The sequence below is a fragment of the Arachis hypogaea genome, chromosome 1 (assembly GCF_003086295.3).
Source record: "Arachis hypogaea cultivar Tifrunner chromosome 1, arahy.Tifrunner.gnm2.J5K5, whole genome shotgun sequence".
NCBI lineage: Eukaryota > Viridiplantae > Streptophyta > Magnoliopsida > Fabales > Fabaceae > Arachis > Arachis hypogaea.
The window spans coordinates 9,465,317-9,537,405 of record NC_092036.1 but is presented as its reverse complement, the minus strand read 5'-3'; the positions used below and the strand labels follow the sequence as shown (position 1 = coordinate 9,537,405).

The 72,089-nt window shown below is 33.3% G+C and overlaps 7 protein-coding genes across 8 annotated transcripts in view; 4 read left to right on the top strand and 3 right to left on the bottom strand.

Moving 5' to 3' along the window:
• LOC140179039 (uncharacterized) overlaps positions 1-4,097 on the top strand; it is a 5,755-nt gene extending 1,658 nt beyond the window's left edge. The window contains exons 5-7 of the mRNA XM_072217360.1: positions 1-693; positions 813-1,892; positions 2,422-4,097. The exon at positions 1-693 is cut by the window's left edge and continues 230 nt beyond it. Coding sequence (XP_072073461.1) covers positions 1-693; positions 813-1,892; positions 2,422-4,097 — 3,449 coding nt within the window. The remainder of the gene's footprint in view (positions 694-812; positions 1,893-2,421) is intronic.
• Positions 4,098-8,960: 4,863 nt separating this feature from the next.
• LOC112795452 (large ribosomal subunit protein bL19cz) lies at positions 8,961-12,008 on the top strand. 2 transcript variants are annotated; one of them, XM_025837384.3, is made up of 5 exons: positions 8,961-9,226; positions 9,339-9,707; positions 10,552-10,638; positions 10,752-10,885; positions 11,598-12,008. In XM_025837384.3, the coding sequence occupies exons 1-5, from the start codon at positions 9,203-9,205 to the stop codon at positions 11,704-11,706; spliced, it is 723 nt and encodes a 240-aa protein (XP_025693169.1). In that variant the 5' UTR covers positions 8,961-9,202; the 3' UTR covers positions 11,707-12,008. The 2 variants fall into 2 exon arrangements, with proteins under 2 accessions (XP_025693169.1, XP_025693177.1); XM_025837392.3 differs by having other exon boundaries at positions 9,104-9,226; positions 9,342-9,707.
• A 15,978-nt stretch (positions 12,009-27,986) lies between these two features.
• LOC112795432 (actin-related protein 2/3 complex subunit 1A) lies at positions 27,987-34,341 on the top strand. The gene is made up of 16 exons (XM_025837370.2): positions 27,987-28,119; positions 28,219-28,328; positions 29,438-29,523; positions 29,675-29,751; positions 29,840-29,934; positions 30,453-30,522; positions 30,867-30,936; positions 31,474-31,547; positions 31,644-31,674; positions 32,213-32,294; positions 32,641-32,729; positions 32,839-32,924; positions 33,159-33,222; positions 33,484-33,590; positions 33,804-33,859; positions 33,980-34,341. The coding sequence occupies exons 2-16, from the start codon at positions 28,259-28,261 to the stop codon at positions 34,045-34,047; spliced, it is 1,125 nt and encodes a 374-aa protein (XP_025693155.1). The 5' UTR covers positions 27,987-28,119; positions 28,219-28,258; the 3' UTR covers positions 34,048-34,341.
• Positions 34,342-35,203: 862 nt separating this feature from the next.
• LOC112712061 (zinc finger protein ZAT3-like) lies at positions 35,204-36,101 on the bottom strand. The gene has a single exon (XM_025765205.3). It carries the CDS (start codon positions 36,053-36,055, stop codon positions 35,204-35,206), a length of 852 nt encoding a protein of 283 aa, XP_025620990.2. The 5' UTR covers positions 36,056-36,101.
• Positions 36,102-39,973: 3,872 nt separating this feature from the next.
• Positions 39,974-43,896, top strand: LOC112795415 (citrate synthase, glyoxysomal). Its single transcript, XM_025837347.3, has 14 exons — positions 39,974-40,237; positions 40,382-40,562; positions 40,793-40,878; positions 40,960-41,064; positions 41,171-41,233; positions 41,458-41,567; positions 41,773-41,892; positions 42,041-42,116; positions 42,221-42,294; positions 42,388-42,508; positions 42,752-42,849; positions 42,955-43,078; positions 43,331-43,462; positions 43,575-43,896. The coding sequence occupies exons 1-13, from the start codon at positions 39,974-39,976 to the stop codon at positions 43,460-43,462; spliced, it is 1,554 nt and encodes a 517-aa protein (XP_025693132.1). The 3' UTR covers positions 43,575-43,896.
• Positions 43,897-44,887: 991 nt separating this feature from the next.
• LOC112795424 (uncharacterized) lies at positions 44,888-47,571 on the bottom strand. The gene is made up of 8 exons (XM_029297418.2): positions 47,243-47,571; positions 46,504-46,699; positions 46,278-46,415; positions 46,066-46,144; positions 45,783-45,851; positions 45,614-45,686; positions 45,386-45,442; positions 44,888-45,171 (listed from the first exon to the last, which is right to left on the bottom strand). The coding sequence occupies exons 2-8, from the start codon at positions 46,690-46,692 to the stop codon at positions 45,087-45,089; spliced, it is 690 nt and encodes a 229-aa protein (XP_029153251.1). The 5' UTR covers positions 46,693-46,699; positions 47,243-47,571; the 3' UTR covers positions 44,888-45,086.
• Positions 47,572-48,382: 811 nt separating this feature from the next.
• On the bottom strand, positions 48,383-52,538 carry LOC112795406 (glutamyl-tRNA(Gln) amidotransferase subunit A, chloroplastic/mitochondrial). Its single transcript, XM_025837339.3, has 10 exons — positions 51,822-52,538; positions 51,083-51,394; positions 50,726-50,905; positions 50,524-50,618; positions 50,314-50,389; positions 50,095-50,172; positions 49,772-49,865; positions 49,632-49,681; positions 49,294-49,407; positions 48,383-48,853 (listed from the first exon to the last, which is right to left on the bottom strand). The coding sequence occupies exons 1-10, from the start codon at positions 52,353-52,355 to the stop codon at positions 48,761-48,763; spliced, it is 1,626 nt and encodes a 541-aa protein (XP_025693124.1). The 5' UTR covers positions 52,356-52,538; the 3' UTR covers positions 48,383-48,760.
• Positions 52,539-72,089: the final 19,551 nt, after the last annotated feature.

The window sequence follows — 72,089 nt, the reverse complement described above, 5'->3', positions numbered from 1 at the left end:
TTGACAAGACAGACAGAGACATTGTTGTGGAGACACAGAGCGGAAGATTACAAAGGATTAATCAACTCAATCCAGCATATCTGGGATTACAATATCCCCTGCTATTTCCTTATGGCGAGGATGGATACAAGGAAGATATACCGCTAAACAAAAGACACCATAACCGTGGTAAAGGACGACAGGAGGTGTCGATGAGAGAATTTTTTGCTTTTCGTATACAAGAAAGACTAGCCGACGGATCTCCACTGTTATACTCAAGAAGACTCTTTCAACAGTTTTTGGTTGATGGGTACTCCATGATTGAGTCATCAAGGCTAAACTACATACGCAGTGACCAAGAGAAATTAAGGTGTGAGATGTACAAGGGAGTAAAGGAAGCAGTACTGAATGGAGAAACAACGCCGTCATCATGTGGCAAGCGTATAATATTGCCTTCGTCATTCACAGGTGGACCAAGATACATGATACAAAACTATCAGGATGCAATGGCAATATGTAAGGTTGTTGGTTATCCAGACCTCTTCATAACCTTCACGTGCAATCCGAAGTGGCCTGAGGTTGAAGACTTTTTGAACAATAGAGAGCTGAATCCACAAGATCGACCCGACATTATTTGTAGGGTTTTCAAGGCAAAATTAGATACACTAATTAAAGATGTACGAGCAAACAAAGTTTTTGGTAGAGTTGCTGCAGGTATGTCCAATCAAAACCAATTATGTCATGGTTCAAGTTTCCAATAGCAATAGCTGTAATGTTTTATGTATGATAGTCTATTTGTCATGGATTTGAATTTTTCATTATGAATCTTGCAGTGGTATACACAATCGAATTCCAGAAACGTGGGTTACCACATGCACACATTCTACTATTCTTACACAAGGATGACAAATTTCCCACTGCCGAAGATATTGATAAGATTATATCAGCTGAGATACCCGATAAAAAGATAGACCCGGAATACTTTGATGCAGTCGAAAAGCACATGATGCACGGTCCATGTGGAGTGGCAAGGAAAGATTCACCATGTATGGAAAATTCTAAATGCATTCGACACTTCCCTAAGAAGTTTGTTGAGAATACTACTATCGACGATGATGGGTACCCGGTATACCGACGAAGAGAAGATGGAAAGACTATCAACAAATCAGGAGTCGATCTTGACAATCGTTATGTTGTACCACACAATAGGTTTCTACTCATGAGATATGGTGCCCATATTAATGTTGAGTGGTGTAACCAGTCAAGATCTATTAAGTATTTGTTCAAATATGTGAACAAAGGTCATGACCGTGTAACGGCTTCATTTTATAAAAGTGCTGCAGACAAAGAGAACATGGATGACTATGATGAAGTCAGTATGTACTATGATTGCAGGTATATTTCTCCGTGTGAAGCTGCTTGGAGGATCTTTGGTTACAACATACACTACAGGGATCCCTCGGTTGTTCGTCTAGGATTTCACTTACCCGATGAACAAAACTTGATCTTTAAAGATAATGAAAAGCTCGATGATGTGATCCGAGAAGCATCTGTTAAGGAGTCTATGTTTCTCGGTTGGTTTCAAGCCAACAAGATCTACTCAGAAGCAAGGTCGCTCACTTTTGCAGAATTTCCTACACATTTTGTGTGGAAGGCAAAGGAAAGGGTGTGGTTGCCTCGGAAGAGCCATGCTGTAATTGGAAGAATCTTCTTTGTGCCTCCTGGATCTGGTGAGAGATATTACCTAAGGCTACTACTCAATTGCGTTAGGGGACCAACTTGCTATGAAGACATTCGAACTATAGACGGTGTTGTATACTCATCATTCAAAGATGCATGTTATGCACGTGGTCTTTTAGATGATGATAAGGAATATGTTGAAGCAATAGTGGAAGCAAGTTATTGGGGCTCAGGTACATACTTGAGGAATCTTTTTGCTACATTGTTATTTTCCAATTCAATGGACAGACCCGAACATGTATGGGAAGAAACATGGACTTTATTATGTGATGACATACTTCATAGACAGAGGAGACTACTCGATAATCAAGGTATATATAAACTTTGTGGCATTATAAGAATAGTGTGATTAATTATGACATAAGAATTAACAGCTACATATTTATTGGTAGAAATTTTAAAATACAAGTGTATATCAATTTATGTACAACTAGCTATGGCTTGCTTAAACATATAACTTCATAATTAATAATAAATAGTATGAATAAAGAGGATATGAAAATAAGATTTAATAGACATGGTATTAGATTTATTAGTGATTTGGACTCATTTTATTAGATTCACTTTATTAAAGAAAATAAAATTTCAAAAAATTTGACCAATTGTTTGAAGCAAGGTTTTGCAAGTGTTTACGATTTGAGTTAACAATTTTTTCTTAATCATATACATGATTTGACATATATGTTGCTATTATGTACACAGAGTTAATCCTCACAGAGGCCGAGATCAAAGATTTGACCCTAATGGAGATTGAGAATATACTTAACAAATACAACAAAAGTCTGAAAGATTTTCCACCAATGCCAATGCCAGATACAAACCAATGTAACAATTTATTGTATCCCAATGGCATGAATAGGTTAATTTGCGATGAACTCAGATATGATCGGCAAAAACTAGCTGCAGAGCATGTAACCTACTTAGGACTATTAACTGATGAACAAAAAGAAGTATATAACAAAGTCATCACTGCAGTTCAAACCGGCAAAGGTGGAGTATTTTTCCTTTATGGGTACGGTGGGACAGGAAAAACATTTGTTTGGAAGACACTAGCTTCTGCATTGAGGTCTAGATCACATATTGTTCTAACAGTTGCATCTAGCGGGATAGCATCACTTTTGTTGCCTGGAGGCAGGACAGCTCACTCACGTTTCGCAATACCGCTTAACATAGATGAATTCTCAACATGCAATATTAAGCAAGGGAGTGCACTAGCTGAGCTTTTGATTAAGACAAAGTTGATAATTTGGGATGAGGCACCTATGGTAAATAGATTCTGTATTGAAGCTCTTGATAGGACCATGCGTGACATATTAAGGTTCAATAACAAAGATAGCTTGGAGCAGCCATTTGGAGGCAAGACAATTGTTTTTGGGGGAGATTTTCGCCAAATACTTCCAGTCATCCCGAAAGGGTCTAGGCAAGAAATAGTCAATGCCACTATCAACTCATCATACTTGTGGGATGACTGCAAGCTTTTGACACTTTCAAAGAACATGCGCTTAAAATCAAGTGATTTAAATTCAAGGTCATCTGAGTTGAAAGAATTTGCTGATTGGATACTCAGTATTGGTGATGGCAGCCAAGGGTCACGATCGAATACAGGTGAAAAGGTTGTCATTCCCGATGACATATTGGTTTCCGATTGGGTAGACCCAATTGAAGCAATATGTAGAGTAACTTATCCTGAAAGCTTTTCAGGAAGAAATATTGACCAACAGATTGAAGATCGAGCTATCCTTGCACCAACACTACAGTTAGTTGATGAGATCAACAACTACATGATGAGTTTAAATCCGGCTGAAGCGCAAACATATTTGAGCTCTGATAAGGCATGTCCCACAGAGCCTAATAACGATTTATTGGCTTCAATACACACTCCTGAACTCCTAAACACAATCAAGTGCTCAGGTGTCCCTAACCATGAGTTAACACTAAAAGTTGGAACACCAATTATGCTGTTAAGAAACATTGACCACTCCGCAGGATTGTGCAATGGAACACGATTGGTTGTTACTAAACTTGGAAAACACATAATTGAAGCACGAACGTGTGCGGGCAAGAATAAGGGGCAGAAAGTGTTTATACCAAGGATGACACTAAGTCCTTCTGACCATCGAATACCATTCAAATTCCAACGGAGACAATTTCCTATTATGGTTTCATACGCGATGACTATAAACAAGAGCCAAGGTCAGTCATTATCAAAGGTTGGGTTAATATTGAAGAAACCCGTATTCACACATGGCCAGCTCTATGTTGCTATCTCCAGGGTGACAAATAAGGAAGGACTCAAGATTTTGTTGTGTCATGATGATGATCAAAAGAAAGAAACAGAGAATGTCGTTTTCAAAGAAGTATTCAGAAACATATGTTGAACATTACAAGTATTCCAGGAAAAGATCCAGCAGTCATTGGTTACACAAACGAGGTACTTGCTCCTACCAACTAAGTTGTTGTTTCATGTTACAATTTTCTTAAAAAGCCATTTTAGGTGTAGAGAACTAAATCAGTATACAATCAGTGCCTTTGGCAGGATTTAACCAAAGTAAAACTATTCTGAAAAATATGTTTTGCATTATAGGAACTATATTACCTTTATTGTCCAGCTAGAAGGTTTATTGGGGTGATATGCAATCTGATGTCCTCATTATAGCCCCACCCTAAAGTCAAACAAATGAGTAGTGTTACAAATAATGCCCATCGAGACCCTGTATAACTCTCAGTTAGCTACCGACACAATTTCAGTATAACAAACTAATGACAGTTGGATCTGTGCAATCTAATTTATATACCTCTATAGAACAAATTTAATTTCATTGTACCATCCCTTTGATTAGGAAAATAATTAGACTTGATGTCCAAATACATACCACGGAAATCCTTGAATATTTAGGAAATAGCTTCCAATTAAATAGCTTGATCCACCTTCCCATAGTTATCATTTGTAGTGTATTATAAGATTTGTGGCAGTGTACCCAATTGGATCAAAATATCATAATTAGGGAGCACCCAAAATACATGTTATATTCAGTAAAATAGAAGACATGATTATTCAACAAATACTAAGCTAAAGTTATAAATCAGTCGTGCTTAAATTTAAAAAAAAAAAAACTTATGGAACCCACACAAACATTCAATTCAAATGCCAACATAGTTGAAAGATTTTGTTCAAAGTGATAGTTTTCATACTAGATAATATCAAATAAGACTAGATAAGAGCAAAATATTATTCTACTACATTAATCAGCAGCCATGGGTTGCAACACTACTAAATGCAAAGGAATTCCATAATAGATAAGCTGCACATACTGTGAAAATTCATGAACAATTAGGAAATAGCTTCCAACCAAGCACAGAATCCATGCTAATGCTAAAATATACAAATCATACAAAGAGTATATGAATCTGTATAACAGTAAAAACTTACAGTAACCTATTTTACTTCATCAACCGAAAAAATTGTTCTATAGCACAAGTTTTCTGTCATAAAAGTAGGTGGGATCTGTGAATGGGTGAGTATCTTGAATAAAATTAGTACCCACTTTTATGTACTCATTTAAGAATCCGTCTATCATCTACTCTAGAGAGGTCAATCCCTTCAATTCATGAATCAATATATGATTCAGATTCACAGATTCAGTGAGTGTTATCCTGTATTCATTTTTTACCAACTATAAAGATGATATTTATTGAAGTCAAACATTTATACTAAGATGATATATATAAGTCAAACATTTATACTAAGGTTCACAACAACCCAAGATTAGATAATTGTAAGAAATATTTTAAATATAACAGTGTAGCAAATAAGTTATTTTTTTAAGTGTTTTTACTCTTCCCTTATATAAATTAATTCTATCCTCCCTTAACAGAAACCCGGGAATATTTAACCGACACCTTCGAAAAAGAGAAAAAAAAATTGGCAGGACTGAAGTAATTAATCTCCAACACTTTGAAGCATCCATTGAAAGTTGAAACTTTTACTAAGTTTTTTAGATTCATAAAGTCATAGCATTAACCTGAAGGATGGTATCAGTTCCATATTCTTTTCTCCACCTTAACATGTCTTCCCACATTTGAATAGTCTTCTCAATGTCAAAGTCCTTTGCTTTCAGAAACCTACCACAGCCATAGTTAGCAATTTTTACATTCAGCTTGATCCACTGTTCCATAGTTAGCAGTTGTAGTTTATTACAAGATTTGATTGAGTATACCCAATTGGATAAAAACATGATAATCAAGGAGCACCTAAATACATGTCAATATATGAATAATAACAGACAAATGATGAACTAAGTTAAAGTTATAAACCAATTAAGCTTGAATTCAAGTATATATATTCTTATGGAACCCGCAGAAACAACCAATTCAAATGCCATCATGGTTGGGAGATTGTATTCGAAGTTATAGTTATCATACTAGCTAATATCAAAGAAGACTAGATAAGAAAAAAATGTAATCCTTAACACAGACATAGTTACTTTCGATGTGTCTGTATGCTTAAATGGTCTTATTCATTAATTAGGAATTATATCTAATAGCAAACTACCATGAAGTTTCCAGCTAGAAATATATGATTTAACTACTAGCAAAATTACATGTACTATATGTATCAGATGGCCGTGGTATACTTACATACATCTCGAACCAAATCTTTTTGAATCGGATTCTACCCATTTCGGCGACCTTTGCCCCAAAGAGCGGATGGAGCGAGCTTCTCTTGGAAATTAAAGTCCCTACCCATTCGGCTACCTTCCACCAACCTTCTCAAAGCGCGGTCATCCCACATGGAAACGCTAACGCAGGAGATTGCAATTCTTGATGCATAAAAAAGTAACAAAGCTTCTGATTTTCTTAAACACTGTCACCGCACCAAGAAATGTCAGCTATCAACGCCAAATACAATCCCATTATGTATTTCATATAAGAAATTATTTAAATGTATTCAGTTGTAGTAGATTTAAAATCAGCAGTTAAACAATCGAAAATTATATTTCTAATATTTAATATGTTTATACTTGAAGACATAGTACCTGATCCCGATCTAGACGTTTCACGAAGACTGGAGCAGTAATGGATTCGACGGAAGGATTCAATCATATTCCAACAGCCATAGAAATCGTCATCTATAGATTAACTAGATCCTAAAAAATTTGTGCCCCCAATATTAACTGTGTGAAGCAACAGTGAGTTAAGCTACAACACCAGACAAATTGAACCTGGCAGCCAGAAGCAAGTGGTGCCAGTACCCTTTTTCCCTTGCTTTTGGTTTTCTGATGCCCATGGTTTTTTTTTTTTAAGATTATTAGATTGATATGTTTTGTGAAATATTTGGAGAAGAAGACTGTTGTAGTTGGTGGGGGCGGGCGGGTTGCAATAAATTCAAATTTAATGAATAGATAAGAATTCAAATGTCTCACTCTATGTGAAGTGGGCAACTATTTAATGAGATCACATAATTATAATTATAGGATAGATAACGGGTATATTATTTTTAATATAAATCATCTTTAACGCCTTTCCATTTCTTTCTAAATGGTAATGTAATATATAATACTTATATTATATAAATCCACCGAGCATAATCAAGTTTAAAAAATTTTTACATTTTAGTCATACAGATCAAAATTAATGTAGTGGAACTTTTTTATATAAATAGACACTATTGTATATGTACTTTTTTATGTAGACATTTGTTTTAACAAGGTACAAATTGTAAAAGTATTTCTAATGCGCTTATTAAATAGTACAAATTTAACCTGTTTTAAAATAAAACACAATCTGTTAAAGTACATGATAGTATCAATTTTTTGAAAAATAAATATATGCTTAAAAATATTTATTTATGACTCAAAATGATAACATCTGTTATTCAAATTATACTTAAAAATTATAAAACATTATTCGTATACGCGTTTAGTTAATTATTAATTTAATTTGTTAAAGTATACTCTAAAAATTACCATTTAAGAAAATTTATCATTCAAACATATAAGTTGCATTTTTTATTTTTTCTATTGTTTATTTATCCATAACTATTTGTAATTGAACCTAATATATTTTTTAAGATTAATATAACATATTCATGTTTACACAATGAAAAAACCCTATATATCTAACAATAATTTTATTTATAAAACATAAATTTATATTCTATAAATGAGATGCGACATAGAGAATTATAAATAATTATTTCACGTTATAATTACAATTTTTTAATTGAATATTGCTAAATATTTGATAAGTATTTAGATAACTACGTTTCATAAAAATCTGTCTCACAATTTAATTTAACATAAAAAATATATATAATTTTGGGAATATATTTTACTCATGTACGATTATACTTTATTTATTTTACATATTTAACTAGACATGATAACCTTTATTCTTTTATATATATCTCATTAAAATTATTATGGTGTCTAATTCTCTTCAAAAATTAAAAAAACGTTAATGAAAACATTAGACAGCAGGAACATATTATTGTGAATGGTTTTTTAATCTAAGCAATTTTTAATAAAATGCCTTTTATGTATATATTTTTTTTTAAACAAGGCACGAATCGTAAAAGTGATTCTAACGTCGTATTAAAGAATGCTAATAAAAATTGTTTTAAAGGTTACCTTTTAAATATTTTTATTAACCGAATTATATATCAATATATCAAAAAAGTTTAATCACTTAATTTTTTTTTGATATTATGATCGTGCAATTTGTTTCCATTAAAATATATGAATCTCTTTTTTAGATAAACTTTAGATAAATACCATTAAAAATATTAAACACACCAACCGCGAGTAATTCAGACTATACAATAGGATCTATTAATATAAAAAAAAGTTTCACTACATTAATTTTGTCTGTTTGACTAAAATGTAAAAAAAAAATTCAGTTTTTAATTATTTACTCTGTACAAACAAAAATAAAACAATCTTATATATTGTATAAATAATTCTGATATACTATAAATAAATACCTTTTAATTTCAGTTTTTACATAAACTTTAGATAAATACCTATAAAGCTATTTATTATAGTCTATATAAGCGATAATAAAACAGTCTTATAAATTGTACAAATAATTATTATATTAAAAACTTTAAATCTTACGAAAGTATAATTCTTAGTATCAACATATAAGTAAAACTAAATTTTTGTAATAGATTAATATTTAGTCCGGGCGTAGCCCGGGTATTCCACTAGTTATTTATTCAAGAGATGATGAGTTCTTTCTGTGTGTATATTGTACTTTTATCTTCTTGGTACCGAACTTTTTGGTCATATTTTTGGTCCTGGATACTTTTTCCTTTGTTTTAGGTCGATACTGTTGTATAGTTGGGCCGAAAGCCTTCTAAACAAATTTTGAGCAAGCCCAATATAAAGCCCAGATTAAGATTAAAAAAGTTTCACGTACGAAAAAAAAAATGGATAGAAGCAGATAAGAGTGCTACCGTTCCATCTCTTCCTCATCGAACACCATGGCTTCCCAAGTTGTTCTTCAGGTTCCTTCCATCTCCTTTTTTCTTTTTCTTTTCCTGCGAATTATTTATCATATAATTAACCAATTCATGAATTAATTTTTAATGTGAATTTAAAAAAAAAATCCATATGCAGCAGGCCATGATGCTTGGTTCTTCTTCAATACTGCAAACCAACCTTAATCAATGTTTTCCATCCAAGCCGTTAGGTTTCTCTGCTATGGTGCCTTCTTTTCGTCGCAACGCACCATTGATTTCGAGCTCGGTTTCATGGCGTTGCGCTCCTCTCATTGCAAAGCCTGCTACTTTTGTAGCCAGAGCTGATTCCAATGCTGAAGGTGCTGACGCTGCTGCTTCGGATGATAATGTCGAAGGTGGAGGAGAAGAAGCAGCTTCGGCTTCTTCCGAAGTGGAAGCCGAAGCTGAAGCAGGAGTGGAAGAACAGGTGGAGGAGGAACCCAAGCCTCCAAGAAAACCTCGAGTCAAGCTTGGTGACATTATGGGGGTAATTTCGTCATTTAATTACCTCATTGTGTAATGTGTTTGTGTTTCCTACTGTTAGTATACAATGATTCAAGTAACTGTCTAGTTTTAATTGTGCACATTGTTTAAAAATTCATCAATGTTGCAGCATGTTAGGTACTACCTCCAGATAGAGATAACTATCCGCTGTACAGTTTAATTATGAATAGAGATTAAGAAAATCATCAAAGAAAAAGGCATAGTATTAAGGAGTCATGATTATGATAGTTTGGATCCTGTTCTTCATCCCTTTATTGCAATAGGTTGTCTAGGATTGGGAAAATGTGTTTGTATGAGTAAATATAGTGTTTATGTTTTTGGAGCCGAGGAAAAGTAATTTTGTGGAGATGTTGGCACGAGTTTATTTTCATGACTTCTTTTTTGTCGTCTTTTAATAAAATGGTAGGACAGAAACTGATCAAGTGATTAATGGAACATAGAAATACTTTTTCTCGTAATTTGGGAGCACATAAGACTTTTGCTTTTCTGCAGTTTTAAGAGCATTCACTTGTTTGCGTGATTGTTTGGTTTCAAACTGTCTGTACACCTTGACACATTGACATTGTATGTAACATTTCAGACACAATGAGTACTCATAAATAAGTGTTACTTTAGTTCAATGTGAAAAATGATCCCGTTTTGCCATTTTGGTGATGAAGGGTTGATCTTTGAAGTTGGAAGTTGGAATGAATACATTTTTATAGTTTCTATTTTGAAGTTTCAAAAGCATAGGTGTATTGTCACTAGCTAGGTCTGTGTAACTTGTAATATCACCTTCAACATGGAAACGAGTATGTATCTGAGAGTGCATGCTGTCGTTCATGCAGATATTGAATCAAAGAGCAATTGAGGCTTCAGACAAGGAGAGACCAACTCCAGACCTTAGGACTGGAGACATTGTGCAAATCAAATTGGTATACTGTTGGTTTCTTTTTTTTTTTTTTCTTAAGATTATTTTAAAGTAAACTTTAGCAAGCCACTTCTGCTGAGTTGAATCTGACGATGATCTATTTTCGACCAACTACAGGAGGTTCCTGAGAATAAGCGTAGGTTGTCCACCTATAAAGGTATTGTAATATCAAAACAGAATGCCGGTATTCACACTACCATTCGAATCCGAAGAATCATTGCTGGTGTGGGAGTTGAGATAGTCTTCCCAGTGTAAGTTTCCCGCTTGCTCCGAGATCATTTATGCTATATGCAATAGTTAATTTTCTCTTGGATGCATTCCAAGTTCACCACATATCACTAGGAAATAGTTATGCTATCATTTCCCTGCATCCCTGAAAAAAAAAAAAAGAATAGAGGGTAAAAATGAAGCAGTTACTCCCATGTAATTGATGCTTAACATTGTGACATTGGTGGTGTGTTAGTACTGTCAGACAGTTTGAAATTGTTACCATGCACCTTTTGAAAGTAAACTGTTAGGAAATAAGAAGAGGATCATAGATCATCGTAATTGAAGATATCGTCATTCTAGGGTCCATACAAGCATGTTAGGCTTCATTTTTTGCTACAATTGGAGTCACTTACATAAGCACGTCTTCATGTTTTAGTTATTGTCTTCCTGTGTATAAGAAACTAAGAATGTGATCCTAATATTTGGAATGGGGAATGTATGTTCAAAATGTGGGGTTGTCATATTAACTTTCCTCTAAAAGAAAGGAGCATGTGATACTCATGTGTACTGATAAATATATGCAATGCTTTGCTGCATAAATTCTGATTTTGACTATTGAAGCTTTAGTGAAATGGTTCATTTCCTCAAATTATCAATATATGCTTAAGGCCAATGTAATTTTCCTATCTTTATCTTATGAAGAAGCCCTACCGTGTTTTTCTTGTCCTATGATTCACATGTTTACTGTCGCAGTTACTCACCAAACATCAAAGAAATCAAAGTAATAAACCACCGTAAAGTTAGGAGAGCAAGATTGTACTATCTCAGGGACAAGCTTCCCAGACTCTCAACTTTCAAATGAAGGACGCATGCTACCCGCATTTCATCACTTCATCTACAAAGTTGTCTGCTGAACCAGTAATGATCACAGGGCCATACTTCAGTTATTTTGATTCGTTGCGTTGTTGCAGAAAATTGTGATTTTTCTTAACATTTAAATTTTCTGGCAAGGGAATTGAAACAAGTGTAGCCACCCTTTATTTGTAATATTTCATGTTTATAGTGTTTTTGTATGCTTGTTATGTGTTAGAAAGCCAAGCTAAGAAGAAGGCATCACTATTCACTAGTAAGTTCCAAGGAATATCATGCATAATCTTTCCACTCTATTACTGTTATAACCTGCTGTTGTTCTTAGGTACACTGGGGTATGGCTTTATCAGCTATGACTCATAACTGATGAGTAACAGTAATTATATCAACCATCTGATCCATTTTTCTGATTGTCCTTGTAAAGAGATATTTATATTTTAGATAATTTCATAATAAAGCTGGGTCTAACTTGCTGAGTTGGAGATACATTTACCTATTCATGAGTTCTTCCAACTTTTATTAAATGTGTCCAAATATAGGTAAACTTGTGACTAGATAAGATGTTTTTGGTCCCCAGTCAATTGCCTCAGCCAGATCATACTACACAAACAAAAAGATGTTCATATTCAGAGAGGGTGGATACTGGATTCAACATGGGTGGGAGTAATGAATCCTAAGCTCAAGCCATGTTTGTTAAACCCCTTAAAATTCAAGTTGGCATTCACGAGATGCTATGTTGCCATTTATTAGAAATAAATTCTGAAGAACTAAAAAATGTAGAAATAGAATAATGAATATCTAATTATATTTACTATATCATTTACTATTTTAAAAATTTTACATTGATAATTGAACGTTAGTGTACAATTCTTTTTAGGGTTTGGTAAAAGAAATAACAGGAAATTTTTAATTAAAATCCTAAACATTTTTATATGTTTAATTAACTTTCAATGAATTAAATATACTAAAAATATTTTAACCAAAAAGATACACTAAAAATATTAAGAAGTTTTTTTTGAAAAAGATTAGAAATTTCAAACGATCTTTTTAATTCTAAATAAAGTTTCAATTTTTTTAATTTTGTCAATATTTTCAATATATATATATATATATATATATATATATATATATATATATAATTCTTATCTATTTAACAACTCTAAGATGATAAATCAAGATTTCTAATCATTATTTAAACTAGTTTAATTTAAAAATGTGATACCCAAGACAAGAAATATAAGAAGAACTCCCATAATTAATTAGTCTCAAGATCGTTCACTGGTATAAATAACACTATTATAATTTTTTATCTCTCAAATTTCCAACACATTCACAAAAACAAAAGAGAATTTCTTAAAACTTAATACATATGGAAAGATAATTAAAGCACACGAATTTCAAACTTTTATATAAACAAAATAAAAACATATACTTAATTGGTAAGAAAGGTTATTATTGACTATGAACAATGATAAAATTATGAAAGAATAGGGAAAGCAAAGAAAGAATTTTTATTGATTATTGATTGATTGAATTGAACATGTGTTGTAAACTATGAGGGTAAAACTAAATATATATAGAGTATTGTCCTATGAAAGATAAAAGTAAAGATAAGATAAGAAGAGAAGATAATATAAAGATAAGATAAGATAAAATAATAAAGACTGAAATTAGAACTGAATTTATGTATTCTGTTGGGCTGAATTTGTGGGCCACAAGACTTCTTTATTGTTGTCATGGGCTAATATAGAAGAGTAGTTTAATACGCCCCCGTAGTGGATGGAAGATGTCAATAATCCACAGCTTGGATAAGTTCCAATAAAATTGTTGAAGAAGACGCGTTTGACATAGTGACGCGGAGGAAGATGCGTGTGGCGGAGCTTGAGCTGCCGGCGGCAAAAATATAAAAGGAGATGCTGTACTTGAGCAGCGATCTTCAAAAAATACGCGCAGCGGAGCTTGAGCTGCCGGCAAAAATATAAAAGGAGATGCTGTACTTGAGCAGCGATCTTCAAAAAATGCACGCAGCGGAGTTTGAGCTGCCGGCAAAAATATAAAAGGAGATGCTGTACTTGAGCAGCGATCTTCAAAAAATGCACGCAGCGGTTGCCGGCGGCAAAAATATAAAAGGAGATGCTGTGCTTGAGCAGCGATCTTCAAAAAAATGCGTACGTATGACGCAATAACTTCAAATGGCGCATAGAGCGCGATAAAAAAAGAGGGCGCGTGGAGCGCAATAAGAGTGCAGATGAAACTGCTAAAACATATGCAGATTAAACTGCTGAAACAAAATGCAGATATGACTGCTGAAACAGAATGCAGACAAAATTGTCGGAAGAAAGGAGGCGCAGACGGAATTGCTGGTAAAGAACTGGGGTAACCAAAACTGGGGTAGGATTTTCACTTGGATGCCTTTAACAAAGATTGGTTGGATCTTGAACTGAATTGGAAGATTGATTATTCATTGTGAGAGGAGGTTGAAAAAGATATAGGGTGATTTCTCACCGAAAGATGATAGCTTATGTATCCTCTTCAAGGAGGATACCAAAGCTCTGATACCATGATAAAATTATGAAAGAATAGGGAAAGCAAAGAAAAAATTTTTTATTGATTATTGATTGATTGAATTGAACATGTGTTGTAAACTATGAGGGTAAAACTAAATATATATAGAGTATTGTCCTATGAAAAATAAAAGTAAAGATAAGATAAGAAGAGAAAATAACATAAAAATAAGATAAGATAAAATAATAAAGACTGAAATTAGAACTGAATTTATGTATTCTGTTGAGCTGAATTTGTGGGTCACAAGACTTCTTTATTGTTGTCATGGACTAATATAGAAGAGTAGTTTAATAAACAATTAAATAGGAGTTGTAATAGAAATAATAGAACTTGTAAAAAGTTAAACTTGCTACATTAGTTGTTTTGATAAATATGATGACTCATGAATATAATATATATCTAGTCATTATCTTGACTATCTTTAATCTATCTTTCTGATGTAGTTAAATTTTACAATTCTTATTTGACTATTATATTCTAAGCATTTCTAGCATGTTATAAATAATTTTAAGCATTTTTCAATCCTCTAAAATTTTATAATCATATAAATTATTATTTGATCATTATTATTTAAGTTGTATTTTAACTTTTAAATTTAATAATTAAAATGCTTTTTGGTTCTTCTAACATAAGTACATAACAATCATTATGCAATTTTTTTTCTTTTTTGGTCAGAGAGTCATTATGCAAGTTGATTTATATATTATTATTACCAACAGCAAAGTTTGCCTAATAGCTCCCTCATCGAGGAGCAATATCGTATAAATATTTGGCTCAATTAACTGTTAATCTGAAACAAACTCTTGCAAATATAAATAACAAAAATAAACTTCTTGCAAATATTAGTATGTAATGCAATGAGGAATGAGCCGCTTTTTAATTTTTATATGGAAGAAACAGTAATGTTATTCACTGTTATTGGAGTTTTGTATGTTATCTAAAAAAAGTGTAAAAGGTTTTGTATATTATTTAGAGATTGGAAGATAATTGTGAACAAATTAAGAAGTTCGATTTGTTGTGAAATAAATAATTAAAAAAGATATAATAAAAATATAAATAAAAAATTCTAATATTAAATTTATCATAATTAATTATCTTAATATAATAAAAATAATATATATATATATTATTAATATGTGTAGTAAATTATATAAAATAGAAAGAGAAGAATGTGTCGCAGTATAAAAGAGAGGAAGAATTGTTATTGATTTTTTTTGTGTCGGTATTATTATAAATTTCTGCCCTATTTATACTTGTTTAAGATTCTCTTTTTCAAATTACATTAATATAAAGTCTATCCTGGGAACAAAGCACCGCTCATAGTGAATATTGCATCGCCCAAAATTAACTTGATTGGAGAAATGGACATTCGTACTTATCATAACATTCCCTCTTGAATGTCCATTTAGGATTATACCTCATTAAAATCTTACTAAAGAAAAATCCAATGAAAAAAAAAATCTTAGTTAAGGAAAAAGAGTACAATATTCTTTGTGACGGAATTGTCTCATTAAAAACCTTGTTAAGAAAAAACCCAATGAAAAAAAACTTAACCAAGAAAAAAAGAGTACAATATCTCCCTTTGTCGACATCATTTAATGTCTTGAAATCAGCACATCCCAATCTCATGTATCAATTTTTTAAAGGAGGATTTTGCGAGTGACTTTGTAAATAAATCTGCCAGATTGTCACTTGAGCGGATCTGTTGGACATTAATTGTCCCTTGATTTTAAAAATCATGAGTGAAGAAGAATTTGAAAGAAATATGCTTTGTTCTATCACCTTTGATGTATCTGCCTTTAAGTTAAGCAATACATGCTGTATTATCTTCAAACAGGATAGTTGGAGCTATCTTATGATCAATTAGTCTACATAATGACAGAATATATTGAATTAAACTCTTGAGCCAAAACACCTACAACTTGCTTCACGAATCGCTAGTATTTTAGCATAATTAGAGAATGTTGCTGCAATTGTCTGTTTCGTGGACCTCAATGATATAGTTGTTCCACCATATGTGAACAGGTATCCTGTTTGAGATCTCCCTTTATGTGGATCAGACAAATATCATGCATCTGCATAGCCAACTAGTTGTGACTTTGATCCATAGGGATAAAACAATCCCATATCAACCGTTTCATGAAGATATCGAAAGATTTGCTTGATTCCACTCCAATATCTTCTGGTTGGAGAGGAACTATACCTTACTAGTAAATTCACCGCGAATGATATGTCAGGTCGTTTATTATTAGCAAGATACATTAACGCTCTAATGACACTAAGATATGGTACTTCAAGACTAATGATATCTTCATTCTCTTCCTTAGGACGAAATTGATCATTTTTCACATTCAAAGATCTTACAATCATTGGAATACTTAATGGATGCGACTTACCCATATAAAATCTCTTCAAGATCTTTTCTGTATATGTTGTTTGATAAATAAAGATCCTATTTTTTGTATGCTCGATTTGCAGGCCGAGACAAAATATAGTCTTTCCAAGATATTTCATCTCAAACTTTTCTTTTAGAGTTTTTATAATTGTTAGAATCTCTTCATGAGTCCCAATGATATTTAAATCATTAACGTACATAGTAATTATAATGAATCCAGATGCTGATTTCTTTATGAAAACACATGAGTAAATATCATCATTCTTGAATCTATTTTCGGCCAGATACTCAGTAAGACGATTATACAACATTCATCCAGATTGCTTCAAACCATATAAAGATCTTTGCAATTTAATTAATTATAATCCATGTGAATATTTATTGGATGGTTTAGATATCTTTAGTCCTTCAGGGACTTTCATATAGATATCACGATCTAACGAGCTGTATAAGTAGGCTGTTACCACATCCATTAAATGCATATGTAATTTATGATATGCGGATAAACTGACCAAATAACGCAATATTATTGCATCCACTACAGGGAAATATGTTTCTTCGTAATCTATACCGGGCCTTTGCGAAAATCCTTGTGCCACAAGTCGAGCTTTATAGCGTACAACTTGATTTTTCTCATTTCGTTTTCTCGCAAATACCCATCAATATCCAACAGGTTTTACATCTTCTGGTGTACAGACTACAGGTCCAAAGACTTCACATTTTTCAAGTGAGTCTAAATCAGCCTTCATGGCTTCTTTCCATTTTGGCCAATCATTTTTTTGTCGACATTCTTCGATTGATCTTGGCTCAAGATCCTTACTTTCATGCATGATATTTAATGCCACATTATATGCAAATATTTCATTGACAATTGACTTATTTTGGTCTCAATTCTCTCCTGTAAAAACATAATTTATTGAGATCTCGTCATTTTCACAATTTTCAAGTACCTGAATGTCTTCTGGCGTTAAAATTATATCAGAATTTTAGACAACTACAGGTGTCTTTACTATGTCTTTTTCAACAGGATTAGAATTTACCTCTTTTCTTTTCGAGGATTTTTGTCTTTGGAATTTAATTAATTATAATCCATGTGAATATTTATTGGATGGTTTAGATATCTTTAGTCCTTCAGGGACTTTCATATAGATATCACGATCTAACGAGCCATATAAGTAGGTTGTTACCACATCCATTAAATGCATATGTAATTTATGATATGCAGATAAACTGACCAAATAACGCAATATTATTGCATCCACTACAGGAAAATATGTTTCTTCATAATCTATACCGGGCCTTTGCGAAAATCCTTGTGCCACAAGTCGAGCTTTATAGCGTACAACTTGATTTTTCTCATTTCGTTTTCTCGCAAATACCCATCAATATCCAACAAATTTTACATCTTCTGGTGTACAGACTACAGGTCCAAAGACTTCACGTTTTGTAAGTGAGTCTAAATCAGCCTTCATGGCTTCTTTCCATTTTGGCCAATCATTTCTTTGTCGACATTCTTTGACTGATCTTGCCTCAAGATCCTTACTTTCATGCATGATATTTAATGCCACATTATATGCAAATATTTTATTGACAATTGACTTATTTTGGTCTCATTTCTCTCCTGTAAAGCCATAATTTATTGAGATCTCGTCATTTTTACAATTTTCAAGTACCTGAATGTCTTATGGCGTTAAAATTATATCAGAATTTTAGACAACTGCAGGTGTCTTTACTATGTCTTTTTCAATAGGATTAGAATTTACCTTTTTTCTTTTTCGAGAATTTTTGTCTTTGGAACCGACAGGCCTGCTACGCTTCTGGCGTGAATTTGCTTTCATGGCTATTTGTTCGACTGGGACATCAATTCGAATTAGGACATTTTTTGCTGGTATATAAGATTTGGTTATTCTCTTTGTATCGAAAAATACATCAGGCAATTTATTTGCTATTCTTTGCAAATGTATAATCTTTTGAACTTCTAGTTCACATTGCCCTGATCGAGGATCTAAATGCATCAACGATGATGCATTCTAATTAAGTTCCTTTTCAGGAAGCTTATTCTCTCCCCCTAATTTTAGAAATTTTGATTCGTCAAAATGACAATCCGCAAATTGAGCTTTAAATACATCCCCCGTTTGTATCTCAATATACCTTATTATAGAGGGAGAATCATATCCAACATATATCCCCAAATTTCTTTGGGGTCCTATTTTAGTGCGATTAGGTAGTGCAATGGGAACATATATCACACACTCGAATATTCTTAAATGAGAAACATTTGGTTGTTGGCCAAAAGCTAATTGCATAGGAGAGAACTGATGGTAACTTGTTGGCCTCAATTGAATAAGAACTGCGGCATGTAAAATAGCATGCCTCAAACCGAAGTTGGGAGATTTGTTCTCATAAGTAAGGATCTAGCAATTAATTGGAGTTTAATAAGTGATTCTGCTAACCCATTTTGTGTGTGAACATGAGCTACAGGATGTTCAACACTTATTCCATTAGACATACAATAGGCATCAAAAGTTTGGAAATTAAATTCACCAGCATTATCAAGACGAATTACTTTGATTGGATTTTCTAGAAATTGTGCTTTCAATTGAATAATTTGAGCCAGTAATCTCGCAAACTTCAGGTTGCGAGAAGATAATAAGTACACATGTAATCATCTCGAATATCTGTCTATTAGGACCATAAAATATCTAAAAGATCCACATGGTGGATGAATAGGTCCACATATATCGCCTTGAATCCTTTCTAGGAATTCAGGGGACTCAAATCCAATTTTTACTGGCGATGGCCTTAAAATTAACTTTCCCCGAGAACATGCAGCACAACAAAATTCACTAGATTTAAGAATCTTCTAGTTCATTAGTGAATGTCAATGGGAGTTTTCAATAATTCTTTGTATCATGGTTGTTCCTGGATGACCTAATCGGTCGTGCCAAGTTATGAATTCATTTGGGTTAGTAAACTTCTGGTTTATAATGACATGTGATTCAATCCACTAATCTTGGTATAATATAATCCAGATAAAAATAAAGGTAACTTTTCTAATATAACCTTTTTATTTGAATCATAAGTTGTGATACATAAGTACTCATGACCTCCCTCATTCATAGTCTCAATATGATATCCATTTCGACGAATATTTTTGAAACTCAATAAATTCCTTAGAGACTTAGTAGACAATAGTGCATTATTTATTATGAATTTTGTTCCTTCAGGAAACAAAATTATAGCTCTTCCGGAGCCTTCTATCACATTGCCTAAACCAATAATAGTATTAACATATTCTTCTTTTGGCACAAGATGGGTAAAATATATATCACTTTTGAGAATGGTATACGAACTTGCACTATCCATAAGGCATACATCTTTATTATATATCATTGCCATTTTCTTCAAAGACAAATAATAATAATAATAATAATAATAATAATAATAATAATAATAATAATAATAATAATAATAATAATAATAATAATATGAGTAATAGTACATGCACAGTCAAATTGACACATTAATATTTCATTATTTATATACATCATATTTGAAACTTAAATATATAAAAAATAAAACTTAACAATAAGTTTTTTCATTATTTATTTACATGAATATTTAACAATTTCACATATTAAACTATTCCATCATTGATCAAATGACCAATATTTCTTTCAGGGTCCTCAAAGAAATCAGATACATCATAATGAGTGGTGGAATTTTCAACAACATCATTTGGAACGAAATTCGTCTCATTTCCTTTGTCGTCTTTTTTCAAAGATGCTTGATAAAGATCGACTAGGTGCCTTGGAGTACGACAGGTACGCAATCAATGGCTCTTTCCACCACAACGGAAACACTTATCCTCTGTTGATTTATTTTGTCTAATATTTCTTTCTTTATCTCACTTCTAGTGAGATCATTTCTTGTGAATATAATTCCTTTTCCTTCCATAATTTTTCTTGATACCAAAACTTTGCCATTTACCTCTTCTGGGGTAATGACTTGCCACATTTGCTTCAGAAAAATGGGGCGGCGCCAGTTGGGTGCGTTTCATGATTTCTTAAGAGTAACAAGAAGGCAAGAAATTAGTTCAGAATATTTTTTTAAATCCTTTTTCTCGATACTGCTACTGCAGAAGCACATTCGAGATATGCAAGTGCGTCCATTCATATCGGGTTTGAGGAAGTATCATCGTCTTTTAATGATTGTACCTTTCTTCAAAGTCTTTCCAAAGATCTGCAGGATCTTTTAATGTGAGATATTCATTTTTCAATCTTTCGTCAAGATGACAACGAAAAAAAATCACGTCTTTGGCTTTATCCTTCTGTGATGCATTATTTTCAACTTTAATGGTATCTCCAAGATCCATTGAATCAAGATGGATTTCAGCATCTAGTATCCATGATAAACAGTTGTTTCCAAATATATCAAAAGCATTGAATTCAAGATAAGAGAGTTTTAACATAATAAAAATTTGTTACCTGAGTCTTCCTAAAAATTTGATCAGAGTCTCGTGCTGATAACGTGTTGTGAAATAAATAACTAAGGAAGATATAATAAAAAGTGTAAATAAAAAATTATAATATTAATATTCACCACAATTAATTGTCTCGATATAATAGAAATAATTCATATATATATATATTACTAATATGTGTAGTAAATTATATAAAATAGAAAGAGAAGAATGTGTGGCAGTATAAAACAGAGGAAAATTGTTATTGATTTTTTTTGTTCGTATTATCACAAATTCCTGCTGTATTTATATTTGTCCAAAATTCTTCTTTTCAAATTACATTAATATAAAATCTATCATAAAAAAATAAAGTACCGCTCATAGTTAATATTGCACCGCTTAAAATTAATTTGATTGAAAAAATAGACATTTAAATTTATCATAACACAATTTAGTTTGTCACAAATTAGAGGGCAAGTAGTGACTCGAATTAGAAGATCAAATTTAAATTAATCCAATGACTAAAATTAAATTGATCAAGATCGGACGAACGCCAATAACTTTACAAAACCAAACTTCAAATTTAGTTTACAATAATGAGAATCAATATGTTTATCATCTAATTTTGAATTCACTAAGTTCCACATCGAATCCTAAATTTTCTTTTTCTCACAATTTTGAATCTCCCATTTATGAATTGTAATTTAAAAAAAATTATCTCTATATTCATAAAAAACACACTAATAATTCAAAACAATGCATAATGTTGTAAAATAAAAGATATATAAAATAAAGATGTATAAATAGAAGACTCTAGTATTAAAATAATTAACTCAATAATAATTTATATATATATATATAATAATATTATATGTTGTAATATATATATATATATATATATATATATATATATATATATATATATATATATATATATATATAGAAAGGAATATAAAAAGTAAAGAGAGAGAGAGAAATGCATAAATATATATATAAAGTTAGAAAGGAGTATAAAAAGTAAAGATATATATATATATATATATATATATATATATATATATATATATATATATATATATATATAGAAAGGAGTATAAAAAGTAAAGAGAGAGAGAGAGAGAATTGCATAAATATATATATAAAGTTAGAAATGAGTATAAAAAGTAAAGAGAGAGAGAATAGCATTTGCTTTTATTATTGCTATGTGTATAAAGGGAGAGAGAATAATATTCAATTGTTGTTGTTGTGTAAGATTGACGGAGGCTTAACCTCCTTTTATAGATACATAAGGTCAAATATTTAAAGCTCCATTTATTATCATTTTGCCTTGAGAGCTTCATTTCTCATAGGGAAAATGAGCATCCGTGTCCTTTTGGACTTATCACAACACTCCCCCTTGGATGACTATTTTAGGATTATGCCTCATTAAAACCTTACTAAAGAAAACCCATTGGGAAAAACTTTAGTGAAGGAAAAAGAGTACAAAATTCTTTAGTGATGGGGACTGCCTCATTAAAACCTTGTCAAGAAAAACCCAATGGGAAAAAAACTTGATCAAGGAAAAAAGAGTACAGTCTCCCCCTCTTGCTGACATCATTTAATGTCTCGAAATCGGCGCATCCCAATCTCATGTACCAATCTTTCAAAGGAGGATTTTGGGAGTGACTTTGTAAATAAATCTGCCAGATTGTCACTTGAACGGATCTGTTGGACATCAATTGTCCCTTGATTTTGAAGATCATGAGTAAAGAATAATTTTGGAGAAATATGCTTTGTTCTATCAATTTTGATGTATCCACCCTTAAGTTGAGCAATGCATGCTGTATTATCTTCAAACAGGACAGTTGGAGCTATCTTATGATCAATCAGTCCACATGATGACAGAATATATTTAATCAGACTCCTCAGCCAAAAACACTCGCGAATAGCTTCATGAATTGCCAAGATTTCAGCATGATTAGAGGAGGTTGCTGCTATGGTCTGTTTCGTGGAATTCCATGATATAGCTGTACCACCATATGTGAACAGGTATCCTGTTTGAGATCTCCCTTTATGTGGATCAGACAAGTATCTGGCATCTGCATAGCCAACTAGATTTGACTTGGATCCATAGGGATAAAACAATCCCATATCAACCGTTCCATGAAGATATCGAAAAATTTGTTTGATTCCATTCCAATGTCTTCTGGTTCGAGAGGAACTATACCTTGCTAGTAAATTCACCGCGAATAATATGTCAGATCGCATATTATTAGCAAGATACATTAGCGCTCCAATGGCACTAAGATATGGTACTTCAGGACCAAGGATATCTTCATTTTCTTCTTTAGGACGGAATTGATCCTTTTTCACATCCAAAGATCTTACGATCATTTGGGTACTTAATGGATGTGACTTATCCATATAAAATCTCTTCAAGATCTTCTCTGTGTATGTTGTTTGATGAATAAAGATCCCATTTTTTATATGCTCGATCTGCAGGCCAAGGCAAAATTTAGTTCTTCCAAGATCTTTCATCTCAAACTCTTCTTTTAGAGTTTTTATAATTGTTGGAATCTCTTCAGGAGTCCCAATGATATTTAAATCATCAACGTACATAGCAATTATAATGAACCCAGATATAGTTTTCTTTACGAAAACACATGGGCAGATATCATCATTCTTAAATCCATTTTTGGCCAGATACTCAGTAAGACGATTATACCACATTCGTCCAGATTGCTTTAGACCATATAAAGATCTTTGCGATTTGACTGAGTATAACCCTTGTGAATATTCATTGGATGATTTAGATATCTCAGTCCTTCAGGAACTTTCATATAGATATCCCGATCTAATGAGCCGTATAATAGGCTATTACCACATCCATTAAATGCATATGCAGTTTATGATATGCAGATAAACTGACCAAATAACGCAATGTTATCGCATCCACTATAGGGGAATACGTTTCTTCGTAATCTATACCAGGCCTTTGTGAAAAAAACCTTGTGCTACAAGTTGAGCTTTGTAGCGCACAACTTCATTTTTCTCATTTCGTTTTCTCACAAATACCCATTGGTATCCAACAGGTTTTACATCTTTTGGTGTACGGACTATAGGTTCAAAGACTTCACGTTTTGCAAGTGAGTCTAACTCAGCCTTCATGGTTTCTTTTCATTTTGGCCAATCATTCCTTAGTCGACATTCTTCGACTGATCTTGGCTCAAGATCCTTATTTTCATGCATGATATTCAATGCCACATTATAGCAAATATTTCATTGACAATTGTCTTATTTCGGTCCCATTTCTCTCCTGTAAAGACATAATTTATCGAGATCTCGTCATTTTCACAATTTTCAAGTACCTGAATGTCTTCTGGCGTTAACATTATATCAGAATTTTAGACAACTGCAGGTGTCTCTACTATGTCTTTTTCAACAGGAATATTATTTACCTCTTTTCTCTTTCGAGAATTTTTGTCTTTGGAACCAACAGGCTTGCCACGCTTCTGGCGTGAATTTGCTTCAGTGACTACTTGTCCTACTGGGACATCAATTCGAATTGGAGCATTTTTCGCTGGTATATAAGATTTGGTTATCCTCTTTGTATCGGAAAATGCATTAGGCAATTCATTTGCTATTCTTTGCAAATGTATAATCTTTTGAACTTCTAGTTCACATTGCCCTGATCGAGGATCTAAATGCATCAACGATGACACATTCCAATTAAGTTCCTTTTCAGGAAGCTTCTTCTCTCCCCCTAATGTTGGAAATTTTGATTCATCAAAAAGACAATCCGCAAACTGGGCTTTAAATACATCTCCAGTTTGTATCTCAAGATACCTCACTATAGAGGGAGAATCATATCCAACATATATTTCCAATTTTCTTTGGGGTCCCATTTTGGTGCGATTAGGTGGTGCAATGGGAACATATATCGCACACCCAAATATTTTTAAATGGGAAACATTTGGCTGCTGGCCAGAAGTTAATTGCATAGGAGAGAATTTATGGTAACTCGTTGGCCTCAAACGAATAAGTGCTGCGGCATGTGAAACAGAATGCCCCCAAATCGAAGTTGGGAGATTTGTTCTCATAAGTAAGGGTCTAGCAATTAATTGGAGGTTTTTAATAAGTGATTCTGCTAACCCATTTTGTGTGTGAACATGAGCTACTGGATGTTCAACACTTATACCATTAGCCATACAATAAGTATCAAAAGCTTGGGAAGTAAATTCACCAGCATTATCAAGACGAATTGCTTTGATTGGATTTTCTGGAAATTGTTCTTTTAATCGAATAATTTGAGCCAATAATCTCGCAAACGCCAGGTTGCGAGAAGATAATAAGCACACATGTGACCATCTCGAAGATACGTCTATTATGACCATAAAATATCTAAAAGATCCACATGGTGGTTGAATAGGTCTACATATATCACCTTGAATCCTTTATAGGAATTCAGGGGACTCAAATCCAATCTTTACTGGTGATGGCCTTAAAATTAACTTTCCCTAAGAACATGCAGCACAACAAAATTCGCTATTTTTAAGAATCTTCTGATTCTTTAGTGAATGTCCATGAGAGTTTTCAATAATTCTCCTCATCATGGTTGTTCCCGGATGACCCAATCGGTCGTGCCAAGTTATGAACTCATTTGAGCTAGTAAACTTCTGGTTTACAATGGCATGTGATTCAATTGCACTAATCTTGGTATAATACAACCCAGATAAAAGTGAGGGTAATTTTTCTAATATAACTTTCTTATTTGAATCATGAGTTGTGATACATAAATACTCATGATTTCCCTCATTCATTGTCTCAACATGATATCCATTTCGGTGAATATCTTTGAAACTCAACAAGTTCCTCAGAGACTTGGTAGATAATAGTGCATTATTTATTATAAATTTTGTTCCTCCAGGAAACAAAATTATAGCTCTTCCGGAGCCTTCTATCACATTACCTGAGCCAATAATATTATTATCATATTCCTCTTCTGGCACAAGATAGGTAAAATATATATCACTTTTGAGAATAGTGTGCGAACTTGCACTATCCGCAAGGCATACATCTTTATTACATGTCCTTGCCATTCTCTTTAAAAACAAATAATAATAAAATGAGTAGTATGCACAGTTAAATTGAATACTTGATCATAATTATTTTTCTAAAAAACACTGTACATAAAATAATGTCATATACTAAAATTTTATTTTAAAATTTGACACATTTAATAATTTCAAAATTCATAAACATTAATATTTCATTATTTATGTACATCACATTTGAAACTTAAATACATAGAAAATAAAACTTAACAATAAGTTCTTTACATTATTTATTTACTTAGATACTTCACAATCCCATATATTAAACTATTCCATCGTTGATCAAATGACCAATATTTCCTTCAAGATCCTCAAAGAAATCAGATAATCATAATGAGTGGTGGAGTTCTCAGCATCATTTGAAACAAAATTTGTTTCCTTTCCTTTGTTGTCCTTTTTCAAAGATGCCTGGTAAAGATCGACTAATTGCCTTGGGGTACGACAGGTACGTGGCCAATGGCCCTTTTCACCACAACGGAAACACTTATCCTCTGTTGATTTATTCTGCCCGATATTCCTTTCTTTATCCCACTTCTGGTGAGATCCTCTCTTTTGAACATAATTCTTTTTTCTTCCATAATTTTTCTTATTATTAAAACCTTGCCATTTACCTCTTCTGGGGTAATTTGCCACATTTACTTCAGGAAATGGGGCAGCGCCAGCTTGGCGCGCTTCATGATTTTTCAATAACAACTCATTGTTGCGTTCAGTAACAAGAAGGCAAGAAATTAACTCAGAATATTTTTTAAACCCTTTCTCTCGATACTGCTGCTGCAAGAGCACATTCGAGGCATGGAAGGTTGAGAAAGTTTTCTCCAACATATCATGATCAGTTATTTTTTTTCCACACAATTTCATTCGTGAGGTGATTCGAAACATTGCAGAATTATATTCATTTACAGATTTAAAATCTTGTAAACGCAAATGCGTCTATTCATATCGGGCTTGAGGAAGTATTACCGTTTTCTGATGATTATACATTTCTTCAAGGTCTTTCCAAAGATCTACAGGATCTTTTAATGTAAGATATTCATTTTTTAATCCTTCGTCAAGATGACGACGAAGAAAAATCATGGCTTTAGCTTTATCCTTCTGGGATGCCAGCCTTAATGGTATCTCCAAGATCCATTGAATCAAGATGGATTTTAACATCTAGTATCCATGATAAATAATTGTTTCCAGATATATCAAGAGCATTGAATTCAAGACGAGAGAGTTTCGACATAATGAAAAATTGTTACCTGAGTCTTCTTAAAAATTTGATTAGAGTCTTGTGCTGATAACGTGTTGTAAAATAAAAGATATATAAAATAAAGATGTATAAATAGAAGACTCTAGTATTAAAATAATTAGCTCAATAATATATATATATATATAATAATAATAATAATAATAATAATATTATATGTTGTAATGTATATATATATACAAAGATAGAAAGGAGCATAAAAAGTAAATAGAGAAAAAATAGCATTTGCTTTTATTATTGCTATATTTATAAAGAAAGAGAGAATAATATTCAGTTGTTGTTAAAATTAACGGAGGCTTAACCTCCTTTCATAAATACATAAGGTCAAATATTTAAAGCTCCATTTATTATTATTTTGCCTTAGAGAGCTTCATTTTTCATACATCCACGTCCTTTTAAACTTCTCACAACACATAACACTTAATAGAAATCTATTACCAAAAAATTAGCCGCAACGATCCCCAAACTAAATTTTTCTTGCGGGAAAAAAGTACTGTAAATATAAATAAAAATTATTAACTGTGGAAGTTTTATAAGAAACAAAGAGACACAGTCCATATTTTCAGTGGAATAGACAAAAATATAGAAAATGATAATGATGATGAATTGACGACAAAAACAGTGCCAAACAAACCCTTTCGGTGTGTCACTTTCATCTTCGTTCGCACGCCAAGAAGCACTTCAGTGTTTTCTCTGTAGCATAGCATCTCAACCAATCTCTCCTTTCTTCTCAATTTCAGATCTCAATTCTCTCTCCCTCTCTTCAGCTCAGCACAGAAAATGGCGGTTACCGCGGTTCACCAACTAGCACAATGCATCACTTGCCACGCTTGGAGCGCCGATCGATCCAGTAACTCTCTCTGTCTATCTCTATGCTCTGTTTCTCTTTTCTCTCTTTTTTTTTGTTCACGATCGGAATTAACGCGATTTAGAGCTTCTGTGTGTGTTTTTTTCGTGTTCAACGAAAATTTATTCCACGGAAAATATAAGGTAGTTTGTTAATTTGTTTCTAGGTCTTGGATTGGCGGAGTTTTATAGTTTTGTAAATGGATTCTGACTCGATCTGATATTTGATTTTGTTCTTCGTTTCCGCTGTAATCCAATGAAGTATCATCGTGTTTGGTGGCGGAGATGATAATATCTCATGTTTCAGCTATCAAATCGTTTTGTTTTTGTAGCGATTAGATCCTTAAAGCTTGGGAAAAAATGTTTAAAGAGTTAGTGATTATTCGTGGAGAATGATTGTTAAGTAGCTTTTTTTTTTCATGTTGACATCACATTTCTGTTTGAACAAGATTATGTTTGCCGGCTTATTTGAATTTTGAACAACTTAGTGTGCTTTCTAATTTTAGAGAATAGTGTTTTATATATATATATAATGGAAATGAGTCGAACTATTGTAGAAGGAATCTAGGATGTATAGAATTGAGCCCCATAGGTTTTAAAAAATGGTACTAAAACTGGAAGCTCTAGACCTAGGGCAATGCGTGGGTAAATAATGGATACATGTAGTGTGCGGAGTGAAATATGTTGCTTTGATATATGAAGATATTTGGAGGAGGAGGAAAAATAAGAAAGTTCAAGTTTCCTTCATGTTGTTTAGATGTTTGAGATCATCCTAATCTGTGTTACTTGGAGTTTTGGATAACAACATGGTAGCCCTTAAGTTTTTTTTACTGTCATTATTGTAGACACTCATGGCTAGATTATGTTTTGGAAAAATATTTTTCCCAACATAACCATGGCAAATGCACTTTACCTTCCCCTCCACTAAAATCAACAGTATTTTCTGTTATCAAACACCAGTTTTGTGGCAACACAAGGCTAATACAGAAAGGCCTTTATGATAGCCCATCCCTTACCCTTCCCTGCCATTGCTTCCAGTCATACATATCTTGGTCATAATTTGCTGCTTCATGAATTCTTAATATATAATAATATATTAATATACTTTTGTAGTGGTTGCATTATGTCCAAACAACAGTGAAGTTCACATCTATAGATTGGTTGAAGACAAATGGGAAAAGGTGCATGTTCTCCAAAAGGTACCCTGCTAATATTCTTTCTCTGCTTAATTGAAATGATTTTGGTACTGATTTTATACTCTCCTTCTGTATGTCAGCATAGTTAGGTGAGACCTAGTTGGCTAGGGACTTTATAAATAGTTTCTGAGGAATTTGTTGCTTTTTTTTACAGCATGACCAGATAATATCTGGGATAGACTGGGGCGCGAGATCAAATAAAATAGTTACTGCCTCCCATGATCGGAATTCGTGAGTGTCTCTCGGACATAATAGTTGTCAATTTCCTGTTTTCACTTGCATTGCAACGAATTAAATGCAAACCCTTTGTTCTCTGTAGATATGTCTGGAACCTTGAGAGATCAGAATGGGTGCCCACACTTGTTATCCTTAGGCTAAACCGGGCTGCTCTCTGTGTTCAGTGGAGTCCGAAAGGTATGAAGGATGCTGCCATGTCCTAGTAACTCTCTCAAGTCATGAACTTTACTGAGAGGAAAGAATTATTCAGAAAGTTTTAATTTATGCCTAGAATTAATCATGTTTGTGGTGGCTAAGTCATCTGAAATCTAAATCAAATATAGGTGTTGTTGCTTTTTGCATTTTGTGTAGGACTCAGATCTCTCTATTTCATTGCCTACATTCTGAACAGGTTGACTAGTTGTTTGCACTTATTAGATTTGTTGCAAGATTTTACAATGACTAATTTGTTGCCATAAACTAACGATAGTTAAATCCTGGTCATGTTTTTTCTGGTCCTATTTTATTTTAAGAGCCAAGACTATGGCGTGATGTTAATGTCAGAGGTTTGGTCCTCTACGAGGTCATTTTCCCCTTCTTTAACAAGTGATCACTCCTCCTATATAACATTTCTTCTTGTCTTCCAGAATTATTCCATAGTTTTTGTTTTTCTGGTTCATTTGTTTTTAATGTATGTATAAGTTCTGTGCTAGCAGAAAACAAGTTCGCAGTGGGAAGTGGAGCCAAAACTGTTTGTATATGCTACTATGAGCAGGAAAACAACTGGTTTGTCCTTGCTTCTTTCATGTTTTATTTTTCCATGCTTATTTCATCCTGGCAATGTAATGATTATGTTTTTCCATTTTTTCTTTTGGGCATACTTATGACTTTTCCTATCTTATATAAGTGCAACAGCTGCTAGAAGTAGAATCTGACATTGAAAATAGCTTTTCTGCAAATTCTAAACTTGTATGTTTTACGAGGTTAAAAGAATATCAAAATGCTGCATGCTGTTTTCTGTTTTCTGCAAATTCTAAACATGTCTACCTTATTTAATTATTAGATGCTGCATGCTGTTTTCTGTTCTTATTCTTTATTTTGTTGATTTGTTTCCTCTCTTTTTTCTGCAGGTGGGTCAGCAAACTAATCAGGAAAAGACATGATTCTTCAGTGACAAGTGTCTCTTGGCATCCTGATAATGTTAGTCTAACTTTCTTATTCATATGTGTTGAGACTTTCTTGTAATTTTACAATAAATAGAAGCTAGAACGCTTCCTTGTAGGCTTGATAAGCTTGTGGATGCACTTCCTTGCCATTCTGGAAATTCTTTCTAGTGATTAATAAATTATGTTAATGGCTAATAGACAAGAAAACTACTTGTTACTCACAGATTATTATTATTAATCCTCAATATTTCAAACATATAAACTTAATTTATTCTGTATTTAATTTTTAAAATTTTATTTAATTTATTGTTTCATCCAAATAGAGGATGATATAAACCATATTATTCAGTCGGGTTGGTCAAAATGAAGTACTTTGAACTTTATATGTGACAAAAGAGTAACTTGAAAACTCAAGGGTAAAATTATTAGACTATCATTAGCCTAGTTATGTTATATGCAACACTGTTAGCACGTTAGTTTAACAATCCAATGTTAGATCATTGTTTACTGTCTCGTTTAGAAACCTGTTTAAGCCGCATCTTATTTTATTTTATTTTATATTTTGCTGCAGATTCTGGTTGCATCAACATCCACAGATGGAAAATGCCGAATATTTTCCACCTTTATAAAAGGTGTAGATGCAAGGTATGATAACAGAAACTCTGATTATGGTTAACATTCCTATATTTTTTTTTCATGCTTATGTTATACTACTCATGTTTACATGATGAATTGGCACAGGGATCCAAAAAAAGAGTCAAGGTTTGGAGAGGTATTCAATATTTAACTCTTATTCCTCATGTGAATTGTTGATAAGCCTCCTCCCCAAAGTCAAGATATCTGTCCTTTCTTTTATTGTTGATGAGGTTCTCAGATTTAGTGCCAACTATGGTATTGACATATTAGGTTCATTGCTTAGGTATTATTATGATGTAGATAGTTGATGATCCTTATTCGCACAAATAGGAAGCTGAATATAGCACTTGTGAACTTAGTGAATAGCTGTGACATTAAATTATTTTAATTTCGTATGCATGCTGCAGTACATGAATTTCTTGTGAAGTTCATGATAGTTCATATCCTGTGGATATCCTATTGAGTACTTCTGAGCATTTTGATTTGATCAAATGATTGAATTCTTCTGAAGTTATAAGATCAATTGAGTTTTGGTTTCCTACATATTTTTCTTGTTAATACAATTTTTCTTCCATTGTATAAGTCATAAAAAGAACAAGAAAATAGGTGAAGGAAATGGACAGATATGTTGCATTAGTGTGGCCTCCGCTTATACTATATATCTTGTGTAACAGTTAATTGTTCAGCTTGATTTGTCATCATCTTGGACGTTTGGAGTCAAGTGGTCACCAAGTGGAAATACTTTAGCTTACGTGGGTGAGAAGATTCTACTCTCTGGCTTGATATACTGGCTAACCAGAACTGTTGTTGCCAGTTTTTATCTTTTAGTTTTGGTTTTTGTTTTTCCAAAGTTAAGGTTGTTCATTTCGAGTTTCACTTAGGTTTAGTCATTTTCTTCATGCTTTAACAAAGAAGATTGAGAAGCATATACTTGTGTTGTCAAGTTTTCATGGTGCACAAATTTGATTAGTTTATCTTGCCTTATCTGAATTTTCTCAAAAATAATTATTGGGGCCAAACTTCTATCAAAGCCATGCAATTTTATTCATATATCTCTGTTATAATCTTTTGTGACCTTACTGTATTTGTTGCTATTTTGCAGGCCATAATTCTGTGATATATTTTGTTGATGATGTCGGTCCTTCTCCTTTGGCTCAAAATGTTGTGTTCCGTGATTTGCCTCTCCGTGATGTGGGTCAGCATCCATTCTTTCTAAAGCATTTTCAATTTTTCAAGATTTTCACCAATAATTTGCTGATATTTTCTTGAACTGGTGGATCCTTGTATGATATGTTTTCAGGTGTTATTTGTTTCTGAGAAAATGGTGATAGGCGTAGGATATGATTGCATCCCAATGGTCTTTGCTGCAGATGAAAGAGGAATTTGGTATGTGAATGCTCAAATACGGGTTTATAAGATTAGTGTCCAATTTGATTAGGCCAAGTCATTGAGGCTATGTCAACTTGTGTGAAATCTTACTAGAATTAGACATTAGTGGGGTTTTTCGTATATCAATCATGCTGTGAGTGGGAGATGTTGCTGTGTGTTGATTCGTCTTTTTTTATTTTCTATTTTTTTAACTTATATTTTGGTTATTAACTTATTATCACTTTTCTATAGGAGTTTTATCAGGTATCTTGGAGAACGGAAAGCAGTATCATCTGGATCAAGATATGGCTCACAGGTAACTAAGTTTCTTAAAAAGGATTGTCCAATATAGTCGTGAGAAACTGACATATTTTGTTTTTTATTATTGACTGAATCCCTTGGGTATCATACCGCCTTTTTGGAGCCATATATGAATGCTAAATCAAGTTTTAGATAGATTGGTGTATGGCATTTCTTTGTTGCTATTTTATTTTTTTGTATGCATGTCATTGTCCTTTTTATGTTGTTAACACGAGGTTTGTCTCTCCCTTTTATCTATTTCTGTCTGCTTAATCAGTTTTCTGAAGCATTTGGGAAGTTTTATGGCCAAGCCAAGCTTGGAGTGAGCAATGATGCCGTCGAAACTTCAAGAACACGTGGAGTTGTACACGAAAACTGTATAAAGTATACATCTCCTTCGCGACCTTCTCTTACTTTCGTTTGGTTGGTTATACAATATTATTTTCTTCACGAGACTCTTGTTAAAATTTTATGTTGTGGACTTGCTGCTACTCGTTAACCATAATACAATTTAACTAACAGTTAGATTCACGCATCTCATGTATTTATAAACTGTATTAAGTTCGTTGATTAACTGTCGGCTTTCTGGGCTTGTAGTTCTATCATCCCTCTTAGCAGGCAAGGGACACAGATAAGGCGATTCAGCACATCAGGTTTGTGCAATGTGGATGGTCTTCTGAATTTCTTTTCTTCACTCCTTTTATAATTCCATTTGCCAGTTTTGATTCAGCTACATTAGCTAAAGCCCTAAAGCTTGTTCCTCAAAACTGCAGGATTGGATGGAAAAATAGTCATGTGGGATTTGGAAACTGAGCAAGATCTTTTGGAACTTTTAGTATAATTAGTAACTTGTCCAGATTTGGTGCCAAAATATATTAGGTAATTGTCGCGTGCAGCATTATTATATACATACAATGTAGAATTGTAATTTTATTTCAATAAAAGAATATATAGCATTATCATAGCTAATATACGCATGTAGATCTTTGTGAGTGAACTCTGCCAAGACCTTAGATAACAAGAAAGATGAAGGGTTGGGAAAAGGAAGAATGTTATGTGTATTATTTTGTGTATTTTTTTGTATTAAAAATTATTGATAAGAAATGAATAAAATTTTAAAATTATATCATGAAAAGAAGATTACGAAAAATGTATATAAAAGTGATTAAGAAAAGCTTAAACATTTCTATAAATATGATGACAAGATAAAAGACTTTTATTGGTATAAATTTTGTGTGTGATACTCAACTTTGTTAATGATGAATGTGGAGATATTCCTTGATAACTCATAAGTGACTTACAATATATATTTTTCAGTTTTGTTCACTAAAATACCATATCGGAATTAATATATTTTTCTAACAACATACATTATTACATTTAAAGTGAAAATTAGAAAACTGCTATTTCTTTTATAAATGTTCATCGTCTATTTATTTCTCTTAAAATAAAGTTATCATTGACATAAAAAAAAATAGTTATTATTTATGTTCTATTAAGATAACTTCGGACTCGTGTACTCGCGCATAAGGTAAGAGTAATTTTCAAATTCCAGCTACAACATGGGTTCATTTGTGATCTAAATGTAGAAAATAATTATGTGAATTTATAGACATAACATTCTGAATTATAATCAATCAGTGATAATTGTAGTTCAGTTCGAATGTTAATACACGTGTTTTACAAAGTGTAAGAATAATGCAGATAAAAGGTAAAATAAGAAGAAGAAATCAATATTGAAACTTGATCAGTATTGTAATAATAAAAGAGAATTAAGGAATGGATACATATATAGTGAGCAACATTAAGCAGCGCACCGGTTAGCACTACATCAATTGTGTATGTGACTATGAATTAATAAGGTCAATTAGCTAAGTATTTTTTTTTCCAAAGTCAATTAGCTAAGTATAAAAGATAGATAACCCTAAGATACACACAGCTGAAAAATAGGAAATTAAAATAATTAAGAATAGGAAATGAGGCAGGGTAGGCTAAAATTAAAGACCCAACCTCAAATCCAGAGTGAGTGTTGAAGAAGAGCAATGGTAGTAGTGTTGATCAATAGGAGCAGGCAAATTGAGGTCAACAGGGAGTAGTGTTGACGTTGACCCATCAGTCTCATCAATCTCAGCTTTCTCCCAATGACACCTCTTGTGTCCACCAAGAGCCTGGCCACTGGGGAACACCCTGAGGCATATGCTACACTGGTGGCTGGCGATGCCGTCGCCGTCGCCGTGGTCAGCATCCGCGAGGAGGTTAATGTTTAGTAGATGATCCTCGGTGGTGGTCCGAGTAATGGCAAAGCATCCCTTGACGTTCTTGTGACTTGCTCTGTGCCCTCCCAGTGCTTGATGAGATCCAAACACTCTCTTGCAACTGGAGCACTCAAATTCTTTGTAATGATAAGAATCTCCACATTCCACTATCTTCACTTCATTAGGCTCATCATTTTTAACCGTCTCCCTCCCACTGTTCGCTAGCAGCAGGAGACACGTGGCAACCTCGTGATCCTCCAGGGTGACGCCGCTCGTGTCTTCGTGTACTAGTGGTGGTGGGATGAGGTTCCGAGGAGGATTTATGCCTCGCCACGGCCGCTCAGGGTGGCACCGCATGTGGCCATAGAGAGCCTTCCATGACCAGAATTTCTTGCCGCACTGAGTGCATGGACGCGTGATCTTTGGCGCCTCCTCCGAGTCTCGCTTCTTGTTACCTTCCACTCCTTCTTCTTCCATTATGCTTATCAGTTTAGCGCTCTTCTTTCTAGGTTTACGGCACCGAGTAAGAGATGATGATGATGATGAAGACGACGAAGGTGCAAACTCAACACCGACACTTCCAACCGCAACCATCAAGCATGAATGATTTGAGTCCAGAGAACCTGAATCGGCTGCGAAGGAGGAGTAGTTGTTAATGTCGTTCATTGCCTGGGATTCGCAAATAGCAGTTGTTGCAGTTATATTGCCTTTGTTATTGTGGGTATGTATATATATATGCAGTAGCAGGAAAGCACCACCTTTGAATTTTCAAGTATCGACAATGCAAAAGGCATGTGTTGAATACAAACCCACTCGTCCCTGGCGGTTACTGGCAGTTACTATACCTCTCTCACACTTTGAATTGGCAGTTTCTTCCTAGTTTCATTATTTCGTCTCCTTTTTTCGATGCACGTGTGTAAAATATTTTAGTACAATTACATTTGTCTTTTTGACATAATCATTCATATTATTAATGTAAAAAAATAATTACTTTTATATGATGTACCTGTAAAATTATTTTAATAATACATTAAAATTAGATTCTTGATTTTAGAAAAAAAATACCACTATAAGTTTTTTATTATTTCAAAAGAAATTTAGATAAAATTGGTAATTGATCATGAGATGTTATTTTAACGGTAATGTTATAATCAGAATTTAGTTACAATATAAAATAATTTAATATAAAAATTTAATCATGTATTGCAATATTATCATTTTTAAAAGTAACGAATATTCAAATTTATTGTTTAAAAATTTATCTAAAGACATGAATTTCATTTAGATAACTATTATATATATATATCATCAAAACAAAACTCATGTAATGATTATACCATTTGAAAGGTGAAAACTTATATTTGAAATTGATATTTAAGAATTATTAGTTGAATTTATAAATTTGGCTAAATCATCATCTAAATATTTTTAATTATTAATTTTATATAAAAATAATTGTATGTGAATTTTCAACTTTTTTTTAATTATAATCAATCACTCAATTATATATAATTTCTGGCTTTAATTATTATATATTGATTGTCTAAGAGTTTTAAGCTACTATAATTAAATCATTTGTATAGCCATGTTATGATCATTGTTAAAGATTTAGGGGTTGCATATGGTGAGGAGTTAGATAGAATAATTGAATTTTTTTGGATGCCTTTTTTGATGGAAAGCTATAATTTGGTGACACTGATGGCGGCAGCAACAACAACATTGTAGCAATTTGATACTCAGTACAATGGTGAAATAGCAATTAAGATTCTTCATCAGAAATTCTCTGTCTTCTTTGAAAAGACACCGGCAGTGCTTACAGGGACGGAGCCAGGTAATAAGAAAGGAAAGCAATAATCACCTTAATTTTATTTTTTTTATGTATAAATTATATGTAAATTTTAATTTAGTCTATTTTTAAAATTTTATTTTAATCTTAATTTATTGTATAAATATTTTTGGTCATTCTTTAATATTTTATCTAGCTCCGCTTATGAGTATTTATATATGTCCAAGTGTTCCTTCTTGGCGAGCTTTTAGTTTTATGGCTCCATCATGCACAAGTGCACTTGGATTTAGCTGAATTGTCTCACCTCTTCCTTTTTTTAATTATTATTATTATTATTATTATTATTATTATTATTATTATTATTATTATTATTAATTGGATAGGGCAAATGTAGTCATCAAGTGGATCAAAGCAGGGAATTGTGAATCCACCATGACGTTAAATAAGACCATATATGATATATCTATATTTTTTAAAAATCCCTTACCTCTATAGTTTTTATATGTACTCCAACAATCAATTATTAAATTAATTCTTGTACATTTTGGATAAATATCTATATTATATAATTATTTTTAATACATATTTTATACAAATAATTAATTATTATAAACATGTATTTTTAAGTACATGATAAATTTAATATTAGTAAAAATTTTTAAATATTTTTATTTAATAAATATAAAATAAATATATTAAAATTTTAAATTTTTTATATTTTTAATAACAATTTTTTTATTTTATAACCTTCCTCGCATGTGCTTTAAGAGTATGATAAACTCTTAATTATTTATAGAATAAAGGTCTAAGTCCAAGTTATAATCCTAACAAAGTTCAATCAAGTATTGTAAATCCACGCGCGCACGTTTCACTATCGTCGCTTCTACATTCAAGTCATAACCCTAACGAAATCTAACCAAATATTTTAAATTCATGCGTGTATATTTTACTGTCTTCGCTTTTTCTTTATTATCTTTTTTGTTATCATCATCACCAACAACACCAATATTTTGCTAACATTTTTATTAGTTCTGATTTCCTCTAGTGCCATCATTAAATAATTTTGGTTTATTTCTTAATTTATTTGAGGTTCATTTGGATCCAAAAATGAATTCGATGTGTTTTTTGTTGACGATTGGGTCTTTTTTATTGCTTGTTTAAATCCGAACAAATTTCGATTCATTTGTGAATTAATTGAAATTCACTTGATGCTACTGATAAGTATTGACCAAATTTTTTATTCTTTAGGTAATTTTGGTTCATTTCTTAGTTTAATTGAGGTTCATTTGGATCCATAGATGAATTCGATGTCTTTTTGTTGATGATTGTGTTTTTTTTACTGCTTATTTAAATTTGAACTAATTTCGATTCATTTGTGTATTAATTGAGGTCACTAGATGCTGCTGATAAGTATTGATCAAATTTTTTATTATTTAAGTAATTTCGGTTTATTTTTTAATTTAATTGAGGTTTATTTGGATCTAAAAATGAATTCGATGTTTTTTTTGTAGATGATTGAGTCTTTTTGACAACTTGTTCAAATTTAAACTAATTGAGATTCACTTTATATCTTTTTTTAATTCTATTGAGGTTCACTTTATGCTGATAAGTATTGACCAAATTTTTAGCAAAAAATAATGAAATTATTTATTATCACTTTATTCAATTACATTATATTTCATTTCATTCCATTCAATTTATCTTAAAAGTCATTCCAATCTTTAGGATAAATTGTTCATTGACAACACACTTAAACTGCAAATGAATCAAAATATTATTATAATAACACCATTGTATAATAACAAATGAACAGAAAATTATACGTTCTATAAACTCAGAAATTCCTATAATTTTGGTGCATTTTTGAGTTAATTGTATCGTAATCATTATGTAAATCCGGTGCATTTGGTCTCATTGTCATGCACAATTCAAAACTTTTCTTCCTCCTCCTCATCTTCTGATTCTTCTTTTTTTTGTTATCTTTTTTTTTCATCTTTTTTTTATTTTTTTTAATTTTTCTTGATTTACTCTCTTGAAAAGAATAAAATCAAGAAAAAATATATCAAAAAAATAATAATAACTGTAATAACCTAAAAAAAGAGAAGAAGAAAAAATAAAAACAGAACGCAACAGCAAATGCATGTGTCCAGTTATGTATAATAAAAATAATTTTTATTAAATTTAAATAAATTTAATTAGATTTAATTGTCAAAAATGCTTATATGTATAGAAACTCTTATTTATATATTCGTATTATAGTTGTAATTTTTTCACAACACTTGAAGGGTCCTAGAGAATCAAATGAAACCATGGGGGTTCAAAAGTCAAAACCATGTCATTTTGGTGAGAAATGAGAATCATGCACTACCATCAGCTATTCAACAATAAACCAGAATTCAAAACTTTTAACAGCAAGTGATAAACTGCGAAGTGGAGTTTAATAAGTATTAATAATAACAAGATTCTTAAAATTTCCTCCATTATTATTATAACCCCAAAAATTGGAACAGATATAGTAACATGCGGCATGACAAAAATGATCCATATGCCATGGCACACTCTTCTACGTAACTCTCAATCCAATCATCATCTTCTTCATATTTTTATTCTTCCTTCCACACTCTTCTCTTCTCACCCAAGCCTCTCTCTCTCTCTCTCTCTCTCTCTCTCTCTCTCTCTCTCTCTCTCATCATTTTTTTGCTTGCACTTCACAAAATTCGATAATAATGTCTGCCACCACCTTCACCTCCGAATCATCGCATGTCCACGTGGCACGTGACCGTTTGGCCACTCTCACCGCTCACCTCCTTCCTTCCTCTGACTCTACCGCCTCGGAGGACCACCTCCAGCCACTCCAGCTGTCTGCTCCGGCGACGGCGACGGTGACGAGCCTGAAGGGGACACTGACGGTGGTGGACGAGAGGACTGGTAAGAAGTACTATATTCAGGTGTCTCCCGAAGGCGCCGTCAAAGCCACCGACTTCAAGAAGGTACCATTATCCCTGCAATCAAAACTCCGATTTTGAACAAGTGTTAGTAACTATGGCTAATTCTCCCGCCAAAACTGAGAACGAAGGAGGAAGTGGAAGTTGTTTTTGTAATATTAATTAAATTATTTATTTATTTAATTGCAGATATCGATTGGAAAGAATGACAAGGGATTGAAACTTTATGACCCTGGCTATTTGAACACTGCACCTGTTAGATCAACTATTTCTTATATTGATGGTGATGAAGGAATCCTTAGATATAGAGGCTATCCTATTGAGGAATTGGCACAGAAAAGCACATACATGGAAGTAGCCTACCTCATAAGTAAGTTTGAGATCCAGCCAACTGTGTAGAGTAATTTGAGATGTGTAACTGATTTTTATCCGGTTATGGAGTTTTCCTAAGTTGCAATATATCCGTATAGTATTATTCACTGTATTATGCATACTCTTGATGTATATGGTATTCAGTATTATGCTTGTATACGATACTATTCATGAAAACTTTTTTCGTCAAATTTATTTCTTTCATAAGGTTGATTCATGTGTCTGTAGTGTATGGAAATTTGCCTTCTGAAAATCAGTTATTGGATTGGGAGTTCGCTGTATCTCAGCATTCAGCTGTACCGCAGGGAGTTTTGGTGAGCCTTCTGGTTTTTCTATTAATGCAAGATTCTAGATTTTAGATTTGTAAACAACTGATTCCGCTTTTGTTTTTGTAGGATATCATACATTCAATGCCACATGATGCTCATCCTATGGGTGTGCTTGTTAATGCCATGAGTGCTCTATCTGTTCATCATCCTGATGCTAATCCTGCACTCAGAGTAAGTAACACAAAACAAAAACAGTTTCCCATTTTTCAACTTTTCAACATCTTTTCATCTAGCTCTGATAATTTCTTTTAAAACCCTTTATCATACTTCAATGCAGGGTCTTGATGTTTACAACTCAAAGCAAGTCAGAGATAAACAAATAGCTCGGATTATCGGAAAGGTTTGGTTTCTCCATTCTCTCTATTTTTTTTTTTCAGTATCTGCAGTTTGTAGCTTTTACTTATGTGTGCTGAATTAGTCATTGATTTATTCTGAATGCTACCTGCCCTTGCTAAGTTTGTTTCCTCTGAAGTTCTTGTGTAGCATTCATGTAATTCTATACTTATTATTTGGAATTTATCTTATTACCTCTTTGGCAATATCATTTTCCCTTTCTCAATGCAGATAACAACAATTGCTGCAGCAATTTATCTCAGAATGGCGGGACGGCCACCTGTGCTTCCATCGAATCAACTTTCTTACACAGAGAACTTCCTATACATGCTTGATTCTCTGTATGTCTAACTGTTGTTTCTGTCAGATGATTTGGAACTGCATTATTTTCGGTTTATTTTCCTTTGTGATCTCATTATTTAAAAAGGATTGTCATTTATTCTTGATGATAGAATGGTAGTAACATACTAGCTGATTTTTGTTATGCTGAAGCTATATCAGCATCGGGTATGACTGAAATAAAATGTTCAATGTGTTTAACTTCAGAGGCAACCGCTCATATAAACCAAATCCCCGGCTAAGTCGTGCACTGGATATTATTTTCATCCTGCATGCTGAACATGAAATGAATTGTTCCACATCCGCTGTTCGGCATCTTGCATCAAGGTAGACATATTCCTACTTCAGCTGATACTCCTGCTATTACACCATATCGAATGAGCTTTCACACTGGATAGAACTTTTTCTGAATAGTGATCTTTCCGCAAAAGAAATCATGCTGTTCTATATTGCTTAATGGTTACCTTATTTGCAGTGGTGTTGATGTATACACTGCTGTTGCTGGTGCTGTTGGAGCTCTATATGGACCTCTTCATGGTGGAGCTAATGAGGTAATATAACTGATTGATGAGATTTCATGATCATTTTTATTTAGCATGTTTCTTATTTGGGAAAAAAAATGAGGTTGTCATGTATGAATTGACATTTGATGCAGGCTGTTCTTAAAATGCTGAGTGAAATTGGAACTGTTGACAAAATTCCAGAGTTCATTGAGGGTGTTAAAGCAAAGTGTGTATTATTATTAGTATTATTTTAAAGATCTTCTTTTTCTTGTATAACTTTTGTGCCTTCTACTTTGTGTTTTGGATGCTATTCCTCCAGGAAGCGAAAGCTTAGTGGTTTCGGACATCGTGTTTACAAAAACTATGATCCCAGAGCAAAGGTCCTAAAGAGACTAGCAGAGGAAGTGTTTTCCATTGTTGGGCGGGATCCTCTTATTGAGGTGTTCATCTTTTAATCTCTTACTCCATCTATTTGCCGTCTATTTTATTATTCTTTGAGCAGGAGATGGTTTGATCAGGGGATATTAATACAATATCAAATTCTACATTTCGAAGATTTTGCTGCAAACTATTCTAGCTGTTTGTATCTGTATCTGAATGTTATTCAAATTTAAAGCACTTCAAAAGGTTTCAATCTAAAATCAAAACTTATTAATACAATATACAATTTTTTGATTGTGCAGGTTGCAGTTGCCTTGGAGAAGGTTGCACTATCTGATGAATTTTTCATCAGAAGAAAGCTATATCCAAACGTTGACTTCTACTCTGGACTAATTTATAGGTATAGTTATTATTACACCAGGTTTTTCTTTCTAGGGAGCATAAGATAAGGTTATCCCTCCTAATATATGTTACTAGGCTTTAGCTAATGCCTTTATGTGATCAGGGCCATGGGGTTTCCACCTGAGTACTTCACTATTTTATTTGCTATCCCTCGAATGGCTGGTTACTTGGCGCATTGGCGAGAGTCTTTGGATGATCCTGATACGAAGATTATGAGGCCTCAACAGGTTGTTTACTTTCTTCAACTCATTTCTCCAGTTATGGTTTTCTACATTGAGATATTTAAAATATAGCAGAACCATGGTTGAGGGTAAGAATCAAATTGGCCTAGTTGTTAGTATCCCATTAGTATATGAATTAGTTTCTTCTACGTTTTCTATCATCTCTGATTACCAGAACTAACAGTGATATCTGTTGTGGATGATTTTGGATTGCCACTAGTGTTATCCTAATGTCACCTTAATCTATTTCATGACCAGGTTTATGTTGGGGAATGGTTGAGGCATTATGCACCAATCAAAGAAAGAACAGAATCAAGTAACACCGACAAGCTTGGCCAGTTGACCGTATCGAATGCCTCAAAGCGGCGGCTCGCTGGAACCGGGATATAGGTAATATATATAGTTTTGCTAATGACATTGCCAATATATGATTTTCACTCCCTTTGTTCCAATATATGTCTGTTAAGTTCTAAGAAAGTATGTTTTATTGTTTTCTGTACAGTTATATTTAAAACAGAGGGAGTAATTCTTAAAGGTTCCAAAGTCTTTTATGGCTTATATTGCCTAAGTTTTACTATGGCTAAAGCAGAATGAGGCAAGAGACCTCAGGAGGATGTATCTTCATAAATAATGCGGCCAGTTTTGTATTCTATTCTAGTAGCAGAATAATGATAGCAGGATTTGCAGTTCCAGAGGGATCAATCAATATATGCCAAGTAACATGTGTGGATGGAATGAAATCAAACTAGTTAATATTCTTGGTTTTGTGATCATTTTATTTTACATTATTGGTGATATAAAGAAGTTCCATTGGATTTTATTTATTTACTTTTTTCATTTATTATATCCTACTAGATTTGCCATTTTTTCTTAATTAGTGCCGTTATAGAATTTGTCTAAGACACTTAAGTAATAAATAAATAATAGTAAAAAGATAAATCCTTTAATTTTTTTAATGCATTTCACAAATGCTTAAGACGCTTGTTAGTATTTTGTTTTCATTTTATCATTTAATTTCAACTCCACTTAGATATATTTTAGGAAACAAAATAATTTGGACACAAGACAAGTACCTCAAGTAGTTCCCTATATCTATTCTATAGATGTATATATATAGAGAGATATTTATGCGTGTCATATGACAAATGTGATGACTGATGAGGCCGATTCAATGACTTTAGGCAACAGAAACATGTTTACATTAAAAAAAAAAGTCGAGTTTAGGGATTACATGCTGATTAAGATATGTTTAAGCATCAGGTAAGTCACAAAAACATTTATATTTTCTTGAGGGTGTCCAAGTCTTCAACACTTACAAGAGTGCAACAGCAATAACATGGTTGTTGGATAGTTGATGAAATGAAATGAAATGGTATAACCTAGTTATTCAAAAAGTCAATACTAAACCCTTATACCAGATATTCCTGACAGGACAATATTGGTAACATTTCAAATAACTTTCTTAAACATTTTCACTTTCATTCAATGTGCTTAAGCACATAACTTTTCTCTCATACACATCAAGGAACTCACCTGCCTAAGGCAGAGTCACTGCATGCCATGCCTTCAGCATGAAAGGGAAGGATCGCATATATGATGAGTTCATGTAACATCCATTGTGTCCTTCCTTCCGTTTCTTTTTATCAGTCACTTTCACTTTTTGGTACAATAATGTATCTGGATACAAAAAGTGTACATCATTGAATAAATGTATAGGATACAAATTGGTTACACAAACTTTCTGCCCATGATATTCTTATGCATCTCCCTTCATAAGTAAATATTTTTTTCCATTTGTTTTGCAGCTAGATCATATTCGGTATGAAGATGCTAATTTCATTTATGTAAGAAACAGATTACATCAACTACCATGCATGCCTCGATGCAACTTATGCAATAAATACAACAAAGAAAAGTAAGCCATTTTTCTTAGCGTTAAGATAGCTGAAACTAACATTACAGTTTAAAAGCAAATAATGATCCATAGCATTGCTATCTCTCACATAATTTGCTCCTAAAACATCCTTCTGATGGATTTGGGATCTTTTGATGTTGAACCAATTCCAGAAGTACTTCCAGTCCTTGTAATGCTTGTTGAACTGCAGAACAACAAGCAATGGAAGATTGTTTAGAAAAATAAAAGGAGAACAAAAAAGGAAGTGAGGATTAAGATAATTATTTTGGAAGCAATAACTAAACTGTTAGCTCCCGTAAAAGTATTACAAACACTACAAATTAGGTAGATGTATAGCCAAAAAACAAAGAAAAATTCTTAGAAAAAGTTTCTAACCAAAAAGTTGCTGTCATATATACCTACTAGTCCTCTGGAAAGTATTCTTCTTCATCACTGCAAGATTTTTCATCTCATGACTGTAAAAGAAGAAAAGACAAAGGGGTCTATATTTATAAGATAAAATTATACAACAAAACAACCATAATTATATTACTAATTTATTTTTCCCAACTAATGATCATTGATATGATCAAAAGAAATTATTATAAACCTTAAGGCCCCTGCTTCCATCCAGCATTATAAGTTACCTCTTTAGAAATTCTATTTTTGACTTCTTCATTATGTTGCTCTTCAAATTTGACACATTGTAACCAGGTCCATCTACAACAGATCCTCAAAGATGAAACAACATTTAAAAGTGCAACCTGATGAAACATAAATAAAATATAAAGCACAATAGTAGAGTGAACTAGTTACCTCCCCAGAATCTTTTTTTACTCGAAGGTGGAGTTTTAGTGCACAGCTGTACTTGCCTACTCTGTTTTTCTACAGAATTCCAATACATTGTTCATCAAGCTAACAGTTAACATGTATGTTTATCAAGTTATATTAGCATTTTGTTTGGATAAAACAAACATGTATGTTAAAAGGTTGAGAAAGATTCAAATCAGGTAGACAAAAGGATATTCACGTTCAGCAAAGCAGGAAAGGCAAGGAAAATTAAAACAAGTAGCCAATAATGCACACACTAGGAACATACTTGCATCTTCTTTCTTGTACAGATTCCTGATTCGATTAGATACTTCCTTCTCAGCCTCGGCTATTTCTTTCTGTTTTGCCTGCAGAGAGTTAACGTAGTGAGCGCAGCTAACAATTTTTATTGAATACACCCTATTCATCTAAAATATAACCGAGTTGAACCAAAAAGAATTATGATAAAGAAATCAAAGAATGACCAAGTAAAAAATTCACCTCGTACAACTGCTTCCATTTAAATGACACTTTCTTTTCTCTCATCCTCCTCATTACTTCCTTGGCGCAATTTAACCCGTACTGCTTTTCAAAGAATCCTTTCCATAACTTATCAGTCACCGGACTCAAATCAGCTCCCTGCATAGCATAATGGGCAAATTAGACAAACCATTTCACCTGGTGATAGCTCCATACATAGTTGACAAAAACGAGAACCTTAACTTACTTCGCTTGCCTTCTCCACATGAATCAACTGATCAACCGTGCAGTGTGGCAAAATTCGCTCGAGCAGGTGTAGATCGACACAACCAACGTTTCCAAGGTATCTTATATTATCTATTATTTTCTGAACACATAGATCAACCAGGGATGGAAGTTTCCGCGCAGGTAATTGAACTTCGCCTCTTCTCATCATAATGACACTGATAACCAAGAAAACAATAAGACTATAAGCATTCAAACTAATCATGAAAACTAATAGAAACTAAGCTCTCATGTTCTCTTCCTCATGTAACATCCTTCTTGTTAATGAAAATTTACTTCTATTAGAAAAATATTGTAGATTCATATATACATGCATAGAATTGAATTCTCTCAATTGAAAAACTCACTTGATGACGTCAAAGATAAATTTTCAAGACAGCCAAAGCATACATGCATACATAATTGAAACAAAGATGAGAACTGAATACGGTTCCATTAAGAGATTCACATTTACTATTAATTCATATCATTAATAAACAGATGATCCGTGGAATTATTCATACTTCCACAATTTTGGCTAATAAATCAGCGGGAAAAAATAAAAAGAGAGAGAATTGTTATTTCCTTCTCGATTTTTTTTTTTTTTGAATACAAATTTCGAAAGAACATTAATTAACAAGGATGGATCACAGATAAAGTAGATCATCAAAAACAGGATTCCAATTCATGAAAGATACAACGAGATTTGGCTAAATGCTTACATAATCGATTGAATCTAGACACGATCCGAACGAAGGTGGATCAACGAATAAGATACGGGAACCTCGTCGCCAAATCGAAGGACGAACGAGGAGGGAGAGAAAGAGAGGAATCGAAACGCGCAGAGAGGAGGATTCCAGGGAGCGTGAACTTCACGCGGTGTTTTGGGTGAGCTGAGGATGCTAACGTGCGCCGTTGGTGAGTCTTAACTCCTAACTCAAACGCACAAAAGGCACAGTTTATATTATAGTCTTTTAGATGAACTTTATTGGGATAAGGTTGGGTTGGGTTTGGTTTGTTGGATGCTCGCGATATGAATAAGATTTCATTCAACTGTTGCATTAATTTTTGGAAAAGTATAGGGTACCAACATATTATTTGCCAACTTCTACCAACTCTTATTTATATTTGTGTTTCATGGAAGTGTGTTCGTAGATGTGTCTAATAATTAATATATTTTAAATACATATATAAAGAGACACATCCATAAAATATATCTATAAAGACACTTCTATTAAACTCAGTTATAAAAAAGACATTTTTATTAGACACATGCACAAACACACTCCCATGAAACACAATTATAAATAAGAGTTGGCAGAAGTTGGCAGATATGCTGTTGGTAACGTAGCGGAACCATTAATTTTTTAGATTTTCATTAAAGTATATTGAATGTAGGTCTTTTTTCCCTTTAATTATATAATTTGTGATAAAATTAGCAAATATGTGTATAAAACTATCGATTTAAAAGGTTTTTATAAAAAATATAATATTTAAATTTTTAATATATTTGTTATGTATTTATTAAAATAAAATAATTCATTTTTTTACTAATAATAATCTTAATATTATTATTAAAAAGCACATGTTAAATAATTTTTTTATGATAAGATAGATTTTTAATTTAAAATATTATGACATTATGTTACCCTAAAAAACCTTAAGTATCTACCAACTTCACTAATGGTGGTTACAAAATTTTTCATTCAAGGCATAGTATCCAAGCAAATTCAAAAATAAGTAGAAACTCAGGTGAAATAAACTTTATGTTAAATAATTTAACAGATTTGATTTAGTTAAATCGTTATTTAACAACTCTTAATTATAAACATCAACTTCATATAAAGTTAACTGCATTTAAATTTCTACTTTAAAAATTTCTTAATACTTCTTAATACGAAAAAGTTACAATAACCAAATTTTTTGGAAAGTGCTAAACAACCATTTGCTTCTTTACACATAAATCAACCTAACACAGTTTTACATTGACCAAATTATAGCTGTTAGGGGTCTTTCATCGAAAATGCTGGTGACACCCCATTCGCCATATCAAAAGCTAACTAAACGAATCTCACATTGCTACTGTCAAAATCATATTCCTTAAGTTACTAATTTGAATCATTGAATGCCAACAGCATATAGTACTGAATTGCCTCGGAAAAAAAATACTTCAACCACCATATTGTCATGAATTAATGTAACTTTTTATGGATCACCGAAAGGTAGAAGGATCATTTATACTAGCTTGCAATGTCTTCAGCTATAATTGGTGGAACAAATCTGCAATTTTCAAGCGTCTGCTCAAAGATATGTCCCACCCTCAGAAGCTCTTCCTGCAAGACCATATAAGGATGGGGATCCTATTATTCATTCACAAGAATAAAATTCGACTTGTCTCTTTAGAACTGATAAAGCAAAGACACTGCAGTTTTTTTCTTATTTTCGGACAAGACCCAAGTCATACACACAAATTTCTTATTTGCAATTAGCTTTCTTGAAACATGTTGGATTTTATCTTAACAAAAATCATATTTGAAAGAGAAAAAAACACAACTTTTAAAACGGGATAAATACTTGTGTCCCTTGATAATTGCATAGCAGCAAGAAAACAATTCTGTTTTCCATTAAGCTACATGTACGAAACCATGAAAATGCATCAAATCATGATTCATGTCTATATGAAATGATGACTGATAACGGGAATAAAACGAAAGACAATATCCCTGATATCCATCAACAAGGAGTTGAGTGCAATAGACAGAAAAAGTCATACCTCACCAAATGCTGCACCAATCATTTGTAGACCAATAGGAAGCCCGGCAGTCCCACCCTCAACAAATCCACATGGCAAAACCAAGGCGGGTAGTCCAGCTAGGTTAACATTTACCTGTTGAGAGAGAGAGAGGGCCAAAGATTATGGTTAGTGACTGGTAAATGAATATTAAGTACCTAGAAATAGAAATTCAGACAATATCAAAGAGGATGAACTCTTAATTGGTGACTTTATTCCACTAGGCGATTCCTTTTCTCATACTAAGAATATTTTACGGGTAAATGCTAACGTAATAAAAGTAAGAGACGGAAATCAAACAATAACATTGAAATGCTTACAGTCATGATGTCTCCTGCATACATGGCCAAGGGATCATTTTTCTTTTCACCTTAAAAGGTCACAAGCGAATAGACAATTAATAATGCAGGCAATGAAATGCAATCATGACGAAGCAATAAGATGCAAATGTAGTGCTTACCAATTTTATAAGCAGGTGAAGGAGCTGCTGGTGAAATCAGGATGTCATTTTGATTGAGTGCTTCTGTAAAGCTATTCCTAATTATGGTTCTCACCTGTGAAAATATAGTCAAAAATATTTTTCCAAAGATTCTAAACCCGCCTATGTAGATGAAATTTAGACATGAATGCAAAAGGGAAAATAAATAAATAAATAAATAAAAATCCATGAGCGTATCTATCATACCATGTATCCCAATTTCATTGTTTTAGACTTTATAATACACAATGGGAAATGGACCAAATATAATAGTTATAGCAAAATGAATAATGCTTTAGCAGTACCTGCTGTGCACGTTTGTAATATGCATCATAGTAACCAGCTGAAAGAGCATATGTCCCCATCAAAATTCTCATTTTGACCTGAAATATGCATTTAAAATTCATAGCCAGCTTTTAAGAGCAACAATGAAAATTTTAGACCATCCCTTTTATAGACATATATAAAGCTGCCAAAAACCCGTATATCACCAAATGTGAAATCTAGGGAGTAAAAGGATGTACCTCAGAACCAAATCCATTAGCTCGGGAACTTCCATAAAGAGAGTCAAGCTCATCAGCATAAACTTGGTTTCCATATCTAGATAATAGATTAGAAAAAGGAAAGGGGGAGGAGTAGGTGTCAAACCCGTCAAAACAAGAATAAAGAGCATAGAAGAAAACATTGCGGAATGCATGTGTTTTTATCTCGGAGGGAGGCCATGGAGCATTCACCTGATACCATCGTAGCGAGACAAGTTGGAAGATGATTCAGATGAAGCAAGGATATAGTAGGCTGGCAACCCAAGGGAAAAGGATGGAAGTGAGACCTGTACATTTAAGAGCAAATGAATGAAACATACTCAAAATATAATTGTGCTAACATAAACTTATAAAGAAGCTATAGGTACGAACTAAGTAAAATGATGCAAAAGACCTCATTTACAGAGCATCCTAATTCCTCAAAATGGGAAGCAGCAGAATGAATTGCAGAAATTACTCCAGCATCAACACCGTCACCAATGGTTTCACGAATCAGACCAACTCTCAGACCCTTCAAGGGCTTACTTTCAAAGGAACTAGCAGAGACAAAATGAGACAGAAAGTTGGGCACATCCTGAGAAATAAATTTAGGAATCTGCTTAATAACAAGAAATACATAAATAAACACTTGCAATGATTTCATCAACTGCCCATCTTATAGACAAATTATGCCAATACCTTTGACAACTTCAGCTAACAACAGGATATTAGATGGCTATAACAATTATACCAAATATAAAAGAACTCTTACTTGATTACTTGAGGTGGCATCAAATCTATCATGACCAGAAATTGCATGAAGGAGAATCCCGGCATCAGCGACTGATGAACCAAAGCAACCAATAGTATCAAGTGAAGACGCATACGCCATAAGTCCAAATCTTGAGACACGCCCATAAGTTGGCTTCAAACCTACAACACCGCAAAAAGATGCTGGCTGTCTCACGCTTCCACCAGTATCACTTCCCAGTGATACCACACACTGCCTGGCAGAAACTGCAGCTGCCGATCCTCCTGATGATCCTCCTGGCACCCTAGAAAGATCCCATGGATTGGCTGTGACCTATTGAATGAACATACGCATCACCTGAGTAAACCAATCCCAGTTATAAATGGGCCACAGCAAGAACACTAGAATCCAGACAACATAAAGCTTAGCCAAATTACACCACATCCATGAGTACCAGCAATGCAACCATGGTCTTAGAACCATGTAGCAGGTGCATAGTATCTAAAGATCTCTCAATTCGGAAACCTCAACAATAAAATTGAGCTTAATTTCTATCTGCAGTGAAGTTTATACTCACTATCTCAAAACGAAACTAAAAAGAAAATGGTTGAGGAACATAGACTTCAATCCGCAGTTAAAACCAAATGCAATGCAATGCAATATAATTAAGTATGCTCGGCATGAAATTAACTATTAGCTAGTTATAGAAATAACAGAATCCCAAACACTTGAAATTAAACATTGAAGAAAATTGAAGAACCTGAAATGCAGAACCTTCAGTGGTGCTACCCATACCGAACTCATCTAGATTGGTCTTTCCAACAACAATGGCGCCAAGCTCCTTCGCCCTCTTTACGGCGGTTGCGTCGAACGGCGGCCGGTACCCTTCGAGAATGCGTGAGCCGCCGGTGGACGGCATATCAGCAGTACATATGTTGTCCTTGACGGCCACCAGAACTCCGGCGAGGGGACCAACATCCTCGCCGGCGGCGATGCGGCGGTCGAGTGAGTCGGCTTGAGCGAGGAGGTCGGAGGGGTCAGGGAGGTGGAGGAAGGAGCGGAGGTGGGGCTCGGTGAGATTGAGACGGTTGAGGTGGGAGCGGAGGAGGTCGGCGGCGGAGAATTGGCGGGAGAGGAGGGAGTGGCGAGTGGAGAGGATTTGGGAGTGTGGTGGAGGAGGTGAGGTACACGTGGCGGGTTGTGATTGGTTTAGGGTAATAGAGGCGTTGGTGGAGAATGGAAGGAAGCGAGGGAGGCGAGAGAGTGGACGTGGGGTTTGGAGTGTCAATATCATCTTTCCTCCTTTCTTGTGAAGACTGAAGAGTGAAGAAGATAACAAAGGGGATGGAGCAAGTGTGAGCCCTGAGCAGCTCTTATTTTTCAGATAGTCTCATTTTCCTGCTTAAAATTGGTTTTTTTCTTCACTAAATTTTGGTTACTAGTTGATTTGTTATTGTAATAATGCAACTGAAAAGCTATGAGCTTAATAGAATTGTTTTTAATTTATTAAGTTAATAATATATTTTTAAATATTATAGATTAATTACAGCTTAAAAATAATAAATTATGTTGATCTTTGAATTTTTTTTATAGTACAATATTTATGTAGATATAGATATTTTTTAATTGAAACTAGACGTAAAATTAAGTTTAGTAAATCAAGTTTAAATACACACATAAAAATGGGTGGATGAAAAAAGTGAAAGTATCGGTGATAAAAGAAAATTTGTACTGATCATAGAGAAGTTTGGTTGACGGTACGACGAAGGCAATTGATTTTAGTTTGTTGAAGGAGATGATTGGAAAAAACCTAACTCAAGTTGTCAAAGTACGGGAACTGAGAGCGTATAAAGTTCTTTTGACTTTTGATTCGTATTGAATGCAGAAGAAGCATATACGTTTAAAATGAATAGTCTCTTGCAATTCTTTCATAGTATATGGAGATAGAATGAGACGGAGCGATGTGATGAAATTTGAAAAGTGTGGTTAGAATGCTATGGAGTTCCGTTATATGCGTGGTCAACGGATATCTTTAGTATGTTAAGAGACCAATGGGGGAAGTAGTCGGTTGTGACAAAGTGACAGAATCATGCATGTCTTTTAAGCTGCGTTTGTTTATAGAGACAAGACATTGAGACAGGGACACTGAGATACAAAATCATGTTTGACAGAGGAGACATGGACAGAGACAATGTGTCCAGAGACACTGAATTAGTGTATTTTGTGTTCATCCTGACAGGAAGGACACGAAGATACTAACAAGGGATACAACTTATTTTTTATTTTTTCTTTCATTATTCTTGTTAATTTTTCATAATTATATTTTTTATTGTTATATTTTTCATCTCAAATTTTTTGAATGAAAAAAATGAGAATAAATTGAATTTTTATAATTTGTTATAGTTTATCACCAAACTGAATACAAGAACACAAAATTTTGTGTCTTTGTCCATCAGTGTCTTGTCCTGTCCTATTCTTAGAACAAACGCAGCCTTACTGTTGGACAAGTGTAAATTAATACTTGTATCATGGATATGATTAATAAATGAGTTCATATCATAGTAGGTATCATTGGATTTGATGTGCTAGTGAAAGAAGTGGAACGGGAGGCTTTTAGATTGAATTGTTATGAAGAAGCTAATGAAAAAAGTTATTATAGTTGTGAACAACGAAAAACAGTTGTGGAAAGAGAGTGTGCAAGTACAAATTTAAGGAGTACACGGGCCACAAAAGCGACAGTTTTCAACGACCAGGCAGCCGATGTGGTGATGGAGGAGTTGAGGAAAAACGGAGAAGATAAGGGCAGGTTGGTCATTCTTGAAATTACTTTGAATGAGTGGATTAATGATCATTCAAAACAAAATCAATAAAAACGATAATATCAACCAATTTATAAAGGAATTTAAGGGAGTGCGGATTGTGGGATATGATTATATTATTATGAAGCTGACTCTGAACATACAGTTACATGGGTTTATGAAAGTAACTTTAATGGGTTGAAAATGAGGGGCAAAAGGAATAAGAAAAAGAAAGTTCTTTGTAGGCTTGGTGCTAGACCCAACAATTTAAAGATGTCCAAAAAAGATAGGGAAAGAACCTTGGGTCCGGTTTTCTCAATCAACCAGTTCGGTGATGTTGGATTGGGTCTAGAACCCGGGTTGAACTTGATGGAAATGGAGCATGATTTTCACGATAGGGATGGGCACGTTAGGGAAAGGTCTACGACAAATGTGCAGGAAGCTGCATCTGCGACACTTGCACTAGAGACTGGCGCGGAGGTGACCGAGGGAAACCGAATCGGTGTTGAAGGAGGGAAGCTAAAGGCTGGCTGCGGCAAAGAAGGCTCAAGGTGGCAAGGAAGATGTGCAACCCTATGTTGGGTCGTGAGATCAAGGAGGAGTTGGTGGTGTAGAACCAAGCCACTACTCTCCTGGTGATATTGAATTGAGGGACTGGTGGATTAGGTGTGTATGTTGATGATGATGGTGCGGAAGACGTTGATGAAGGAACGGGTGATAGGGATGACATTGTGAATGATAATTGTATGGATTCCGGCACAAAGGAAATAACATTGACAAAGGAAAGCTGTCGCAACATGATGAAGAAGTAGTTAGAAAGAGGATTGTTGATGATTGTGGTTTGGACAAGAATGAAGGAAGTAAGAGAAACATAGATAGTATTTTGGAGGAGCAGATGCTTGAAACTAGGAAAACTTGGGACTTCGCGTTGTAATTAGGTGCAATTTTATACAATGAAAAAGATGATATCATAGCTATTCTCCAAACACAGAATGAAAAAAAAGATTGGCAAAATAGAAAGAGAAAGCAAGACGCTGTAGACCCAAAAAAATGTGTAATTATTTATTAAAATAATTTTGTTCTTGGAATATTAGGGGGTTGAGCGGTGATGGAATATTGAGCATGGTCAAAAACCTCAAGAAAAAAATTTAAATTGAATATGTTAGGCTTGTTCTCACTAAGAGATAGGTAGCGATAAAATTTGATGTAATAAGAATTTGGGGAAGTGATACTGCAGGGTGCTTTGGGTGATTTAATTTGGGTTGAAATAATGTTTAAAACGAGTCGCTGTCATAAATAGGAGCGTTGGTTGTGTGTTAAAGGGGTTTTATTAAAAATAATTTCAATTGTGCTTTTTTTGGTGTACGAGACTCATATAAGAGAAGAGAAATTTATTGTGTGGGAGGAATTGATTTATATTGCAGGGTTATGTCAGTCTCCATAAGAGACTTCAACGAGACTGTGTGTGCTTGGAATACAGTTTGCAAACGGGAGTTTGTATAAAATTAATTTTGCAAACTTGATTTTGATGAAAAATAAGTTTGTATTAAAGTGATTTATGTTTGGTAATCTTTATATCAAAATAGACTATAGTAAAATAAATATTGTTTGGATTATATCACTCAAAATCACTTTTAGATAAAAAAAATTACAAAAATAGATATCAATTTAAATAAATTTTTTATATTATCCTATCATTTTAATTTAAATATTTAAATAGATCTTATTAATTAATTTTATAATAAAATTAATATTTACTTACTAAAATAAAAATAACATATAAAAATTGATAAAATATATTTTTATATCAAAAGCAAAAATAATATATGAAAAATATATTAAAATATACTTTATTAAATTATATTACTCATAATTTTTTTAGTATTCTCGATACTCTCTTATTTAATACTATTTTAAACTATAAATTTTAATTATTTATGACTTTGTTAATTAGTTATAATTTTCCAAAGGTTGGCCTCACCACCTAACCGACCTCTTAGCAAAGAGGTCGGGTTCGACATAAGCTCCTCTCTAAAGAGGTCGGGGTCAAGATAATCTTGCAGATAACGCTTATTCAAATAAGTAACCGCCCATAAAATCTCTCACCCACTTCTAGGAGCAATATCTCAACAACCCTAAGATAAAGGGACGGTTATCCACCTTCAGAAGTGGAACTACTCCAACGGTGGTTATTGGATCACCACTATATATATACCCTGACACCCCTTAGGTATCTCTAAGTTCCAATACTCTCCAAACTTGCTTACCCCTTTGCTAACTTAGGCATCGGAGTATCTTTGCAGGTACCACCCCCATCTATTAGAACACACACACATACACAACTCGGACAACGGCTCCCATACGCCAAGCAAGTCGGAGGCCACCTTCCATCTGTATTTGGGCCAATCAAGCCCAATCCACCTATCTCAGGTTACCTACGTAACATTGGCGCCGTTGCCGAGGACCTGGGAGATCAACGCATGATGGTGGACGACCTAAACGAGGATGGTAACACCGCGTCCGAATCTGAGCAAGAAAACCAAGACACTGGTAACAATGACAGGGCTATAGTCACTCTGCAAGGAGCAGGTGGTTAGCGTCAAGAAGGTCCCTCTGGCGTGAAAGACCCAAGGAGAATCCCCTCTGAGGTACACGAACCAGGAAAATAGGGACAACCTCGTGCTAACTTCCACGTCGCTCCCCCTGAGGAACTCATCAGCATAACTTCTCCATGGCCCTTTGCAAAATAAGGGTTGGACCTACTCGGACTATTCCCTCAGGCACCTAGACAAGTGAAGTACCTAATAGTGGGAGTAGACTACTTTATGAAGTGGATCGAGGCAGAACCATTGGCTACTATCATAGGCCAGACAAGTCTGAAGTTCCTCTACAAGAATATCATTACAAGGTATGGAATCTCCCATTCCATCACCACTGATAATGGAACCCAGTTCATCAACTCTACTTTCAGAAATTTGGTAGCCAGCATGAAGATCAAGCATCAGTTCACCTCAGTCGAGCACCCACATGCAAATGGGCAAGTTGAGGCAGCCAACAAAGTTATACTGGCTGGATTAAAGAAAAGGTTGCAAGATGCAAAGGGAGTCTGGGCTGAAGAACTTCCTCAAGTACTATGGGCATATCGGATTACACCTCAGTCTACCACAGAAGAAACACCCTTCCGACTTGCCTATGGCATAGAAGCCATGATACCAGTCGAAATCAATGAGCAAATCCCAATGGTGAGATTCTACGACGAGGTTGGTAATGTTCAGGCACACAAAGAAGAGCTTGAACTACTCCCTGAAGTCCGAGAGCAAGCCCAGATAAAGGAAGCAGCGCTGAAGCAAAAGATGACAAACAGATACAACAAGAAAGTCATTCAAAGAAGCTTCACCTCAGACGACTTGGTCCTAATCAGAAATGACATCGGAGTTAACAAGTCGGGGAAAGAAAAACTCGCTGCTAATTGGAAAGGGCCATATAAGATAAGTGAAGTCCTAGGAAAGGGGTATTACAAGGTATCCGACTTGAGCGGTACCGAGCTCTCAAGGTCATGACATGCTTGCAACATGAAGATGTATTATAGTTAGAAGCGAACTCCACTCCATGATGTACTCTTTTTCCCGACTTCATGGTTTTTTTCCAAAAAGGGGTTTTCCTGAAGGGGATTTTAACGAGGCATCAAAGTGGGGGCTAAGAGTCAACAACTCTCAAAATCCCTTAGTAGCTAAGATCAAAAGTTACCTCCATCAATAAACAACGATTTTATTTTATCTCTATAATTCCATTACTGTCACCATTATCCTATGAAACCCACCGATTTAAGCTCGAAAAAATGTGAAAATTCCATGTCCGACCTAAGTGGTCGACAAGATAAAACGACGAGGTACAAGTCTATGTAAAGAGGTTACAAAGGCGATCATGATAACTCGGGAACATTTCGACTTACAAGTTAGAAACTTGAGAAGAATTGAAGTGCATCGCAAAAATAACCTAAAAAAATTCAATAAGAAAAAATTGAATATGTGAGGAATACAAAAGAGATAAGAAAATTCCTCAAAGACAAAAGCAAATGCTATTTCAAGTCTTCAAAAAAATCTTACAGTAAACTTAGACAAAAACAGTCTGCCTAGTAAAAAGATTTTTTCACAAAACCAAAGGGTTTTCATAAAAACCTTGTAAGAAATCACACGAAGCATGCACACGCAAAGTATTTCTTAAAAAAGCCCTTATCCAAAAAAGGGCAAACCATATAAAGCAATTTTTTGTTAATAACCATAAGAGGCCGAAAAAGTCGGGAACTACCACCACAAACAAACATATAAAAAAGATAAATTGTTCAAAAAGGGCCCACAAGCCGGGCCCTAAATAGCTGAAATCAATTGGAAGGAAGATTGGAGTCACCAAGAGGAGGAGAGCTCGGATCTACTATTGAGGTCGGGGGAGTCGGAGCGGTGTCTTCGATAGCTGAAGTCGAGACATCTGAAGATCTTGGCAGGAATCCCTCCTGTTGCTCCTCACAAGGAGGAGACTCAACAATCCTTTGTCCAGGAGTCTTCAGTTTGGAGTCCATCTCAAGGTGAGGAGGGGAGACAATAGCTCCATCAACGACGATCTTATCAGGATGAAGAGGTGTAAGGTCCAAGTCAGGAGCGATAACTCCGACCTGTTCCTTAAACACCCTCCAAGCTTCCTCCGAGCTCTCAATAATTGAATCCTCCAGCTCCTGATAGGCCTCCCGATTTGACTCCAACTGCCTCTGAAGATCAACATTTTCAGAAAAAATTATGACATAGTTCTGCTGCGCCTTCTCCTTCAGGCCCTCCGCCATGGCACACTGACCCATTAGCTTCTTCTCCCTCTTCTGAAGTCGGGCCAGCTCATCCTTCAGCCAGGTAACCTCCCCCTGAAGCCGCTTCTCCTCTTCTTGATAAAGGACATTCCTCTCCTGAAGCTCCTCCATAGTGTTTTGGGAAAAGCCCAAAGAAGTCAAAGGAGTTTTCTCCAAAATATCAAGAAGCGCAGTGCAGACTCCAGTAGTCCAAACACCCCCACAAACCAATATTTGAAGGTGATTTTGAAGGGAAGCATCGTCCATAAAAATCTGGCTATGAGGAAAGATGTGCTTCCGGACAAACTTGGGACCATCAAAGTTGGCCTCTCCAGAAGGAGAAGAGCCAGTCTCCGAGGTCTTGCATTTCTTTTTCTTGGGTTCGGAGGAAGGTCAGACTGGGGGGATAGGGGCAGGAGGAGGGAGAGGAGAAGAAGCAGAGGTTACCATAATTGGGCGAGAGGAGGTCCCCCAATCATGAGGAGGAGGAGGAGGAGCGCCAGTAGCCTTCGCAGCATCAGCTCGGGCCCGAGCCTTCCTCTTGGCCTCTTGGGCCTTCTAATAGGTAGCATTAGATTCACTCTTCATCATTTCTGAAAGGAAGAAATAAAAAAGCAATCAGTTTACAAATCGGAAAATATCACAAGTTGGAAACCTTCAGAAACAAACTACAAAAAAAAAGCTACCTAGTTGGGTCCGCACGAAACTCGGAGAACCCAGAAGAAACTTCTTAGTATCCAGGTTAGGGGCTCTCCCCCAAGCTTCCCAGAAAAATCCCACAATGGCCTCCTCCACTTCGTCCAAATCGTCCAAACCATACTTTTCAATAGGGGAGACCTCCGACCAATATAAGGGAAATCGGGGATGATTGTTCTCACTAGGAAAAAAGGATGGTGGCCCTCTATATCTTGGACTTTGAAGAAAAAAATTTTGAAGTCGTGGAAGGATTCGTCGAAAATAGAAAAAACTTTACAACCCTGAATGGCCCGAAAAGACACCCACTGTTGTTTATTATTCTGAGCACTAAATAGTTTGGTCAGATAAAAAAGATAGAAAAAGATCTTTAAAGAAGTCGGGAGGTCAAGTTCTCAGCTGACGAGTTGGTAAATTCTCATGAAACCCCAAGAGTTGGGATGGAGTTGAGTAGGAGCAACTCGGCAATGCGATAGCACCTCTATTTCAAAATCAGAAATGGGGAAGGAAACCCACAGGCGGGTAAAAAGACAATCATACATAAAGAAAAAGTGAGGGTCATAATCAACAACCCCCTCCCCCTCCCCCCCGCAACAAACTCGGTCTCCAGGACCCGGGGCCAACAATTCATATTTAGGCTCATTGGCCTCTAAACTACAGATCCTAATCATCCTATGGTGAATGCGAAGTCCGGAAAGATAGTCGGTGTCTACTAAAAGTTCCTCTTCAAGTACAGTATCATCTACCCATCTCAAAAGGGACTCAGGGATATGGGAAGACATTTTTCCAACAAAAGGAAGTAGGAATAAAAGCAACAAGACCTACAAAGAGAAATAAAAAATCATCAACAACAGGGCTCCAAAAGACAAAGCAGTCTTTATCTAAAAAAGCAAAATAAAGAAAAGAATCACCAGACCAACAAACAGACTTGCGAGGATACTAACACCTCACATTACAAACAGGGAATCGTAAAAGCATGAAAACCTCTTCCAACATACAAAGCAAAGCACAACATAAATGATAGAAGAAAATAAAGAAAGGACTAACCTTTATCTGTAGACTTAAGGAGGAGTAGTCATGGCAACAACGAAGCACCCCGAGAAAGAAGGCTAAAGGATTTATCTTTTGAATGAGAAAGAACAAGAAGTGCAGGCAAGAAACTTCAAAGACGAAAGAAAACAGAGAAAAGAGAGGGAAAATATTTATAACACGCCAGGGGCATGATGGTAAAAACAATGCGACCATTAAAGAAACGCGTCGTTACCAATGTAACTGCTCCCACGTGTAAATACGAAACCCAACGGACGCGACGTTTGATTAGACATGACAGTTGAGAAATTTGAAAGCAGGCCGGTTTTTTAACCAAAAATCACGTCGGTTTCCGACACGAACAAATCTGAGTTCAGTTAATACTCAAATTCGACTCAAAAGCAAAGAGATCGGACTCGAGTAGGGGCACTATTCATACCCTGGCGCAACACTATGGTCCAGGTCCAAATAAGACAAAAAGTCCCAGCCCAAAGGTTGGCCTCACCACCTAACCGACCTCTTAGCAAAGAGGTCGGGTTCGACATAAGCTCCTCCCTAAAGAGGTCGAGGTCGAGATAATTTTGCAAATAACACTTATTCAAATAAGTAACTGCCCCTAAAATCTCTCACCCACTTCTAGGAGCAATATCTCAACAACCCTAAGATAAAGGGACAGTTATTCACCTTCAGAAGTGGAACTACTCCAACGGTGGTTATTTGATCACCACTATATATATACCTTGACACCTCTCAGGTATCTCTAAGTTGCAATACTCTCCAAACCTGCTTACCCCTTCGCTAACTTAGGCATAGGAGTGTCTTTGCAGGTATCACTTCCATCTCTTGGAACACACACACACAAAACTCGGACGGCGGCTCCCATACACCAAGCAAGTCGGAGACCACCTTCCATCTGTATTTGGGCCAATCCTTCAAACTCAATCCGCCTATCTCAGGTTAGCTACGTAACAATTATATATTTGAAATATTTGAGTACTAAAGAGACTACAAGCAAGAAAATAAAAGGGTAAAATTGACAAGAAAAAAAATAAATTCAATCCTAACATGATTTTCTAAACGCAAAAGCTACAATTTCTAATTTCTTGTAAATGCAGGTTAAAAACGTAAAACTACGTTGACGTTTAGAGCAAAAAAAAAAGCATCTAAACATAAAAAGGAAGCGTTCAATGCACTCAAATGAACATTTCTTTTTTCTAACGTTAAACCAAATACAGCCTGTGCAGGTAGAGGGGGGACAGGATGTTGTCAGATTAACAGCGACTGCAAATGATTCTAAGAATTGGATACAAGAACTTATGCAACTGGTGGACTTCCGTTTAGCGATCAAAAGTTTACAAGGTTTAAAAGTCAATGTTACAGTGGGATTAACAGAATTTTAATAAGCTAAGAGTAGCTAGAAATATTTCTGCGAGTACAAAATTAGAAGTATAAAATCAGAAATACACTGTAAAAAAGAAGAACACAAAAAATAGTTAATGAGTTCGATTATTTCTTTTGTTTTTTTTTTTTGTTGTTCTTTTTTAACTTTTTTGTTTACTTATTGTTCTTGCTCTATTTATTGTATTGAATTTTTTTATTAAAAAAAATTTAAATTTAACTCAAAAAATTAAATTAAAAAGGAGAAAGAGAATAGGAAGATGAATTCCAAGTTCAGAATTTGGGAACATGTAGAATGGTTTTACTCAATTGTAACAATACAATAAGCTGCTTTATATACATTATGTAAACTAAGGTTAAAACTAACTATATCAAGGAGTTAACTTAATTATCTAACAAACGAGTTACGTTGCCAATATACTATAATTATCCGTAACAAATTTTAACTAACTTAGGCGTGTTTGTGTTTTTCAAAAAGCTCATGCGCTTGTATTTGTTGTTTTTAAAAATTAGGAACAAAAAAATTTAAATAAAATATTTTTTATAGAATTAAAAAGAATGATAAATAAATATCATGATGCATTTATGGTTGATTTTGTGACTTTAGAGTTTGTACTTATTTTTTAGATTATCGACTTTATTCTTATACTGCTGTTATGCAAGACATTCCGTTAATTATTTAATTTTGACCTCACGGTGGGACTATATTGAAGCTAAATAAAACTTTTTTAGATTCAAATAGGACACTTTAAACCTTAAGCACCAAAACAGGATTACATCCAAACGTAGAGAACCAATTTATACTTTACCCTTTTTGAAATTATCTAAGGGATGGTTTTTTAAAATTGGTTTGTACTTATCAAAAATAAAAAATTTAATATAATCTTATACATTAATTAATATCTAAATTTAATTCTTATATTAATGTCTATTATAGTATTTTTAAATTTTAAAAATTATTTTACTAAACACACATTTATTGTTTGTACTTATTAAAAATCTTTTTTAATTTAATTTACTAAACACAGATACTATAATTTTGAAAAGCTAATTTTTAAATAGAGAAAAGCTCTACATCCATGTAAAAATTACATGGATGATATCCAAGTAACTTTCACTACACGCCTCACACCCCCGTTTGTTTTACACGCGCCTCTTATAACCTATATAACGAATTCTTATTTTGCGTTATCTCTCAACGTAAACTTTTTCATACAACGTAAACATCTTTCGCATTCTTCATCTTTTTCTTCAACCTAATTAAATTCATTGTTCTCCTCTTTCGCATTTTTCTTCTATGCATTATGGATCTGGATTGATTCAACGCAATTATCTTCGTCGTTCATTTTCTTCTTCATTTTTTTCTTCAATCTACACTTTTGAATTGAAATAATGAATGAATCAACTTCAAATCAGTTGAATGAGTGCGATTTTGATGATTCTTTTCAAACAATGAGGTTTGGATTATTGAATTCTGAATCAAATTTAATGGAATGAAATTTCTAATTTTATTTGAAGTGAATTGAATGGATTGAGGTGATTTACATCTGAATTGAATTCAATTGAATTGATAATATGTAACTGTGCGTAATTGTGAGTGTTAGTAATTGTGAGTAACTCTGAGTAAATGTGAGTAACTTTTCGGTTCGGTAAGTACTAAAGAGGTGGTTCATCACTTTTATGTTTTCGGTTCGGTCCGCAGAAAGGAGTCTAACAAAAATTAGACCAATATGTTCTGTTTTCTTCCCTAAGCACTATATAATTGTTTCACCGTAATTAAGATTTCAGTTCACCATAACTAAGATTTCGGTTCACCATGAGTACTGTATTCGGTTCACCTCTTCACCAGAGAGAGAAGGAGGAAAAGACAAAAAGATACAGCAGCAACAACAACAAAAGAATTACGATAAAGAGAAAATACGTGAAGAAGAAGGAACGCGAAAAATGAGGAGAAGGAGGAACGCGAAGAAGAAGACGCTCCGTGCGTAAACGAGCGTGAGAAGAAGAAGAAGAAGAAGAAGCGTGGGGGAGAAAAAGCATTGGGCGATTTCGTGTGTATTGGGCGCGTGTATTTCACGTTTCATTTAATAGTATTGAATTTTTTTGTGTTAGGCCAACTTGATTACATGGTTACATGGATGTGTAGCCTCCCATTTTAAATATTAGCTTTTACAAATTACTTTTAAAATTTAAAATTTTACTAAACTAAACCTTAATGAGCAATCATCTACTACTAACTAGTACTAGTACACTCAACTTATGCTAAGCTACATTATGTAACAGATATCGATCAGGTTGTAAATCTCATCAAGTTCTGTCCCACCTAGGAAGAGATGGAGATGTTGAAGGTACATCTACCACTCTTCTACTAATCTACTCTCATGTACATTAACTTATCAAAAATTGTCTTAACTGCAAAGTATGACTTCATGTAATACATATGATTTGGTATTTCTATAGATTGCATTTTGGCTGTAATATCTTCATTATATACTCAAATCTAGGTTAAAATTCTTGAATCATATGATTGTTACTTGCATAGATGGACTTTCTCATGTTTGTTTTATTTAGGCAACATGCATATCTGTACATCTTAATCTTAGTTCATTTTTTGGGGATTTCAAAATTCATACATTTGTATTTGTTAATGGCTAGGTCTCTCATGAAAAAAAAAATACACGAAGAGTTTCAAGCTTAAACCTTTAAAATAAACTGTAAATCTTTTTAATGGCACATAAAAAAACAAAAAATTGCTTCAAATTAAATGTAAAAGATTTTTAAAATTTGCATGACATGCTTCCTTGTTTAATATTGAAAAGGAACTTTTTCTTGTTCTTCCCCTAACTGAAATATATCTGTTTTACAGAATTATAAAGGGGACAAGGATATGTTTGGTAACTGTGAACAGGTTCTTTCTTGCTTTATGGTCTTTAACAATGAATTTTTAGTTCTTTACAATGCTTACACATTAATTCTAACAAAGTTCTTATTCTGATGACCCCTATTAGTTTTTTATAGAGTTGGTGAAGGTTTCACTAGTAGAAAGAATCCAAGTTAAGGGTGTCTGCTTTCAGTTTATGATTATCCTATATATTGCTTTTCATGTTTAAAAACTAATTCTTCTTAGAATTGTTAGACTTTGACAAAGACCTTGTCCATTTGAAAGCAGCTTTTAAGGTCTTCTTAAAATTATAGGTAATCTTTTAAAATCTTTTATTTTTGGATTAGTTGGTCTAAGCAGAGTTGCATCTACATTTGCTTTTCTGTTTTTTATTATTTGTTGACGAGCCACATTTTTCTACTGGATGCATTCACGAGTTTTATTTGCTTTCTGTCTATCACTTTATTTTTTTATTTATTTATGGAAAAGTATAGGAAGATAATGAGTTTAGTAACCAATGTATATATAGTAATCTTTTTTTTTTAACTTGTGATTTTGGTAGGAGTAAAGTGTGTTTTTATTTTATTGGGACTAATTTTAAAATTTATTATTCATATTGTTTACAAAAGTCATTATTTACCTAGTAAAATCTTTATAAGAAAATATAGAAAAACAATGATAATTGTGAATAATATGAACAAATAGATTAAAAAAGGAAGATAAAATTAAAAAATTAGAATTAGCCTTTAAACGCATTCCCACTGCGTAGGGTTATTCCTAATTTCACTGTAACTTCCAATACATACCCAAAACTCGCCGTCATCGTTTTCCGTACCGATGCCGCGGCAGCCTCCCACCAACACCACCGAAACCTTAACTTGCATCGCTGTCCCTTTGTAACAAAGGTAGATCCCTCCGCACCCACACCTCTGCATCTCCTTTGCCATTGCACCCCCTCCAACGGTTCAAGAGACACGTGACCGTCGGAGTGCACCGATTTTTCACCACCACGGAAGAGAACCGCCTATCATCATCCTTATCGGTGGCCGCTGTCATTAGTTGTCGAACTGCTAAAAGAGCAGTAGTGTTAGTCATTACGTCGTTTTCACAACAAGCAGCATTGGAGATAGTTTTCGATTCGATAAGGATTCTATTGGGCGGATCTACGACGAAGAAAATGCAAGCAAGCCAAAGCATGTTTCAGCAAGGCTATATTCTATGATTGGCCATGATTGGATTTATGGGACATTGTGTGCATATGTTGCTGGAGCATAGCTGCCATTCTTTGTACTCGAAATCTCACGTGCTCTTGTATCATACTATGTGGATTGGGATACCACCAAACATGAAGTCAAGAAAATTGCTTTTTTCTTATAAAAGATGGTTATTTTAATTTTTATGTGGATGGTTATTTGATTGGATTGAGTTTAGTTATATATAATTAAAATATGTTAGATACTCAATTCATTAGGTATGTGGATGATTATTTTTATTCTTAAAGAAATGGTTATTTTCACTAAAGATGAGCGACGCCGATGACAATGTGTGGCAAGCCAAGCAGCGATCGCGAGGAGGAGTCCGACGGCACCGTTCGTTTTCAGTCTGGAGGAGAGCAACGCCGATGAGGGTCCTTATTGAGAAACCATTGGCAATGAAGAGAATTTCGGCAATGACAATGGGGCTGGTTGGCGAGCAATGGTAGAAAATTAGGAGAAAAGCTGGTGTTTTGATAAATTATGGTATAATGAATTGTTAAAATTTTTGAATTATTGAATAAAATTTTTTAGTTAAATAATTTAAATGAAGTGTTTTTTTTTTAAATTTTATTGGACCAAATTTTCGATTTATTGTTTTTGTTGTTCACATTAGACCAAATTTCATTGGATATAATATGTATTATTCACTTATACTTTTTCATTTACTTATTAGGAAGAGGGAAAAAAATTAAGTTATAAGGAAAAAATGACCAAATTGGTAGGTATTTACGAGATCGGCTAGTCATTACCATATTTAGCATGGCATAGAGTAAGCCATGTCATTCACAGGCCTGTTGCTCCGTTGATAAAAAATGAAGAATTTAAATTTTTAAAATTTTGAATTTTTATTTTAAGGGATAAATTATGATTTTTTATTTTTAAATAATTTTTTTTATATTTTTTCTTAGTTCTATTCATAAATAAATGATAAAAGATCATATTTTATTCTTTAAAATAAAATTAAAAATTTAGAGAATTTAAATTCAAAAATAAATACAAAACTAATATGGTATATTTTTTTAAATTTAAAAAATTAAATTAGAGCAATTGAGATTTTGGACTAAATTAGAACAACTTGCAAATTTTAAAAACTAAGATAAGACTTAATTCAAATATAGCGCATCAATTTTTAGTTTTTTACTCTACAATATTTGATTTTTTCTTTTATTTTTTCATTTTTTTAACATGTGCACATGGCTTGATTATTGTACATTTGTACACAAACACATTTTTTCACCTCCTATTCTAAAAATTCAATATTTATATACAGTAATAATTACGAAAATGATCCTTTATTTCATATCCCCCATTAGTATTCCCCCACAAATAAGTATTCATCGTTGCTAAATGCTAAGCACGAAAATGTTGAATAAATCATAGATACAAAATTCCAAATAATTAATTCATTATTGAAATATCAGTAAGCAATTTTTGCCTATGAGAAACTGATGAATAACTCAGAGCACAATAGCACATACACTAGGATTCTTTTTGCTACTATATAGCAGGGATCTAAAAGCGAAAGCCGTGTTAGCCGTGGATTAGAGGAGTAATCAAGTATATTTTGGGAAACAATGATTATGGAATGTAAAATGAAATTAAAGAGAGAAATAAGAACTCTGACGCGGTGCCATTTTTTTTAAGAGTATATACCAATTTTGGTCCTCAAAAAATTTTAAATTGGACACTTTACTTTCTAACTAAAATTAATTACTCGATTGATCCCTAACAATTAATTCCATCAGTCACTTAGGTCATTTACTCCGTTAACTCTAACGGAGGACAAAATAGTCTCTGACAATTCTAACAGGGGACAAAATAGTCCCTGACAATTCTAACAAGGGACAAAATGAACCCTGACCCCTTTATTCGAAAACGACACTATTCTTCCCCAATTTTTATCATATCTCGCATAACTCTAACATTCATACTCTCCTTCTTCACCTTCACAATCTTCTTTTCCATCTTTTCCTTCCTCATCTTTAGCTCCAAGATTAAGTCATGATGTAATTGTCACATGTGTCACACCTACCTCAACATGTCATAGACCACATACTTCCTAAATCTTTGTGACTGGTACATCCACCCCCTCTACACTTCACTCACCAAAAGCATCCACTTCCACGTCTTCGATAACATCACCTCCAACTCTGACACATCCACGACATTCTCAAGACCAAGTTCCACAAACTACTCCAAGGGTACACCTTTCTCCACTCTCCGACAAGCAATATAGATTGTTGGACATTAGAACATCATGAGAAGATTCTCCTTCGACATCACATGCAAATTCTCATTTGAAATAGATACCGAATGCTTCATTTCTTCTTTTCCAGAATCCAAGTTGGCAGACAGCTTTGACCTCACATCCAAGCTCTCAGTACAACGAGCAATGTCGCCGTTGCCGCTCATATGAAAACTGAAGCGATTACTGAACATTGGTTCAGAGAAGAAGTTGAAGGAAGCGATCGGAGTGGTGGACAATGTGGTCATAGTGATGATAGGGCAGAGGAGGAGGGAGATGGCAACGACGACGACGAGTCTTAACAAATCAGACTTGTTGTCAAGATTCATAGGATCCATCGAAGACGATAACTAGTTGAGAGATAGGCATTAATTTCCTGAATATGAATTAGTTGGGAACAAGTTTGAGAATTTTTTTTCTTATGAACATTAAATTTATAGAGTGTTCATTGTGTAGTTTGAAGTTACAGTGTTAGACTGCTAGTGTTATGCGAGATATGATGGAAATCGAGAGAGAACAGTGTCGTTTCTGAATAGAGGAGATCATGGACCATTTTGTCCCCTGTTAGAGTTGTCAGGAACTATTTTGTCCTCTGTTAGAATTAACGGAGTAAAAGACCTAAGTAACTGACAGAATTAATTGTTAGAGACTAATCAAGTAATTAATTTTAATTGGGGACTAAAGTGTTTAGTTTAAAATTTTTTGAGAACAAAAATGAGTATATACTTTTTTTTTTATTATAATTCGTCGGATAACAACCTTCATGGAATTTCCAGGCAAGCAATCTAGAAGGAAGGAACATCGTACCCCAACTCTGACGCGGTGCCATTTTTTTATTTTTTAGTTTAATTCCTTTACCTTCATTTCAAACTCAGTTTTAGACTTTGGGTAGTCTTAATTATATTAGTATATTACTATCGTGATATTAGGGTTTGAAGTTAATCAAAATTTAAATTTCACTCACAAAAATTGAGTTTGATTTATAATATAGATCAATAATAATTGAGCATGTTTCTTAAGTTCAAATTTAGCTTATCAAAAAGTTAACGAGCTAACTCAAATAATAAAAATATAATTTATAATTCTATATCAATAAATTATAACTTTTATATATATATATTAAAAATTATTAAAAAATATCAATTTTATATATTATCTATTTATCAATTATAATTTTGTTATTTATGTCCTACATTAAAACTATATTAAAAAATAATTACAAAATTTTAAATAATTAAGAATATTAATATCTAAATGTATTTCTCTGATTCTCTTTTATCCTAAACAATACAATTAAATTTGTCATGTTCTACTTCATCATCTATTTGACTTATATAAAAAAATATTATAACTTAAATAAAAAAATGTATCTATATATTTAACAAATTAAAACATTAAATTTTATACCTATTATTAATTATCAAATTTTAAATATTTATTTGACAACTTAATAATTATATATATATATATATATATATATATATATATATATATATATATATATATAATCCAGACAATTTACGAATAAAAAAAGTTGAATATTCAAATTTAGGTGTGATTCATTTAATTTATAAGCTTGATTTTAGGTTTAAATTTGGCTTATTAGTTCACAATTTAGATTATCGAGTTATTAATGAATTTAGTTCGAATAGATTTATAAACTAACTCATAAGTTAACTTGACTCACTTCTAATCCTATATAATGTAGCCGCAAATAATTAAGAGAGACATATACCATTATATATATATGATCTAGAGGCAAATAATTAGAGAAAGACATATGTAGCGTTGTATATATTATTACCATGACAACATAGTCGCAAATAAGAGAAATATTATGGTGAATTTATTGTTTTTAGTTATTATTTAATTATTAATTTAATTTTTTTAATTTAGTAATTTGTTTTTTAAATGTTTTATAATATTTCTTAATTCGATAGGTCATTAAAGACTAATTTATTATCGTATTATTGATAAATTTTATTTAAAAATTTATTGTTGTCCAATAAATTATTACATGCACAAAATAAAATTAAAAACATTTAATTCAGTAATTAAATAATATACTTTATCTTATCGGTGATACTAAGTAGCCAAAGAATAATTATAATATAGACATATTATGTAAAAATTCTCATTCTCTTAATAAGCAAGTGACATACACCTCCTTATTATTCATCCTCCTTATCACCCATCTTTTTTCTAGGTGTTTGAAATCATTAATGTTTTTTCTAAAATCAAGTTCAATTTCTTCCAAATCAAATTCTTAACTTTCCTCAATTACATTATTATTCATTAAAATGTAATTTCTCTGCAGAAATTATAGAGGTTAAACTAAAAAATTTTAACAACTTCTACTATACAACTCATATTTTACATATAGACTATTAGAAAATAAAAAATAAAATATAAAATATGATCAAAAATTAAAAAATAATTTTTTTAAAAATAATTATTAACTCGTCATATTAAAATCAATAAATAAGCATATATATGAATATTAATTAAATAAAAATATTAAAATCATGACCTATTAGTACACATATGAGATAATTTAAAGAATACAATACGACACATAGTTTAAAATTTGATAATATTAATTATAAAAATGTATTAATTACAGATATTATATGTATAAAATTATGAATATTATGAGTACAAAATTCTGGATGTTATTAATATGAAATTATGGATGTTATGTGCATAAATTTATGGATGTTATAAGTAAATTTATCAATTGAATAAATTAATTTAAGAATTTGACATTTTTCAAATTTAATTATAATAAAATTTAAAAATTATCTGTGTTAACTTGATAGTTACTCATGTAATAACTAAAAAATGATATGTGAATAGATGTAATATCTAATAAATATGAATTTAATTTTTAGATGTTAGTTATATGAACTTATGAATGTTATGTGTAACTATAAACTTAGTTAGCACAGTAAATATAATTATAGATATACATAAAAACACAACAAAATTAAATTAGTTTATTATTATACCTTATCAAAGTTAGTGTGATTTTTCATATTCAAAAAAATTGGTTAATTGGCAACAATCTCATCAAGTAAGTTCGTCTGTTGTTTAAATTATTCTTCAACTTCTTCTGACATAGGTACCGTGTTGAGGTTGAATTCAAATGTCATATTATTTATAATGATAAAAGCGATTTTTTGTAAATTTTCTTGGTCTATCTCAAGTGTGTTTGTAATTGAAGTAGAGTTGTGATTTTTGAACTCTGAAAAAATATACGGCGTTCATAATTTTTCGAATAATAATAAATCTACTAAACAAGGCTTTTACATTTGCTAATTCCTGAAAGGATAATAAATGAAATAAAAAAAATTAAAAATCAATTACAATTAAAGCTATTTAATAAATATTATTATTATAATTCTTTATTATTATTAGTATTTATTGTATTTTTAAATATAAAATTTAAATTATAAAAAAAATATATTAAGTAATGATTATAAAAATACTTAATAATAATTAGAGATATGATATAATAATATAAATTAATAGGAGAATGAAATAAAAAATTAAAATATTATTAAATTATATAAATAAAATAAATTTGAGAAAGTTTTGGTTAGTTATGGACACCAAACTTTTTCCTTGTCTTATATATATCAGCTCTTGGGTTGTCTCTTTACTTGATGAATAGAAGTAGCAGCAATGATACACTCAATTCCCCCACCGAAAATGAAAAATATGATGAAGGATAACTTGCAAGTCCCAAAAACTGACGAAAAGATTGTCACGTTTTCAGTGGGTGTTGGGTCGGCTGTGTTTGCATTGCTCTCATACGCTTATAGCTCCACCTTCCAGCACCTCTTTGGAGAGTGGAATTCCTGGTGGAAGATCATTGTCTATACCATTTTCAGT

Bases quoted from the DNA above. Each gene is read 5' to 3' on its own strand.
- LOC112795415 (XM_025837347.3), top strand. From the start codon at position 39,974: ATGTCTGCCACCACCTTCACCTCCGAATCATCGCATGTCCACGTGGCA. The intron at 40,238-40,381 runs GTACCATTATCC...ATTTAATTGCAG, and splicing joins AAGCCACCGACTTCAAGAAG to ATATCGATTGGAAAGAATGA. The intron at 43,079-43,330 runs GTTGTTTACTTT...TTTCATGACCAG, and splicing joins AGATTATGAGGCCTCAACAG to GTTTATGTTGGGGAATGGTT.
- LOC112795424 (XM_029297418.2), bottom strand. From the start codon at position 46,692: ATGATGAGAAGAGGCGAAGTTCAATTACCTGCGCGGAAACTTCCATCC. The intron at 46,145-46,277 runs GTGAATTTTTTA...AACTCTCTGCAG, and splicing joins AATGGAAGCAGTTGTACGAG to GCAAAACAGAAAGAAATAGC. The intron at 45,172-45,385 runs GTATATATGACA...GTTGTTCTGCAG, and splicing joins ACTTTCCAGAGGACTAGTAG to TTCAACAAGCATTACAAGGA.
- LOC112795406 (XM_025837339.3), bottom strand. From the start codon at position 52,355: ATGATATTGACACTCCAAACCCCACGTCCACTCTCTCGCCTCCCTCGC. The intron at 51,395-51,821 runs GTTCTTCAATTT...TTCATTCAATAG, and splicing joins CTGAAGGTTCTGCATTTCAG to GTCACAGCCAATCCATGGGA. The intron at 49,408-49,631 runs GTAAGCATTTCA...CTCTCTCAACAG, and splicing joins ATGCAGGAGACATCATGACT to GTAAATGTTAACCTAGCTGG.
- LOC112795432 (XM_025837370.2), top strand. From the start codon at position 28,259: ATGGCGGTTACCGCGGTTCACCAACTAGCACAATGCATCACTTGCCAC. The intron at 29,752-29,839 runs GTGAGTGTCTCT...TGTTCTCTGTAG, and splicing joins GCCTCCCATGATCGGAATTC to ATATGTCTGGAACCTTGAGA. The intron at 30,937-31,473 runs GTTAGTCTAACT...ATTTTGCTGCAG, and splicing joins TCTCTTGGCATCCTGATAAT to ATTCTGGTTGCATCAACATC.
- LOC112712061 (XM_025765205.3), bottom strand. From the start codon at position 36,055: ATGGTTGCGGTTGGAAGTGTCGGTGTTGAGTTTGCACCTTCGTCGTCT.
- LOC112795452 (XM_025837384.3), top strand. From the start codon at position 9,203: ATGGCTTCCCAAGTTGTTCTTCAG. The intron at 9,227-9,338 runs GTTCCTTCCATC...ATCCATATGCAG, and splicing joins CTTCCCAAGTTGTTCTTCAG to CAGGCCATGATGCTTGGTTC. The intron at 9,708-10,551 runs GTAATTTCGTCA...TCGTTCATGCAG, and splicing joins AGCTTGGTGACATTATGGGG to ATATTGAATCAAAGAGCAAT.